The sequence below is a fragment of the Cryptomeria japonica genome, chromosome 3, assembly GCF_030272615.1.
Source record: "Cryptomeria japonica chromosome 3, Sugi_1.0, whole genome shotgun sequence".
NCBI lineage: Eukaryota > Viridiplantae > Streptophyta > Pinopsida > Cupressales > Cupressaceae > Cryptomeria > Cryptomeria japonica.
Genome location: NC_081407.1, coordinates 867,217,989 through 867,290,077, shown reverse-complemented (window position 1 = coordinate 867,290,077; position 72,089 = coordinate 867,217,989). Strand labels below are relative to the sequence as shown.

The window sequence follows — 72,089 nt, the reverse complement described above, 5'->3', positions numbered from 1 at the left end:
TCTTGGTAGCTGATTTTGTAGACTTCATTGTACTCTGATATATGAGATGATATATATGAGGAGATCCCATATTTTGATGATATGCAGTTGATATGTATGGATATTTATGCAGGATGATGAGTTATTGCTTAGATGGATATGTGTATATGTATGCATTTGATGAGATGTTTCTTATATGCATGTTGTTATGATGATTTATGATGTGGGATACTGACATATGAATGCAGGTATGGATATGTATGATTTGTTTAATTGTTGATGTAATGCTTGATGTATGTAAATGCCATGATGATGATGCATGCTTGTGATGATTTATGAACAGGATTTTGGTGTTTCCTATGCAATGATAATGATGAGATGATTTATGCGATTATGTTAATGCAATGGTTGAATGAATGATATTTATGTATGGATATGCAGCTAAATGTTTTTGTTAAATGAATGCAATATGGATAAACAAAATGTAAAGTACAAATGTTTATATGATAATGCCTAAATGAATGCATATGTAAAATGGATATATATAATGGTATGAACCAATGTGTTTTGGAAACAAATGGATTTATGATTTTAAATGCTTAAATATGATTTAAGTAAGAATGATAATGTGATGATACTATAACTTATAGGTTTAATAACGGCACCTTAATGCAATTAAAAAGAGGATAATGAATGTAATGTGAATGAATCCTAAAATGAGCATAATAAGGTACTTAATAATGAATGAATGCACCTTTTAACTATAAATGAATGTATGCAATAGTTAAATGATAAAGGATAATGAAATGATGATGGATAATTGACACTAAATGAATGTCTAGAAAAAGTTTTAAAACAATCCAAGATAATTCGATCCCACAAATGAATTTAATTATTTTATGATTGATGCAATGATGCAATGATTAATGAAAACTAATGTCCAAAATGAACTATATGCAATGTTAAGTTAAAAATGACATGAATGTTCTTAATGCAAGATGCAACTAAATGTGATGATGATATGACCATGAGGAATGCCAGGTTTTTGAGACTTTGCATGATGCATTGATGATGTATCAGAGTACTCGGTCATGATTGTATCCAAGACCAGCTTTAATGGTCACTGTTGCATATAAAGCCTACATATGAATGGATGAATGAATGGATGATATGCAACGAAATGCAATATATAAACAGATGAGATGAAATGATGATCCATAGTGCTCTATTTTCATCATTGAGCTTTTAAAATGTTTGAAGAGAATACAAGCATCTTGACATAATGATTCAAGATGACCTGAGTATTCCTTACATGGATTTTATATAGCAAGCTAATACAAACGACTTGATATAAGGGTCAAGTCGACCAGAGTATTGCTTGCGGAATAGACGAGGATTATCTCCGTTTATGCATGACTTGGATCGTCCTCCTTGATCTTAGGCTAATCATATCCTGAGACAAGTGCATACCATACTAAGAGATAAAAACCTTTATCCAGTTTGGACGAGGAGGAACTAAAGAAAAAGCATTGTACCTGCAAACAAACAGTATATACATAAAGAATAAAGAATAGGGATCCTTGGTAATGGTTCATGCCCATATGGTCGAGGTATACGCTGTAATCAGCAAGCCGTAGTGATCCATGACTGCATTTGGCATAAGATCACGTAGCTTGGTGAACTTCCCACGTAGACACCATTAGTACATGCCCCAAAACTTCATCGGAAATAATGTGCAAACGATACAAAACAATGCTGAAAGATCCCGATACAGATAAATGAATGATTGTACTCACAAATCAACCCAATATTTGATAGCTTAACATAATTTTCTTGTCAAAGAAAATGTCACTTTTGTCTTTGTTTTGGTAAGGAAGGATGCATCCTTGTTGAAGACAGTTTTGAGTGTTGATGCTGATTGTGTGGTCGATTGGTAAATGGTCATCGTGTGAGTAGTTTGTCAATGTTTGTTTTGTATCTGTGCGGATGAGTATGTACAAGGTGTTGCCATGTTTTTGTGTGATTTTTGATGTTTTCTGATGTTTTTGGATTTTGTGAGACATTTTGAATGTTTTTGGTATTTTGCGAGATATTTTTGAATGTTTTTGGTATTTTTGTGAGATATTTTGAATGTTTTTGGTATTTTGATGATTGTTTGGAATGAAGAACTTAACGAATCATAAGACAATGTAGAATCCACTTCCATCAATAGGTTAAGGGTATTGCCCCCAGTTTAGATATGACTATGAAAAAGCGGGATGCAAGACGCATGGAGTACTTTCTTAATTGCAGATGAATAACAAGCCATGGTCTTGGATGGAAGGATGTATGTATGAAGTAGATGTGATCGCAACAAGTCTGAAAGATAATGGAGTCATAGCCTTTACGAGTGGCACCCGTTTGCCAGGTTTTCACCATCGTACTTACCCAAGGTGCCACCAGAGTGGTTGTTCACCGTTTGGATGCATGGTTTTTCTCTTACTCTTTTTGGTGTTTTTGTATTTTCTTCAGGTCATTTATCTAGATGTTTTTGGTATTTTTGCCAGTATATATGGGAGCCTGATGCTCTGTACAGCTTAGGTATAAAACCGTTTGAGGTGCATGTTGTTGATTGGATCTACGAGCGGTTCTCCTTCTGATGTAGCCAACTGATATGCCCCGGACCCAAATACAGTAGTGATAACATATGGGCCTAGCCAGTTTGATTCAAACTTGCCCTGATGTTCTTTGTTTGGTTGATTACAAGGATTTTCTCGAAGAACAAGATCACCTACCTCAAATGTATGAGGTCTAACTTGGTGATTGTAGCTTCTGCTCATGCACTGCTGATAAGCTTTGAGATGGTTGTATGTAGCTTGTCGCTTCTCATCAAGTAACTCTAAGTCCTGAAGATGAGATACTATGTAGGCTTCTTCATCTATTAGATTATGCAAGGAAACCCGTAATGATGGTATCTCAACCTCAATAGGCAAGATAGCTTTTACACCATAGACCAATGAATAAGGAGTTGCACCTATAGGGGTTCGAATGCTAGTTCGATATGCCCATAGTGCTGGATTTAGTTGAACATGCCAATCACGACCGGCATCATTGACTGTCTTCTTTAGGATCCTCAATATGTTTTTATTGGATGCTTCGGCCTGACCATTGCCTTGTGGGTAATAGGGCGTGGAAAAGCGATGTTGGAAATTTCTCACAAAGTTCACGGACATCCTAATTTTTGAAAGGAAGACCATTATCTTACCGGTTTCATTTTCAACCATTGCTTTGAATAGTTTGAACTTCCCAAGTGCTTCTGATTTTTCCCTGAGAAAAGTAACCCAACACATTCTAGAATAATCATCAATAATTAGCATGAAATATCTATCACCTTGTAAGCTTTTAGTTCTAGCCGGACATCATAAATCAATGTGAATTAAATCAAGAGCATTATTGGATTTTTCTAGAATACTTTGAAACTAGTTCAAACTTGTTTTCCAAATTGACATTCCTTGCAAATTGTATTCTTAGGTTTCATAATTTTAGGTAGATCTCTAACTGCCTTAGAAGTACTGATTTTTACCATGCAATCAAAATTTACGTGACATAGTCTTTTATGCCATAGCCAACTTTCATCTATATGTGCAATTAAGCATGCCTTTTCACTGTTATTCAAATGAAAGATATTACCTCTAGTCTGATTACCGGTTGCAATTTCCAAACCAGTTCTATTCATGATTTTGCATTTTCCATTTTTAAATTGTAACTGAAAACCTTTCTCAACTAATTGACCAACACTTAAAAGGTTATATTTTAATCCTTCAACATAGTAAACATTGTCAGTGTTATGTTTACCATCAAGAGATATTGAACCCTTACCTTTGATTGAACAGGCTTTGTCATCTCTGAATCTTACTAAACCTCCATTGTATTCTTGAAAGTTCAAGAATTTGTCTTTGTCTCCAGTCATGTGATGTGAGCATCATGAGTCAATAATCCATTCATCCTTTGATTCAACTTTAGCTGTTAGGGCTTATTCTACCAGTTGAGCAATAGGTACTGGTTGATCTTCTGTTATAGAAACAAAGACCCATCTGTTGTCTACTGGATCCTCATCAAAATCATCAGTCACACCTTCATCAGCAATGTAACAAGATTTATCTTTGTTTTTCTTAAATCTGTATCTCTGATATTCAGGATTAGGTTTGTATGTCCTTCTAGCTTCTTCTCTTAGTCTAGCATGTCTATCAGGGCATCTTGAAGTCATATGACCAATCTTATTGTAGTTGAAACATTTAAAGGGTGCTTTACCTTCATACTTACTTCCAATTGGACCTTTTGGCATTTTTCTTGCAAATAGTGCTTCGAGTTCTTCAAGCTCTTCATTCTCCTTCCTGGTTTCTTCAAGTTCTCTTGCATAAAAGGCTCTCCAGTCTGATTTGTCAAAAGATGGAGCAGATGATGTTGATGCTTTGAAGGCCAAATCAATTTTTATAGTAGCAACAGGACCAAATTCCTCAATTTCAAAAGCTGAAAGTTTTCCAATCAATGTATCCCTAGTTACTGATGTATTAGGCATTGTTCTCAACTCATTAATAGCAGTAACCTTCATTTTATATGCCAGTGGCAAACCTCTTAAGATTTTTGAAACAATCTCATCTTCACTCAAGGTTCCTCCACAACATTTCATACCTAAAACAATTTCATTTACTCTTTCCATAAAAGCAGAAATTATTTCATCTTCTTCCATTTTCAGATATTCATACCTGACTCGGAAGCTTTCAAGTTTTGCAATTTTGACTGTGGAATCCCCTTCATTCAGTGTTTCCAAATGATCCCAAATAGCTTTTGCAGTAGATCTATCTGATAATCCCATTATTTGTTGATCTGATAATGCGCTCAAAAGTGCTTCTCTTGCTTTGCAATCATTTTCTTCATCTTTAGCTAAAGTAATAGGAGCAGGCTGACTAGCTACAGCAGCAGTATAACCATTCTTAGTAACTTCCCAGATGTCTTTACCAATGCAATTCAGATGTGTCTCCATTCTGATTTTCCATATTCCATAGTTGGTTCCATCAAGTTTAGGACTATCCTTTTTGAAATAATTAGTAGACATTGGATCTCCTCAAGTTGTTAAACTTCTGCAAAAAAAAGAGGACTAGGCTCTGATACCAATTGTAGGTCCCAGGGACAACTGAGAGGGGGGGGGTGAATCAGTTGTCTAATAAATTCAAACCAAAACCTTATTAACCAACTTAATGCTTAATACGGATAAGACAGTTAAATGTGTCGGTAAACATTGTTAACAGGAAATGTTGTACCGGTAAGAATTAATGCATGAAACATAAGCACAAAGTCAACCACAACACATGACACAAATATTTATACGTGGAAACCCTGTAAGGTGAAAAACCATGGTGGGAAACCTTACCCACAATCAGATGATACTACTACAGATAGTAAGTGTACAAAGAGGGGTCTGCACATGCAGAAAGGCCAACAGCCTAGAGCTCACTGCTCAAACACAAATGGGAGCCACACTGACTACAGTTGGATGGTTAAATCCAATGAGAATGTACTGCACAAAATAGCATCTTCATATGCTAGATTCAGTATCGGTGTAATGCTGATATGCTTCTACAAAAACCTAACTTCACCTTCAAATGATGTCTTCGTGTATATCTCTGCTTGATCTCACATATATCCTTCCTTAAATCTTTTTTGCATTCCACATTTGATCTTACAAATAAGATCTTACATGTATACCATACCCTAAGACCAATTTTAGTAGGTTGGCTCTACAAGATATTACAATAAAACATTTTACAAATAATACAATATCCGATGCAATAACTGATTGAACATGTCGGCTTAATGCTTTTATAACAATAATAAATCATCTCCATAGCGTGCCATGCTGATTTGGAAAAGATAAACCTGTCGGTGTAACCCTAGATAACCTGGACCTATTTGTCGGTAAAAGTAAATATGCAAATAAGAATATACCAATGATATTACTTCAAGGAAAAGTGTCCACATGATGTCTTCGACATTGCCAAGTGTCTTCCATGTCATTGCAGGTATCGGTGAACATTATATCCTGTCGGTTAACCATATACCGGTGATTGTTTGAACAGTTTACTGATTGCCGGTGAATGTTGTTGGTTCTTCAAAGTAGGTGTATTTAGCAGGTGTTGACATCAATGACAAAACCATACCAAAATACCAACAATGTTATGTGTTATATTGTTTTAAAAAATTAAAATAGTGTGTTTTTAACTATATTTCTCTAGGGTATTTTGGTGGGCATTACAATTTCAAAGATCAAAAGAAAATGTACAATCAATATCCCAAAAGTATCTTACCGAAAATAGATACAAGTCCACTTAATATATGTGCCAATGACTCTTTATCATTTACCTCTGTCGGTGTGGGCTTTCCCACCATATCCATACATTCTTTCTTATGTACACTAAGTGAATCCAGCCAAGGACTCCCCAAGCCTCTCAGACTTCTGGCCCTTCTTATAATTTTGTCTCTTTCCTTCTCAAGAACAGAAATTTTGTTTACCAAAATCAAAATTTGACCATCAATGGATGTAGTAAATGAAATCAATCCATCAAAAGAATTAGCTATATTTGCAAATTTTCTCTTGAAGTTCTTTAATCTTCTTATCCAAATTAGCTGTAAGTATATCGGTGTTACAACATACCCTATAAATATTTGTACATTGTTTCAAATAATTATCTATCAATTTCATCTTCTCATCAATTTTTTTCTTCTCAGATTCAATCACCTGATCAAATGTAGCTCACTTAGCTCGGGTGAACCTCTTTAGTGCTTGTCGATTTGAGATATGTTGTAAGGATTGCAAATAATTTGAAATATGCTTAGTAATTATTTTAAGCTTGTCAGATGGGCTTGCTTCATTTTCAATCTTGCACTCTAGGACTAGTCTATGTAAAACAGTGATTGATTGATCAATAATCCCTTTATCTATATATCCCTCCTTCATTACTTTTTGTGTTGCCATCATCATGAGTTCAGTAGGACTCATCTCTATTATGTTTTTCTTTTTGACCTATGAGGTGTCAATTGACAACAATAATGGGCCAAGTACCAGTTCCCTATCAGACTCCCTTTTCTTCTCCTCTAATGATTTGTCTTTTTTAGCTTCCTCACTTGCACTAGTGGCTTCGCCACTTGGTGCAGTCTATGTAACTGTTAGTTCCTCTATAGGAATTGTAACCTCAACCTATACATTTGTATCCAGGGGACTGTTATCCTCAATATTAGTATCTTGTATAACATTAACTTGTTCACTCTCTGTATTGACCAGTATCTCAATATTTTTTTGTACATCTGTATCAACCAAGGGCTTAATTTCCACTATCTTAATATTTTTCAAAACTAAGGATGAAGTACCCATAATCCCCTTTTCTTTTCCTTCAATCGGGGTGTCTACAGTGTTTGTCTTTGATTCCAGTGAAGTAAACAATCCTCTATTCTCTCCAAAGAACTTAACCCATGATTTTTGAGTTTCTTTTATTATCTCATTTACCCTTCCTAGAATCAGACTAGTTATTCTATGTTTGCTATTAAAGACTTTTCTATCTGCCACCTCAAGTGTCCTTTCCATTTCCTCTAGAGCAATAGTAACACAAATAGATAATAACTCTTGAATTTTAATATTCTTATCTTCTTTCATAGCTGACAATCTTCTAGCATCTAACATATTATATAATGCAGTCATTATTTGATTTTATATTTCTATTAAGGCTTTCTTATAAATATCCAAGTATAACAAGACTGCTTCCTCTACCTCTCTTTGTTCATCATCCTCTAAGTGTTCATAATAAAATTGTACATCCTTTAACATGCCATCCTTAGTTATTTCATCTACTAACTCTGTTCAAGTTTTAGGTGGAATGATAGTCACATTACGAGATTGAATTGCTAAATTGATGTCACTCTTCTTCTTCCTCTTTGCAATACTGGATGCAGTTGAAGGTGTTGTCTTTGGTGCTTTCTTTTGTGTTGGTATTTTGAATGTAACCTTCCTAACCAGTTTCTTTTTACCTTCAACCTTAGTTTCTTCTATGTGTACTTTTGGATTCTTCCTCTTTCTGCCTTTCTCTAGGACAACATCAATTAATTATTTAATGTCTTGTGATTCCTTCTCAATAAATTTTCTAGCCTTTCCTTCCTATTTCTCTCTCTTCTTCCAGTTGAACTTTGTTTCAACCTCATGTGTTTTTTATTGTGCAGTACCATAGGGCTTCTTTGCCTCATCAATAGCTACATCAATCAGCATTTTTGCATAAGCATCAAGAATCTATGCATCCACCTCATAGCCCATTTCCTCGATCCAAATATTTTGGGGCTTAACCACTTCCATAAGTGTTTCATCCTTCTTCACCATGAAGAATATGTCAGTTGAATATTTTTCTACAATATGCTTAGGAACCCTTACCCTAGACTTCATATATTTTCAGAATGCTTTGAAATATCCCCATACTTTATCATCTCTCTGACTGCCTAGTGCAACAATTGACTATTTTAATTGTCTTCCTACCGGGAGGTCAAATGCCCATTGCCTTTCACCAAAACCAGGTGTATCATTCATGAAAAATAACATTAAGTAGACTATTAAGTGTTGGTATTTTGGATATGGTTTTGTCATTGATGTCAACACCTATTAACACTTATCAACTCTGGCACTTGGAGAATTGGCAAAGTTCACCGGCAAGCTAGTGACTTATGCACAGTCACCAGTGTCTGGTACACCGGCAGGATATATTGTTCACCAGCACTAGGGATGACATGGAAAACACTTGGTTATGTCAAAGACATTGTTTGGATACTTTGTCTTGGAGATTTGTTCATTGGTATATTTGTGTTTGCATATTTGTTGTTACCAGCAAATAGGTCCAGGATAAGCACCGGCAGGCTTATCTATTCTAGATCAGCATGGCATGCTATGGAGATGATTTTGTTGTTATTGTAAATGCATTGAGCTGACATCATGCATCGGATATTGTTTTATTTGTAATTAATTTATTGTAAAATCTTTTAGAGCTGACCTACTAAAATTGGTCTTAGTTAAGTTATAAATGTAAGATCTTATTAGTAAGATCGATATGTGAATGTGAGAAGGATTGTAATTCAGTATATGTGAGAATAAGCAGAGCTATACACACAGACATCATTTGAAGGTTGAAGGAAGGTTTTTGTGAAGGCAATCAGAACTACACTGGTACTGAATCCGACATATGAAGATGTTATTTTGAGCAGTACATCATTATTGGATTTAACCATCCAATTGTAGTCAGTGTGACTCCTATTTGTGTTTGAGAAGTGATCTCTAGGCTCTTGGCCTTTCTGCATGTGTAGACCCCCTATTGTATACACATACTATCTATAGTAGTATCATCTGATTTTGGGTAAGGTTTCCCACCGTGGTTTTTCCCCTTATAGGGTTTCCACGTACAAATATTGGTGTTATGTATTGTGGATGTTATTGTCTTTTTGTTTCATACATTAATCTTTACCGGTACTGCAATTAACTGATAAACTGTCTACTGGCATTAAGTTTGGTTTACTGGTATTAAGCATTAAGTTTGGATAAGTTGTTTTTGGTTTAAATTTATTTGACAACTGATTCACCCCCCTCTCAGTTGTCTTTGGGACCTAACATTAAGTTTCCATACTGGAAGGTTCCCTTCTTTTCTCCCTTAATCTTTCCTAGGTTTATTAATAACTCATCTAACATCCAACTGCATAGATCCAATTTCTCTCTCATCATTTTGTATGCAACTAAAATGCAAGAACTAGAAACAGAATTCAATTGGTTTGACTGAGTTAGCTTATACCTGATGATCATGCTACTAAACGTGATGTTTGTGTTGGTAATAGTGCTCACTCTCATAGATCTCCTGTCAGATGTCGCGCCAGTGATTTTGTTCACGAAATCATTTGAAACCTTCTTGTCTGGATGTTGCCCAACCGATGGTAAACGAGCGATTTCCCTAATGACTTACTTGGTGATTTTGTAAGGTCTGTCTAACCATATAAACTCCCCATATACTATGCTCAATACATACCTAATTATCTCATCTTCAAATTTTGGAATGTCCAGAATGCCGATAAACCATGTCTTCAATGTGCTTTTATGTCGGTTTGATCTTTCCAGATTGTCCCATCAGCTCACTCATATACATGCCCTTAATTTCTGATGTTTCCAAGTCCTCAATGTGACAGTGTATATATATCCTAACATCTTCAACATAGACAACTCCCTCTAAAACACGAGAAAAAGCTCCAACCGAATCTTCCAGGGTAGCCACATGCGGATACCACTTGAAAATATTCCTAGAGTGGTCCTTGACCTCTACTACAGTCGAGTTTGCAACAAAAATAGGAATAGATGATGATCTCACTTCCATGTTTTAAAGATAAATACCTTTTGATTTCTTTTGGTAAAAACTCTTAACAAAATCCTTCAATTGTCAGTGAAGTTGCTTAAGAAGAAATCTAATTGCTCTAAAATTCCTTGATCTCTCTTAGTCGTTCTTAATCGCTTTGAATGCAAGGTGATCAATAATGAAGTCAATTCAACCTTTTAACCTCGGAGAAAAACCCTAATCTTTCATTGACATAAATGACTGCTGGTGAAATTTATCGGATCACGAACAGAACGTATCCATGTCGGATAATCATCTCCAATGTCTGAAACATCTTCCAGAACCTCTTCTCAGGGCATATGCGGCATCTTCATAAATTTTGCCTACCCCCAAGGCATCTACCTTAGTTACCAGATGAGCTACTTGTCGATGCAGGAACAACCTCTTCTGCCAGATAATTAACTGTGACATTTCCATTTGATGATTGTTCTTCAGTCTTCCTAACCCATCTCTGAGTATGATCTTGTCGGATTTCACTAACCTTCTCTTTCCCTTTCTGATTTGATCCTTCATTATCAACCAGTGGATTTTTGCTCCTACAGAATTTAGCAATATATCTAACCTCATTACATGCATAACATGTAACATTGTTCCTTTGAATTGCTTTACTAAAACTGGTGAAATTTCTTTACATGCATTGATTAGCCATGTGTCCAAACTTTCCACATGCATAGCATTTAACATTCATTCTGCAATCTTCTATTTTATTTCCATACTTATTTCTTTTAGAACATTTATTGAGAGCAGAATCAGGGTTTTAATTTGCTTTGTTTCTACATTGTCTTGCCATGTGACCAAATCTATTACAAACAAAACATCTACCATTAAATTTATAAGCATTAAATTTCCTTACCGGTGCCTTATGGTTTTGATCTTCATTAAGAGTACCGAAACTCTATCGTTGCTCAAATCCAAGTCCACTGGAATCTTCAATCTATCTTTGTCTCTTCAATAACTCATATAGTTGTGCTAAGCTAATCTTGAATTTTTCTTTATACTCACTTGCAGTAGTTAGATCTTCTCTCAGAATTATCATTTGACTCTCAATCTCTTGTTCATTACTCTAGGATTGTACTAAATCAGTTCTCAACATATAATTCTCATGAACCAACCTACCACATTCTTCAAATTTGTTCTTCAGGGATACAGCAATATTTTCTTCCATTTTCTTTCGGTCCTCAATCTCCTTAGACATTATCATAGTTATAACTTGCATTTCATTTTTCATAACCATGTTCTCTTGACTCAATTTCTGGCATTGTTCCTTAAGTGCATCTTTCTCTTCATCACCTTGAATTTGCAAAAGTTCCTTCCTCCTCGCCTGAACATATGATAACCTCTCTTGTACAACAAGAATGAATTCCTTTACAGAATTTAATTCATCTTGTAGATTTAAGTTCTTCAACCTTTCAGTATCATAATCTTTAAGTGCCATCTCAATTTGCTTCTCCAAGGCCATATCCATGGATTCCAGATTTAGGGTCTTCCTCAAGTTGTTAAACTTCCTTCGAGGCACAAAGCTTGGATACCAATTGTTTGAATCCAATAACACTGAGAGGGGGGGTGAATCAGTGTTATATTGGAATGATCAATTTTAGTCTTATTAAAATATGCATATACCAACCGGTATACCGGTACATACAGAATTGAAATAAGTAAAACAACCAATAAGCCAATCACATAAATGAGAATCATAACACACAAAATTATACATGGAAACCTCAAAGAGAAAAAACCACGGTGGGATTTATGACCCACAATATCATCCACTGACCATATGAAGAGATATTACAAAATATGAGGGGCCTGCACTTGCAGGAAGGCTTACAGCCTAGAGCACACTACTCAATCACAAAAGGAGCTTCACTAACTACATATAAATCCAAACTATAATCCGAAGAAGTGTTGAACTGCTAAGATAGCATCTTCTATGCTAGAATACAGTTTTGGTTTAAGCTCTGTCTGTTCCGGTCTATAACCCTAAAGCCTTTACCAAAATAACCCTTACATAAATATCCTCGCATACATAATCTCTCTGATATATTTTGCATCTCCTTCCAATTACATATTCGCATAATGATTATTGTTCTGTCAAAATGATCTATCAAACTGAAATATATACCTATACAATTTATCATGCCTTATGTCGGCTTACAAAGATATCAAATTACATGTTGGCCAGAAAACATAAATACATAAATATCAAAATCAATTACCGATGTCAGATCCAAGAGATGTCAGCCTCCAATGTCGATAACTATATTTTAAACCATGTCAGCCTCCATTGCTAATAACCAAAGAAATCCTTTTGTCTTGCCAGTGTCGATGTCGGTGTTGGTATAGTATCTGTGAAGTGCCTACCAGTACACAACTGAACCAAAACATGAAGTTAGAACACAATACCATGTTGCCATCAATGACAACATAGTGAAACCAACCAATTTAGTGTCAATTACCAACAATTTCATGATTCAAAGTAGGTACACATGGCATATTTTCAAGTAGTTTTGTTACTTCTTGTTTTATGATACCATAGTGGTATTCACTCCTACAAGTTTCTATAAATTGGGTCCTTGAGCTAGTGGTAAAATCAAGTTTTTTCAAGTGTTCAAGTGTTGTCAAATTATATAGAGTTCCTAAATTAATTGTATTGTTGAGTAATATTTCTTGATTGGTAATATACTTGTCTCTCTTTTTGTGTTGGATTTTTTTCCTATAGGGGTTTCTCCACGTAAATTTGGTGTTGAACCTGTTAGCATTATTTCTTTCTTGATTTGATTTTTCAAATACTCTTTTAAGGTTAACCTTTGAATTTTAGATTTGCAAACACAAAGTTTAAAGTAATCTTTTCTTTTTTTCACCTTGTTACTCAACATGGAAATGGTCTACATAACCCTATTAGGTTGAGAATTAACAATCTGTGTATTGTGGTATACACCAAATCCTCTTCCTAGTTTTTCATTGGTATAGAAGATTGGGAAAAAGAATGTGACCCATAGTGTAGTGTGCAATGCACCACCATTTCTTTTACATTTGAGATGAACTATGGGTAGGTGATAGCCATTGTGGATGTGTCATTATCTCACTATGTATATGTGACATATGTTGAATCTAGTCATTGGGTATATTTGATGTATGCTAGAGCTAGTCTTTGAGTATATGTGATGTATGTTGGAGCTAGTCACTATGTATAGGTGACATATGTTGGAGCAAGTCACTATGAATTTATGATGTATGTTGGAGCTAATCACTATGTATGTGATGTGTATGAGCTATCCATCGTGTGTATATGTGATGTATGCTTGAATAACTATATAGAATTGGGCGATTATGGAATGATATGATCCCTATGTAATTGTGCATGTACACTACCTGATGGAAAATAGTTAGCATTATATTGTAATTGGATTAAGTTACTAGATTATGATCAATTAAGAGTAAAGGTTTTAAGAGAGATCAAATATTGCATGCCAAAGGAGAAGATGAACTCCCTTTGACATTATAGTGTGAACTATGAAACCTCTAATTTCCTATGAGGGGATACATAGGAAAGAACATTAAGAATGAACCCTCAAGGCTTAGGTCTAGGTCTTGGAATGACCCTGACATCAAGAATGAACACTCAAGGCTTAGGTCTAGGTCTTGGAATGACCCTGGCATCAAGAGCTTACAACCATCAAGTGTAAACATAAGTGGTGGCTTAATTTTTTTATCACTACAATGATTGAAGAAATTAAGAAGTCAACACTTCTAAGTTCCAACAAAGATGCTTGGTTAATTAAGTTGATTCTTGTTGTGAGTCAAATAAAAAAAATATTGGTAGTTGTAGACACCTAAAATTATCCCAGCTTAATTAAATATATATTTTATTTAATTAATTAATTTTAGCCTAAGCCTTCTATTAATTAAATAGATTTTTCTTTGTTTAATTGATTCACTAAGCTTCTTCTAGTCTTTCCTAATTTAAATAAATATTTTTATATATTTAAAATCCTCATTTCCTAAATTAAATAGATATTTTATTTATTTAATTGGCCCCACCTCCTCTATTAATTAAATAAATCTTTATTTATTTAATCAATTCATTAGCTTTTTCCTCCATGAAACTTGTCATTCATCTCTTAATTTATATTTAACCACCTCTCTAATATTTTCCTATTTTCTATACCTACCATCTAATCTAAGCTGACCATTTATCCCTCCACCTCTTAATTCTAGACCTCCATTTCTAGGGTATTCTCTATAAAACGGGATCCTTTCCCTATCCTTTCATAGATATAATTCAAGTGCACGCGCCTAAAATCTACCAAATTGCATACACAACCACAATATGTTCTCTATTGAGCTCTTGTGCACAAAAAATATGAGAGCAACCATAATCAATCAAACAAGATCAATGGAGATCAAACCCTAAGAGCATGTGAAGGTATAATCTTTCTATTTTGTTGTTTGCATGATTTTAGGTTCTCTATTGGTTTTATGTTGGATGCATTGTAGAACTAGGATTAGTGGTTGAATCTAATAGGTTTTACAATATATTTTTGTTTCCAATTCCAGCATATTCAATAGCAAATGAGGTGTGGTTGTTACAAAACAACCTCAAATAAAGCATGCAAATGAAATTAAACAAATGATGAAAATATTTCTAGAAGACTATATTGCAATGTGTGACTTTCTCCAGTGATTTGGGATGTGGATTCTCTTTGGACAAACAAAATAGATAATTTAATATTTTTTGACAACATAAAGTTAGCATAAAATGGATGGATATATATATATATATATATAGAGAGAGAGAGAGAGAGAGAGAGAGAGAGATGGTTCCATGTTGTCTAAAATAACACAAAAAAATAGTCAAGAAAATAAACTGTAACATTGCATTCACTTTTCTTAACAAAACAAAAAATAAAACTCTACGAAGCTGACTACACAATAGTGTGTCCTACATTTTAGTCAAAATGGAACATTGAAATGAACATGTTTCACCAAATTTTCAATTTTTGACACTTATAACAACTAAATTGTTAAGAATTTAATGATATGAATTAGTGATTTTTTAGATTTTACTTGGAGACTATAAATACATATTTTTAAAAGCTTAAAAGAAAATTGAGTTTATTATGTAACTTTTAATAACTTATTTTTTATAGTTAAAATTATTTTTAAAAGTGATAGTACTTTGGTAAAGTACAACTTTATCTGTAGAAAGGATTAAATTATTAATTTTTAAGAATAGATTTGTAACCTCCAATATCAAATGCACGTATATATTTTCATAATTTTTTGTTGCATATTTTTTTCATAATGTTTTGAAGTGAGATTAACTATAATTCACACATAAGCTACTTCGATAATGCATCACTTTTTCATATGCATCCAAATTAACTGTAAATATTTTTGCAGTGGTCGGTCTTTTGACTTTACTTGTTTTTTCCATACGATTATTTCTCATCACATGGAAAGCCCCACAAGATGCATTTTGATGCATTTCTACCAATGAAAATCTTACTTCCTAGTTTTTCTTTGATGGTCTGCCACATGTCAACATGGCGGAGAAGGAAGATTGTATATACAAGGGACCTCTCGACTCTCTGGTGATGTACCATGTATTATGAGAGCCAAGTTCTGACTACGACAATTCCATGGGGTGTCTCCATGATGGGGAGGGGAGATTATGTATAATTCATAGCTATCATGAACTAATACAGAAAACATGACACAATCCACATGTCCAACATGCTAGCGATTTTGATAAGATCAGTAAATTCACAAGATTTCAAATGCATAATTGGACAAGCATTGTCATCCAAATAAAATCTTTATGAATGTGATGAAACAAGAATCCTATCCTCTTCACGGTAGTCCATAAAACCAGAGGTTGAGGATGGCTAAAAGGAGGAAATTCCTTTAAAAAGAAATATGATCCAATTGAATCTTATTTTTTTAGTTCTGAAAATGTCAATATATCAACTTTGGATCTTTGTATGAGTGATCGGAGTTCTCCAAAACATCTTGTGAAAGTAATAATTACATGAGATGATCTAATTTTGTTTTGTAAACCCCCTTGAATAGGTAATTTAGCCTTAATATTACTCTAAATAGCAAAATTGCAATGTTGTCTTTCTTGATGTTCTTGATAATATTATGTGCTAAGTTTGACTCATTGAATTGCAAGATAGGGATCTTATTATGAATTGCAAGATTTCCTATCAAAGTTTCGCCTCTACACATACTTTTCCTTGATTGGATTAGAACGGTGTGTCTTATGTCAAAGTCACTTTGAATGCCTCATTCTTCTCAAGATTAGGGGATTTAATGTATTGTGATTTTTGGCTTGATAGTAAGATGTGTTGGCATTTGGCATAACTGAGGCAAATGAGGTGATGCAGTTGAAGATGGATGACTGTACTAGTAAAGGATAGAAATATATTTGAAATGAAGAGATTGAGATTCAATGAATTGATGACATGATCAGTTATTTGTGTTGTCATTGATGTCAACTGATGTCAACTAATGTCAATTGATGTTCCTGATGTTTTGTTTTGTCATCTAAGTGATTTGGTTTACTGGAAGACAGGGTTTACCAACAGTGAACTAAAGTCTGTAAAATAGGACTTTAACCGGTAAAGCAAAGTTGTTTTGATTGGATTGGTTGATCAGCGATGATTGGTGATTTGTGATTTAGATGGTAAACTTGTATCATGAAAAGGAGTATCTGACTAGAACTGTAACTTGTGATGATTATCGAAAGGCGTGCTTCAAATTTATGATGAAGTTTTGCTAAGGTTTTAGTAGGGTTTAAAGACTAGTGAAGAAATCATCAAACCGGTAATGAATTTTGTTATGATGGTGATCAACGATGAGTCTACATGAAGTTGGTAACACGAAATAACTCACATGAAAGATTTAATTGTTGTTTTGGTGTGATTCAAGGAAGAATTTATTGGGAATCAACGAAATGCTTAGTTTTTTGTTTTGAGGGTTTGACTTTGGTACAGATCGGATTTTCGTGATGGGTTATGATCAACCAACGGTTGATATTGCATTGTAATTTGTTGTAATGATTTGTATAACGATTTGTGATGATCTCTTATGATTTGAATTATAAATTCATGATGTAATTAGGTTTTGTGGCCAACTAGTTGAGATGGCTATTTAGGTTGATATAGTTGATGTTTATGGTGTCGGCAGTCTTAGAGAATGTGTTAAGATGTCCAAGTGAAGTGTGAGATCTTCCTGAGAGTTGTAGAGTGTTGTGTATAACTAGATTCGATCAAGAAAGAAGAGAAGTGCAAGTAACAGATCATTTTCTTACTGTTGTTCCCTAATAGTTGTAGTAGGTTAAATCCCTTAACCAGTTAGGTCCTAATAGGCCTTAAACATTTAAGTCCCCTAACAAGGAATCTCTCAAAAGAGTGTTAAATCATCTCATGAGGTTGATCCTAACAGATCATCAAGCTCCTAACCGAGATGCAAGGCAAATCCCCTAATCCGGTGACTTCTAACTGAGCGTATTGTAAGCTCCTAACAGGGCGTACTTCGAAAGAGTATAAATATTTGTGGGTGCCAACTCCCATCGTGGTTTTTCCCTATTTGGGTTTCCATGTCAAAAACTTATGGTGTTCATGTGTGGAATGTTTTTCATGTGATTTTCTTGTTTATGTTTCATTTCATGCATTATTTCTGAGACACCAGTTTTTATGTTTTGTCAGAAGTTTGTCAGAGGTTACCAGTACTGATAAGGAGTTGTTTGAAAAAGTATTTGATCTAATTGATAAGGTTAATGAGTTGGTAAATGATCAATTTTATATGATTTCTTTGGTGGTGAAAGTATTGATTGATGTGGTAAATGATTTGATTAATGTGTTAAGCAAATCTGATAAAGAGGGTATCAGATCTGATTACATAAGTTGAGATATTTGTTAAATGGTTTCAGATCTGAGATAAGATTGTTTTTGAGTTAAAGTTTCATTTGGTCTTAGTACTAATTCACCCCCCCCCCTCAGTACTAACCGGATCCTCATAGGATTAACAAGATGTTTTCAAGAATTTCCTTGCTTTATGGATTTTAATTATGTTTTTCTATTGGGTTAGATTTAGAATATTTTCCTTCCCTTTCCAACTCCCTTTCTGAAACAACAAAGTGTTGGCTTCCAAAATCTTGGAGGTTGTTCCATAGGATGCAATCAGTCCCATCACTATGGAACTTATTGAATGCCCCGTGCTTTAGGTCTTCAAACCCAATTAAGGATCAATAGTATTTTCTAGCACATCTGGTGGGACCACTCCATTTGTCCCTACTATGCAAGATATCCTTTTTCAGAAAAACATGATGGGAAATTATTCCTATGGTTTTTTGTAAGAAGGTCCAACCATGGCCTCACCCTCCACTGAAGAGTTTCTCCCTACAACAAGAGAAATCTTGTACGGTCTACAAAAATATTTAAAGGATATTGATGAAAAGAGAATGTTATACCAATTATATCAAGCCAGGCCCCCCCAAATCTAGACAAGAGGGGGAGGAGAGAGAGAAATTGCCGACCTTATTTCCTAATAAATCAAACAGTAAGTTTTATTTTACATAATTTTTTGCCTCTTAAGAGGAGGATATTATCCAGAATGGATCATTTTCTCTCTTAGAGGATTGTCTCCTCTCCAAGCCCACTTGGCCCAAAATTATTTCACTCTACAGGGGTGGACCCATAGTATGGAGGTCAAACTAGTCATCAAAATCGTGAATGGAAAACCTCAAACAAGCCTTGAGTCTCAAAGACCAAGTAGGTATGATGACAATAACAAAAAGAGATCCCTATTTCTAAAAGAAATGAGGCTACCTATGAGGCCTACCAAGTCAAATATGACATGGATGATTCTTGATTTTGGGAGGAGCTAAAACTATTTTGCAATTCACTGGATGTAAGCTCTGAGCCTACAAAGTCTAAGGTGTCTTTTTCTTGAACAGCATCAATTGAGCTCGAAGGAGGTGGAAGTCAGTGGTGATTCAATAAATCAATTAAAATTGCTCATTGTGCCTTTACCCAAGTGTCCAATAAGGTTTTCAATGCAACACACAAGTAAAATTGTTTTGACTTTATCTTTTTCCAAACATGATGATAACTTTTCCGAGGTAGACTCTTTTACCTACTATTCATTATATAATAATACTATCTTAGTCATTCTTTTCCCATTTTGTACTAAAATAAAAAGGGCTTGATGTACTAAAAATTTGTGTCCTTTCTACTTTCTGGTTATTTCCCTTAAATAGGAATATTGCATAAGATTAGCAAGGAAGGGTGATTATATTTGGAATCTAATTAATGGGTTTATTTAGCTTAAACTTGAGAGATTGTAGAAGTAGATTAGTTTTCTTTTCCATGAAATGCTATGGCATAATTTCCCTTAAGGCTATGTATAGATTTAATAAACTATCTTTTCTTAAGGTTCACACAAATCTCTCCAATCTTTGAAACATTTTGTTTCATACGTGGTAAGTACGGTATCAGGTATTTTTCTACCCATTTACTAGTTACAGTGGAGAATGTATGAATATATATATATATGGTAAGTATGGAATCAAGTATTTTTTTACATATTTACTAGTTACATTTACCAAAACCTCCTCCTCCCTAAGGGTCCCATCCATATCCCACCCATCATCATCCACCATGGTCGGAAACTCTTCAATCATCATGTGTTGAAGGCAAGGTTTTTTCTGATAAGCTTGCAAAGAGTTTTTTTCTGATAAGCTTGCAAAGAAACTAACAGGCTAGACCAAAATGGTCCCAGTGCTCCATATGCTCATGGTGCATAAATTAGTGACAAATGGGTGCCAAGGAACCACCATGTCTCGCTCCAAGTGTGCTTTCAATTCAATAGCGATAGGTAGACCTATTTCATATTGTGCCACCCTCAAAGTTTGTTCTAAGATGCAAGTATAATCTCTCCCAAACAAACCTCGTGTTTGTTGGCAACAATGCAGCAAACTTAGAGGGGGGTGAATCAATTTGCTCACAAACTCTACACAAACCAAACTTAAATTCAAATTTGATAGTAAACAGTAAAAGCATAAATCAACACCACATCAATAACATACATAACACCAAGATTTTTGACATGGAAAACCCAGTTAAGGGAAAAACCACGGTGGGAACCTACCCACAATGAGATAATACCCTGTAAGGAGTAAATATAAATATTACAATGGGGAATTCACATGCATTCAAGCACATTGACTAGATCTCACTACTCAAATATAAGAAGGGCTACAACCCTGAGGAAGGCTCATTCTCTTACAAGATTCGGACAACAATCCAGATTACATGAACTGTGAAAATAGAATCTCCCAATGCCTGGTTACAGTTCTAGTTAAGCACAGTCTGATCTGATCTGCCACAAACTTCTCTTCACACTTTTGAAATATCATCACATTTTCACATAATTGATCACACACTCGCAAATACCAAGCAAATCCATCTCTCATATGAATATTACATACATTTATACAAATCATCAACCTATATTTCAAGGTTTGCTAAACCCTCAACACAAATTACAAAACAATAACCTCACACGCTACAACAATACATGCAGAATAAAACAATATCGATTAAGACATAGTCTACACCCAAATCAATACTGCAACCAAGAAACACCACCAATAATTATGCCTCGATCATCCACAACATGCTACAATAACCAAGAATGTCATATAACATGAAGAACACCACCGAATCAAGAGAATGATCAATAACGCACACAACAATCAATGTAGACCATCAACAAGGATAGAACATGATCTAGAAACATCCACAAGAAACATGAATCACTACATAAACAACCGCAACATCACCACTTACTATAATCTCCATCATCAATATACCAAACCTCAAGAAAACATGTTGAACTGAGTGTCAAACTAAAAGATCCACATGCGGACTTTAAAATTATGAACCATCTGAATTGAGGACACATATGAAAGTCCCAAATACTCTGCCAAATCTGCAAACCAAGATATAGCGGTTCTGGAGCAATGCAGAGCAAAAACCAGAATACCAAAGAACACGAACAATTGAATATCCAACCATAATACCAGACCACACAACACGATCAAATCATCATGCAAACATTTGAAACTTTTGTTGAATCAGATAGAGATAAGTATCTCTAAACACATTAAACTGCAACAACTCACTAGCCAAACCAACTCATCCAATTTGCCTGCAACACTGGAATACACAGAAGAATATGTTGACATCAATGACAACACATCATTCCAGCAAACTTCTCAGCAATATCCAATAGTGTCATCCTGATTATGTCGTCCTTTGGCTCTCCCAAGTCTAGCAGAGAACCCATAAAGTGAGATGACATATCTGAGTTCACTTGGTATTTGTCTTCACTAACCAAGAATTCATCTCCCAGTATCTATTTTACTACCACTATGATGAGGTCATTATCGATCCCAAGTAGATACTCAAGGCGAGCATAGCTTATTAGCCCCAGAAAGGGTCTCTACTTCTTAGGGATTTTCAACCTCACATGTGTATCCATTTCTAAGCAACTTCTATTACTCTCATTGCTCTGCTAATTTTTAACAACAAATGTAATTAACATGGGCCCCGTTTTATAGATGACTGCACCGCTTACACGAGTATGTTTTATTACGGCATTCTATTTTATTAGTTTTTACCAAAAATCAGATGATGTTTAGTGGATTTCCCAAGGATAGTGGACACTCAGAGTAAACATTCCTTTGTGTGGCAGAAGGGATAATGTGGATCATACGCCTCAGGCAAAGAAGGCATTAATGTTTTAATATTATCTTTTACGGTATGAAATTTGTGGTGATCTTATTGTTGTTCTTAACTCATGATTATATGATATGTAATCTTTCAGAGTGTCTCATCATGTACGGGTGGTGTTCTCATAAAAATCACAAGATAAACTTATATTTAATACCTCCATAGATGACAAGATGGTAATTTAATGTCTCTTGGGATAAGTGAAAAATCTAAAGGCCACTCCTGCTACTACTCTGACACCCAACCTCTTTTACGAAAAAAGGAGAAGGAAAAGGGAGAAAAACTTAAAAAACTATTGTTTAAAGGTAAAGAGGTGATGCGGAAAAATATATCGAGGCTATACATGTATGACTATTAGTAGAGAAATGTTCGAAGGGGGTTAGAGTGATATCCTTGTCAAGGCTATAGACGTTAGTCTAGTAACAAGGCTCTATCCAATTGGCTTTGGGAGATGCATCCAATTACCTAGCTTATACCTATATTTATTATCATGTCTATCTTTATCTTAGTGGAATTAATTAATCGCAAATGTACACACATGAGTAATGAGATAGCTCATCCCAACTTGTGACATTCTGAAATTTTGAGTATTTATTACCACGAGTTATGGACACCAACAGGGGCATCTCGATTTTATATCATAAAAGAAAAAACTATTACTATTAATATGTTTTTTCTATGATATATATATTTCTCTCCCTACCGCACCAAATTTTTGGCCTAAGTGTTCCTCCCCTCTCCTTCGAATAGTTTTTGATAGTTTTCCAACATACCCAACATTCATCTTTCGCAGAGTATGGTACGATAAGTTTTCCATTTCGTAAAGGCTTCAAAATTTTAATAAATGTTTTAACGACCATAATTGTGACAAGAATGTTGCATTGTGAAGGACCTTGGAGTTGCATATTATGGACCCCTAGTGATTAGGAGCATATATGTGTTGGTTCGTGAAACTAGAGATTCTAGGTTTGGTCCTATGTCAGTCGCTAGGACTGTAAATATTTTTACAGTAATGGATCTTCCGACTTTACTTGTTTATTCCAAATGATTGTTTCTCATCATACAGTGGGCCCCATCATACACATTTTGATGCATTTCTACCAATGGAAATCTTACTTCCCAGTTTTTCTTCGATGGTCAATCATGTGTCAACATGGTTTAGAAGGAATATCATATGATACAAGGGGGCCCCTGACTCTCTGACGATGTGCCATGTATGATGAGAGCCAAGTTTCAACTCACAGTTCCATGGGGTGTCTCCAAGTTGGGGAGGGGATATTATGAAAAATTCAAGGTTGCCACAACCTGATACAAAAAACATGACACAATCCATGTGTCCAACATACCAATGATTTTGATAAGATCAGTAAACTCGCAAGCTTTCAAACACACAGCTAGACAAGCATTGTCTTCCAAACCAGATCTTTCTGAATGGAAGTGGAACGAGAATCTTATGCTCTTCACAGAAGGCTATAAAATGAAAGGTTGAGGATGGGTAAAAGAAGGAGGAAATTCCCTTAAAAAGGAATATGATCCAATCGGACCTTCTTTTTTAATTTCTAAAAACTTCAATGTATCAACTTTGGATCTCTATATAAGTGATCAGAGTTCTTTGAAACATCTTGTGAAAGTAATAATTACATGAAATGATCTGATTTGGTTTTGTAAACCCCCTTGAATAGGCGGTTAAGCCTTAATATTATTCTGAATGGTAAAATTGTGCCATGTTGCCTTTCGTGATGTTATTGATAATGTTATGTGCTAAGTTTGACTTGTCAAATTCTACTTTGTGTTTTTTCGGGATTGTTCTTATGAAACTGTAAATCATGTGCATGCATCACTCCTTCATGTTAATAAGGCAATTTTTGGATTATACCATTCTTATAGAACTAGATAGGGATCTTATTATGAATTGCAAGATTGCCTATCAAATTTTTGCCTCTATAGGTACTTTTCCTTGATTACATTAGAATGTTGTGTCTTATGTTAGAGTCACTTCAAATGCCTCATTCTTATCAACATTAGCGGATTGTAATGTATTGTGCTTTTTGGCTTGATAGTTAGATGTTTCCAAGAATTTTTCAATCTGTTTTCCAATTGGGTTATGTTTAAAATATTTTCCTTCCCTTTCCAACCCCCTTTCCAAAACAATGAAAAGTTGACTTCTAAAATCTTGGAGGTCATTCCATAGGATACAATCGGTCTCACCCCTATGGAACTTCTTGACTACCCTACTTCAGGTCTTCAAATTGGATTGGGGATCAACATTAACTTATTTTTCTGCTGAATAAAGACATCAATACTTCATTTGATTCCTCAAAAGGTAAAACAAAAGTGATGTTTTGTCAATATTTTGAAAGGTGCAATGGAGACTCATTTGCGAGTATGATTTAAAACTAAAAGAGTTATATCCAAGGGTATTTGATTTAAAAGGATATGATTTAACCCTCTTCAATTAAAACTCTTTGAATTCAACCCCTCAAGTATCTGAACATTAATTTTTTTATAAAATATGTGATTTGCAACAAAAAATGAGAATTCTCAAAGTGGAACACGCTATTGTGGGAGACAAGTGTGTTTAAGAGCTCATTTATTCTTTTATTTTGATGGAAGAAATATTTAATTATTTTAACCGAGTGAAGTAAATAATAGTATAATTAAATAATAATAAAATAACTAATTAAATAATATGTAGAGTACATAAGGTCAATTGGGATTAATTGAATTTATTTAATCATTTAATTAGTTATAGATGAAGTTGTAATAAGATAATTTAGGTGTTTACATTGTTTTTCAAAAGACAAACAATTTTTTTTGAAACATTTGACAAAATGTATTATAGATCTCATGCTTTTCCCAAACCAAAACTAGACAATCAATACAAATTTACCAAAGAGAAAAACCTCAAGGAAGAGGCAAACATAAAGAAATAACTACAAATTTGAGCCTAGCTACTTGTCATTTGTTTACACTAATGCCTAAATAGAACCCCCATTATAGCTAGTCATGAACTTAGCTCATCTACTGAATTCAATTTTCACCCCAAAAACCATGGCCTCTTTAAATATAATCAAGTATAAATACCTTTCTCTCAATTACCCCCATTCGCTTCCCAACTCCATTGCTAACAACAAGGGGAGTTACAATTACATTTTTACTACCATTAAAAAGCTAAATGAAATATTTGTGAGGGTGTCTTGCACAAGAGACAAATGGGAAAGGAGGGCAAAAGGAATGCTAAACCTCCAAGAAACAAACCAAGTGGAGAGTTCAAAATTCAAAAATTTGTAACAAAGTAACCTTTTAATGAAAGAGCACCATACCTAAACACACATCTACAAAAATCAAATACCACAGAACACACCTAAAACAACAAATAACACAAAGGAAAGTAAGATCCAAGAGCATAAAGGACAACAACGAAGGATAACATTTTGTCTCTCACGAAAGCTCACCCTTTTTCTCCTCTATAATCGCTCGCTATAATCCACTAGCATCTTGACCAACAAGTGCCAATGGTTTAAGCACTACTCTCCATAATAATGTTATTTTGCGCATTTTATAGAAAAAGTAACACTTACATAAATTTGAGCATTTACTAAAAAACATCCAATGCAGATATACATTAGTCTACTCCTAACTTTCTAAACATAATTTACTCAGTGTAATTTAGAATTGGGGTCAATTAAGAAAACAGAACCACTAGGTATCCCAAATTAACCGAAACAAGGATGGAAAGAGGATTGAACCCAATAGATGTAATAACCCACCATAACTGAATCAACAAAATTGAGTATTCTTTTTTTTTTTTTTTTTAATGAAATCGTTATGTTTTATTCAATTGCATACTCTGGGCATCCATCCATTTAGGATTAGGCATTCATCCATCTGGGATGAGCATCTAACCATACGGGTTAGGCAATTGTCCATACGGGACATAAGATTCCATCTATCCAATACGGGATAGGCATCTACCCATACGGGGTAGGCATCTATCCAAACGAGATAGGCATCTACCCATACGGGGTAGGCATCCATCTAAATGGGATAGGAGATGCTCTGGCCAGAGACTTAGACTCATCGGGACCATTCGGGTCCTGAGCCACTCACTAAGTACTACACTCTTCTAACAAGAGTGCACCGAGGTCGCCGTCCTTAGGAGTAATTAAAAATAATACAAGCTTGAATTCTGCCTCGGAATTTGGCTTAAAGCCTCGGGAAGTCAAGTGAATCCATACGGGATTCCTTCCGAGTATGCATTGAATTTCTTTTTCAATTTAATTATCTTATCTTTCAATTAGGATTCTTACTCAACCAAGCCTAGACTCCACCCACGAACGCCTGAGTACGAGGGACAACTCCGTCCCAAGACTGCCTACATACCCGCTTCAGCACGGGATCAAGGCGTAAAGTATGTAGTTCTATTTTCTATTCTATGGTTTGATGTAAACTGATTTGTGGGTACGCAACCCTTTCTAGGGTCAGTGTCCCAGACAGTTTCTTTGTGGTTGCTACCCACGATGGTAGCGCTTAAGCGAAGGCTCAAGATGGCCTATTGCTTGTGGCCTAAAAATAACTAGATCCTAATTCTTATCATGAGCGTCACCCAATTGCAAATCACCAATATCCCTTCAAGATAAAAAAGAAATCAATTTCGTGAGAGCATGTAACTTGACCATCCCTAAAAGGGGTTTACTATGGTTTATCTCAACGGATGTGAAAATCATTTAAAAGTTATCTTATTAAATTATCGATCCAAGGGGGATTACCTGCCCCTTGGATTTTAACTTCCAAGTGTCCCTTATTACTCCTCGATGATTTATAGGGACGATGCCATAGACGTCGTTGATGCAGCTTTATTAGGCGTTAAGTGCAGTAGTTCAACACGACGGCATTACCCATAAGCGTGACCCAGAGGCACCGTATATACCGAATGCTGCTAGTTTTGGTTTCCCAACTTCCTTTGATTAGTTTCAATCTTATAATAACATCATGTTGATAATAATTATGAACTTAGATATTGCAAAGCAAGGTTAACTGAAATAACTATGAAATAAAAGAATCGTAACTAGAATTATTTAATCAAAAACTTGAATATAATTGCATAATAATGAAGGTTAGGTAACTTGAATACCAACAATTAAATGTATAATTCACATGAAGATGGAAACATCAAATAATTAAATCAATGATATATATGTATATGCATGACGTGAAGCAAGGTGAGTTGTACACGAAAATGCCACTTATAAAGTCACTAGTCCCAACATAAAATTTAGCTTATGTCATTTATTGCTAGATGGGTCTTAAGATGACTTAATATAATTTTATTAAAACTAGTTTATAAAATAAATTTCTTAAGTTTAAAAATTTCTATTTACTAAAATTTATTTATATAAAAAAAAGAATTTTATTTAACTAAAATTTTAAATATACATAAAAAAAAAGGAATTTAAAAAAAATTGCATTTAATGCCATCGAACTAAGTTCGAATGGCTTGCATGGGTTTTAGTGGGAGTGGGACCCCACGGTACCCCCACTAACTTGCGGCCACTATCGCAACAATGCCCGCAGACTAGTGGGGGGTACCGTGACGGTACCACTCCGCCTGCGGAGTACTGTCTCCGTTCCACTAGCCTGTGGACCGGTACGCACAGGCCCGTACAGAATGCATTAAGTTGTTTTCTTCTTCTTCTTCTTTTTTTTTTTTTTTTTTTTTTTAAATAAAGACTCTCACTATATATATATATATATATATATATATATATATATATATATATATATATATATATATATATATATATATATATATATATATATATATATATATATATATATATATATATTTGTGTCTAAAGTTCCCAGTCTAATTTTGTTAAAAAAAAAACCAGAGCAGTTTTAATTTTATTCAAACTCAGAATTAGTATGAACAATAAGAGTTTATTTGTAGCAGCAAAAACACAGAGAGTAATAGTAACCCAGAATACGAACATGAGACAATAAGGATTTACTTATTGGAGTGAGTAACAGAGACTAACCAGAATACAAAAAGAATGAAGTAATATGCATATTGGAATACAGAGAGTCTTTCACAGAGGGACTCATTCCTTTGTTTTCAACTGTTGTTTTTTTTTTGTTTTTGTTTTTTTTCAGAGAGGAGTAAATAACCAAGCTAAAACAATAAGAATATTGTAGGAAAGTTATTCACAGCGAATCCTATCCTTTCTTTCAACAATCTTTTTGCAGAAAATGTATAACCAGAAAATGGGAAATATGTATAGAATCAAATTAGAAATATAGAGAAATATCTACAGCGAGATCTATGAGATTCAGATTTTTTTTAATTTATTTGAAAACCAGAAAGATGAATCTAGAGAAAGGAAATAAGGATGGTTCTAATCTGGTTCTTCAGCAAGAATCGATCTGAAACTTAATAAGAAATTTTAACAATTTTGATCTAATTCCTATCAGAATTTGAAATATATGGATCTAACTTCTTAAACAAATGAATCTAATTCTTATATATTGAAAACTAATGGATCTAATTCTTATCAAAAATTTGAAACAAATGAATCTAATTCTTAAACAAATTAATCTACTTATTATCAAAAATTTGAAACTAATGGATCTACTTTCTTAAACAAATTAATCTAATCTAAATTGCAGCAAGAATAAGATGCATGAAAAACTAAATTTGAAAGAACCTGGGTGCTTGAAAATTGTGTGGAATCCTCTATGAATCTCCCTTGATCCTCCAAACTTGAAAAGAAGTCCTCCCAAGCAAAAATCTTAGCTGAAAAATGAAAATTGACTACAAAAGAAAAATTTACTTGAAGAATTTCTTATGGAATAACCAACTCCTCTTTTTGAAAACTTGTACATCTTTTATAAGAAAAAACTCCAAATTCCACTACCTAATTTTTAATTAAAAAATAGAGATTCTCTCCTAATTTGGCCTTCATGCAAATTGATTAGACTTAGTGGGAGGAGTTACATGCAAGGTGGTGGAGAAGCCTCTAGAAGCTTCTTATTCCTCCTACAACATGTGCCATAATTTGGGTGAGGAAATTTAAATAAACAATAAATAAAAAAGTATATTTTCCATGTGTGTGTGTGATTTATTATTTTTATTCCTTTATAACATTCATTCAATAGTTTATCCAAAAGAAATATAGTAGAGTTTGTATTTAAATCAAAAGGTGATAAAGGAGGGTTGTGACAATAGATATAGCCTTAATCCAAATAAGGAAAGGGTTGAGATTCTGATTAGATTTGTCTCGATTGGGAATGATTATCTTTTTTCTTAGTTGAATTTGGAATGTAGTTGTGAAATTAGGGTCAAACAATTAATAATTGAAGTAAATTGTTGCACACAGACTACTACGAATATCCCACTGAGCCACAAACTGAGATTTGGACAAAAGGAGATGTTTAGAATTTGTTTCTAGAAGTTCGACTTGATTTTTCAAGATGAGGTAGCACAGATCCGCCCTGGTCCTCTAAAACTTTCATCATTGAAAGTTGAACCTATTTTTCACTGTCGATGCTGCTAAAATTCTCGAGTACAACTCTTGCACCTATTCCCTACACACATAAAGATAGGAAACATGTTGGGAATAGGGGTTTTCCTTAGGTCAAACCCTGATGTTGGAACTAACCATGAAATTGAATTGATAAATGTAATAAAAGACTTTAATAAAATACTTTCCTTTTGAGTAAAAATTTGGAGTGCTTGAAACAACAATGTATACCTTGATGAAGTTTTGTTGCACCTTCACACAAACGTTTTAGGGTTTCATGTAGAATGTCTTCATAAAACATTGATCATGGATGCCATCTTCAATACTGGAACTTGACTTTAATTCTGCTCCAATGTGTGGTGAATGACTAATCGCTTTCTCACTTGAATTGAATTTTGCTAAATCGAATTGAGATCATAGAAGATTGATTATGTTTCAAATGAGAGGGGTAGACCTTTTATACTTGACTACCTAAGAACAAATTAAATTTTCAAAGTAGGTCGACATGGGATCCAGTTTCCCACTCATTTGAGATAATTGTTGTAAGGCCCAAAAATGAGTCCTGATTAGGAGGACTAGGGTGCCCAACACTCTGGTCTTGAAAAATCAAGACTCGGCATGAGGGGGAAGAAAAGGAAATGATGACATTTTATGTATGTATGTATGTATATGTATATGTATATGTATATGTATATGTATATGTATATGTATATGTATATATGTTCATGGGTATTCGTGTATCTCTTCATGGGTATCTGTGTATCTCTTCCCTTCTTGAAGTCATGGGCTCGTCGAAATTGGAATCTTGAGAGTAAAATGGAGGTTATGTTGACAGCAAATGGTTATTTTTTTGTGGCTTTCTCAAATATGTTTGATCGAAACAAGGTGTTTGAAGGGGGGACCTACTTCCATGATTAGGTTGGGCTCTTCATGAACCCATGGCATGTTGGTGTTGGCATTATTGTCAATGATGTCAATAAGTGTTGCAGAGTGGATGCTAGAGGTTGCAGAGTGGAGAGTGCATAGAAACAAGTGTTGCAGGTTGCAGATGGTTTCAATTCCTTGCAATCAGCATAACACGCAAGTTATACTGCAACATTGTCAGATTGGGATAACTATACCAACGTTGGAGTTTCCTTTGTGTTTTGTCATATTAGGATAGCAAAGCAAGAGTCACTTATTGGGTTAGCTGATAAAGGCGGCATAACGAGTTTGTGTTATGCCAATAGTGTAAACTACTCCGACATCATTGTGTCAGAATAGCTATGCCAACAAGGAGACCAAGGAGGTGTATCGAAATAGCTACCAATGGTGGAATGGCAAATTTCCTCTATGCGAATAGAGGAAAATGAAGAGTTGATTTTTTGGTTGTGATTTCGGAATAACCTATTCCAATGGCGTTCATCACCGCAGAGTTTGAATTTAGGGATAACTATGCCGATGAAGGTTGTCACCATGGAGTTTGATCATCTGAAATAACATATGTCGAAAATGAGAGATCGACAGTATGACATCAATATAACTTGTTTTGTCATTTTGGCATGTTTTCTCTATGCTGATAGTTATGACTATTCTAATGAATGGTCGTTTGGCTTGAAGCCTTCAGTTCGAGATAGCTTATGCTGATAAGGTGTGTCAGCATGGAGAATATGGTTTGGTATAGCTTATAGTAATAAAGGAAATCAAAGGGGAAGTTCTCATCAGAGTAACATATTCCTACAAAGAGAAGTTGATAGTATGATTCGAAATAACTTACATTGTCAATTCAGTATGATTTTCCTGTGCCGATAGTTAAGGGTTATTCTGATATGAGGTCATCTGATCTGGAGGTTCTTGTTCAGGATAGCTATGGAGATGATCATGAGGAATGAGAAATCTAAATGACAGAGTTGATCGACATAAGTGTTTAGCTGTAAACCCGATATGTCTACATAACACAAAGGTTAGTCACAGCATGGAAATCGATCTATCTGTGCAGCCCGATTGTCTACATAGTTTCTAACCGACCTTGACCATCTGATCTAGATGAAGAGTGTGAAGACATGTGGCTCCTTGGTGGACAAAACAAATCATATATGTTGTATTCGATGACGGTGGATCTCATATAGTCGTCAAACCTGTCTGGGTAGATCGATAAGATGACAGTAATCTCATTAATGGCGACTTAGTTGCAGATGCTTAATGGGCTCGAGATGATTGATAGAGGTAGGATCAAATTTGGAGTACAAATCAAGCTTGCTAAAATTAGAAACCCTATGACAGAAAGTGAATCGAATATAACCCCAAAGGGCAGAAAATGGGGTAGGGTTATTCAATGCAGATGGATGATCAAAAGAGGGAAATCCAATCTACTGTAGACCGTATTCAAGAAGGGTGGATTCAAATTACTAAGTTTAGTAATCTATCTACTGATCAACCTGAAGATAGATGAAACACATTTAATGCAGCCAAACTGAAATCATTTTGTAGATAGAGAATAAGATCTTGTTGAAAAAGAGAGTTGACAGTAGGCAGAGCAATCTAATATAATTTGATGGGAGTGGATGAGAAAGAGATTTTTGTGAAACTAAAGACATCTCTTAAAGTTAATGGTGTGAGAGATGTTTTGTGCAAAAGTGAAGTGCACTGTTGAATAGGATAGACAGAGAGAATTAGAGAGTGAGCAGTTGCAGAAACAGAGTAGTGAGGGTTGTTGTAGAAGCAGAAGATTGAGGATAGAGAGTAGTCTGAGATAGGTGAAGCTGAGATAGAGTAAAAAAGACAAAAGAGTATAGAACAAATAAGTAGAATAGAGAACTGTTTGTAGAGAACTGATAGAATGTAATCCTCGGATACAGAGAAATTCGTTCTCAAGATATGAGAATTTTGTAGTTTTACAAAATTCATTTGTAACCTATCTTTATCATTGTAAACCTGAATCTTATTGTATTTTCTCTTAGTGGGTGCTCAAATTAGGGATAGGTGCTCCTTTGAGTAGGTGCTCATAAAACTAGGGGTTGGTGCTCCTTGAGTTGGTGCCCAGAATATCAAGGGTTGATTCTCCTTGGGTTGGTGCCCTAAACATATTGTAAATTGTTATTTACCTGTGAGGTTGGATTGGAGTAGTAGAATCCAGCAGTTATTCTCACTGAGGTTTTTCCCACATCGGGTTTTCCTCGTACATCTGGTGTTATGTGATGTGCTCTTGTGTATGTGTTTATGTTTGCATTACATTCTTAGAATCTGCACACTGAACTTAAAGTTTTAAAATACACTGACTCACCCCCCCTCTCAGTGTCCATTTGTGTTCTTCAGTTGGGTTCAACCCTACAAAGGATATTTCATCTCATGTTCCAATTTGGGTTAGTCTCCCTCAGCTTCCATTGGAATTTTGGAAACCAAAAATTTTCCACTCAATCACATTGTTGTTTGGGAAGCCCATGGGGCTTTCAACACAAACTATGGAAAGAAAGGTAATCACTTTTTCTTGCATCTGTATTTAAATTAATCTAAGCAAACACCTTTCAAACCCTGTGGAAATACGAGTGGGTTCTTCCTCTTGGATCTAGCAAGTAAATTATGAAACTCTACCTTTTAGATGTTGGGTCTCTCATGAGTATGGGAATTTGCAAAGAATGTGCCCCAAATCTAAACCGATAGAGCCTTCAAGAAAGGGGCCAACTACTCAACCTCCCAATAAAGATAAAGGAAAAACTCCTTTGACAGATGACAAAGCAGGTTTTACCCAGGTCAAGGCCAAGAATAAAGGAAGAGGGTAGAATTGAACCTAGAAGGATAGGCAGAATGATGAAATGTTAAATAGGTTTGATGTTCTAGAGTATTTGGACCAGTTTGATGAGGCACTTGTTAGGATGTCTGTAGGAAAAGAACCTCAAAATTTGGAGCTTCTAATTGATAAGAAGACTAGTAATTCCCTTATTAGTGTCCTGCAGGAGGGTTGTATGGACACTAGGGTGGATTTGAATATTCCTCCTTTAACTTTGGGAGAAGAGGAGGAAAGTGGTGACATGGAAATAATTTTGAATCCAAAAGATTCCAGTGTAGAGGGTAAGCCTCTATAGGAACGGCATGATGAAGGAAATGGAAAGGCTAGCATTCCTAGATTAGGGATTCAACAGAAATATCTCAAGAAGAGTATTCCAGAGAAAATTTCCAAACTTGGTAGGAAGAAAGACCAAGAAAAAGTTAAGTTAGTTGAAGAGAATTTGGTTGAATTTGGTTTTGTGAAGACCATTGATTCCCATTTCAACACTTCTCAAATATGATCATTCTCTCATGGAATGTAAGGGGTATGAGTAGAATCCCTAGACAAAAGGCTATTCATGAGTTGATTCGGATTCATTCTCCTGATATAGTTTTCATTTAGGAGACTAAAACGTCTATGGAAGGTATGCAAAGTTTGGCTTCTAAAATTTGGGCTAGAGAACAATGCCAGTGTATTGGGCAACTAGTAACTCAGGTGGTGTGGTTTGTTTTTGGGACCCATAGAATATTGTGTCAGTATGGTGGACCTCAAGTAGATCATCTTTGATCCTGACTGCTTCTAGTTTGGATATAGGTGAGGTTATTCTTCTCAGTATGCTACATTTGACATAATGGGTAAATTATTGCTCTGGTTTCATATTAGATTGGTTAGATCCCTTTCTTCTTATCTCCCTTGGATTTTGGCTAGGGATTTTGATGTCGTCATAAGTTTGGTGGAAAAGAGAGGTGGAATTGGTAGGTTGGAGCAATCCTCAAAGATCTTGAGAGAGAATATTGATTCCTTGATCTTGATTGATATACAACCCTGTAATGGATTTTATACTTGGAACCATAGAAGAATAGGCATTGAAGCTATTTCTGAGAGGCTTGATAGGTTTCTTGTGTCCAGTTATTGGGTTAGTGATAATTGGACTACTAGCTTGGAGACTCTAGACTAGAGAGGCTCATACCACTAGCCAATCAAATTCTCAGCTATGTTCTTTCGTGCCTCCAAAAACACTTTGTTTAAGTTTCAATTATTATGGCTCTAGGACTCTTCTTTACATGATTTGATTGTTAAGTGGTGGACTAAAGGGAAACCGGCTTTTTGGACAGCAATGTTATCTTTCTCAAAGCGCCTTCAATTTGTGAAGTATATATTAAAATGTCGGAATAGGCAATGTTTTCTTGGCTAAGGCTATTGCCCAATCTTACTTGGATGAGCTTACTCACCAGATTCGAGATCAGGGTCTTATTTCATCTTGAAACTAAAGTTGTAAAGGATCTTGAGGAATGGGAATTAAGAGATGAAATTTTCTAGAAACAGAAGTCTCAAGTGGAGTGGCTTTAGGAGGGGGATAGAAACACTACTTTTTTTAAAAATTCAATTAAGGATAGGAGGCAAGGAAATCATATTAAATCTCTAAAATATTTGAATGGGAGCCAATTATCTTATACTAGATTGATTGCAAATGAAGCTACTTGCCACTATTCCTCCCTTTTTTTTTAAGACTCCCTTGTGGCCGAGGAGGAGGAGCATCTCATTTTAGATTGCATCCCTTCTTTGGTTTCGAATGAGATGAATGAACTATTAATCAAGCCAATCATCATTGATGAAATGGAGAGGATTGTGTTCCAGATGAAGAAGGGAAAAGCCCCTAGCCCAGATGGCTTTCTTGTGGAGTTTTTTCAAGAACAATGGGATATTGTTAAGACGGATCTCTTGGAGGTGGTTTTGGAATCCCAAGGAAATAAACAAATGCTAAAGGCCATGAATGCTACTTTTCTCTCCCTCAACCCAAAACAAGGTGGAGTTGATTCTCTTGGAGGTGGTTTTGGAATCCCAAGGAAATAAACAGATGCTAAAGGCCATGAATGCTACTTTGCTCGCCCTCAACCCAAAACGAGGTGGAGTTGATTATTTGGATCTTTTTAGGCCTATTACTCTATGCAATGTGGTTTATAAAATCATTACTAAGTTGATTGTTGAGAGACTCAAGTCATGGATTAGTCTCCCAAATTCAGAGGAACAAGAGGGTTTTATGATGAGTAGTTAGATTTTGGATGGGGTGGTAGTGGCAACTAAGGCTATTCATTCCATGGGAACTTAAAAAGAGAAAGCTATGTTTATTAAGCTTGATATGGTCAAAGCTTATGACCGGGTTAAGTGTTCTTTTCTATCAAAAATTTTATAAGCTTTTGGTTTTGGTCGAGAGTGGATTAAGTGGGTAATGAGTTGTGTCACTTCTACTTCTTTCTCAATGCTCATTAATGGTGAACCGTCTAAGCTATTTGGAGCTTCTTGGGGCCTTCAACAAGGCAATCCTTTGTCCCCTTACCTATTTATTTTGATGGTTGAAGGATTGGGGAGATTGTTAAAAGCTCATGTGAGGGCTAGTCTATTAAGGGATGGAATTGGGCTAATAGAGTTCCTCATAATTCTCATTTGCAATTTGTGGATAATACTACTTTAATGGGCCTTGCTAGAGTTGAGGAGGTTGTTAATTTTAGAAAAGCCTAGGTTTCGTATGTGGATGCTTTGAGGCAAAGGATCAATGAGGACAAGTCTTCAATTTTTTTATTTAACACTCCTAAGCCCATCTAAGCTAGGATTGCAAGAATTTTTAGATTCCACATTGGTTCTCTTCCTGTCATATATCTCTGTATCCCTATTGTTGTTGGGTCACTATCAAAAAGTTTTTGGTAGGATATCTTGGATAGTTTTCGCAAGAGAGTGTCTCATTGGACTAATAGATGGCTCTATGTTGCTAGGTATGTTACTCTTCTCAAGTCTGTGATACAAACTCTTCCTTTGTACAGATGCTTTGTGCAAGTTTCCCCTTCTATCTTTATCCATGAATTTGATGCTCTCTCTCGTCAATTCTTATGGGCTGGCAATTTGATGTCAAGGAAATGGAGTTTGATCAAGTGGACCTCACTATGTAGACCAAAGAAAGAAGGGGCTTTAGGCCTTCGTCTAACTATCCTCAATGGCCAAGCTTTGGTGGCTAAGCTCTATTGGAGATGGTGTTTTTGTTAGGATCAAGACTAGGCTAGGATACATAATTTGAAATATCTGAATGGAGTTGAAAGTCATGATGTTTTGTGGTACAACATTGAGGGTAAGGGATCTATGATCTGGAACACTCTCAAATGTGGATCTAAGCTTATTAAACACGGATTATTTTCGATATGCAATAAAGGCTTCAAATATCTCTTCTAGTTTGATTCTTGGGATGGGTTTCCACCCATTGTGTTGGCTTATCCTAATCTGAGATCTCTAAGTGATATTCTTATGGAGGCGAGATGGAGTAAATTTCAGGATTTTTTTTTTTTGAAACGAATGATCAAGTTGTCACGTATAGGTGGAAAGCACCTCATGAGTGGCCTCTAGGAGGTTCTGATGAGGACCGTCAAGAGCTTAAAAATATTTTGTTTGGTAGAACTTGTAGTTATCTAGAGGAGAGGGACTCCCTTTCTTAGGGTCCAGAATCAAAAGGTAAGTTCATTGTTTCTTTAGGCTATCAGGAGTTGGACAAACTAGCTAATGGAAGAGAGGGGATTTCTTGGTGGAAGCAGGTTTGGAGTAGATTCTCTTGATCCATTGCAATTTCTTTTTGTGGCTGGTTGCTTGGAACTGATGCCTCACTCGAGATAATTTGTAAAGAAGAGAATTTCATGCTCCTTCTATGTGTTTTCTTTGTAAGCAAAGTGAAGAAAGCTCTTCTCACCTCTTCTTCTCTTACCTTTTTTTCTAGATAACTTTGGCATTGTTGGTGGGGGGTTTGGAATAAGGCTTGTCTCCATGTTTCCTCCTTGGTTGATTTTTGGGATCATGGGGATGTTAGGATAACAGTGGACAAATAAGAGGGGGGGTGAATCAATTGTCAACAGATTATAAAACTTTAAGCACACAAAACCTTTTACCATAATGCATAAACCAAATACCGGAATAACAGATATAACAATTAATCATAAGCATAAATCACAGAAAAATTACCAACCATCCATAACATAGAACACCATGATTTGTACATGGAAAATGCAATAAAGGGAAAAACCACGGTGGGAAGCCTACCCACAGTCAGATAATACTTTTGCAGCAAGTATATGATTACAATAGGAGGGGAATGCACATGCAGGAAGGCCAATATCCTAGAGCGCACTGCTCATCACAAAAGGAGCCTCACTAACTACAATCCGGAAATATGAATGAACTCCAAGAATAGCATCTCATATGCCTGAGTACAGTTCTGGTTAAGCTCAATACTAGAGGTCTTAAACCTCTTACACAAACCCAATTCGATCACCTATGATCGACCAAAACCTCTACATATGATTACAACTTTATTCGCACACAAATAATCACATAACCATGACCTACGATCTAAAGAGATCTTACATCATATTTGTACCAACCTGGGACCTAAACAATTAGGTCGGCCACCTAAAAGATAATACAATAGATCTGTTACATAATTCCACAAACCAATGATAAACCAATTCGGCCTAAGACCAAAACAACATAAACCAAACAATAAATTTAACCGATGACGCATCGGGAGCATCAACCAACACATTACATAAACCGGTCCATAACCTAGCAGAATAACACCGGACCCAAAATAGGTCACCATAAGCCAAATGAAACATCACGATCAACTAGAACACGAACATGATAACCATTAGCATCCTGATAATCTTCTAGAAGCCACACCAACACCACTTATCGGATTCATCAAAAGATCTTCATCAAAGCGTTATCGGTAAAACCCTTACCGGTAACCAAAAGGCTTACTACAACAAATGATAGCATCTGGATCATCAAATCTTGAACCAACTGAATGTGACATGCATCAGGAACACGTGAATAACCAATCCAAACCAATTCCAATAGCCGGACCAAACTAGAGACAAATCTCTAGATCAACAACTCTACCGGAAGCTGGTAGACAGCAAAATAGCTAGTGTTGACATCAATGACAAACATCAATGCAACACATAATCAATTTCTCCAAATTTCCAACAGGGGAATCCTCCTACCTCTTTCCTTCATATTGCTTGGTTAATAGGTCCTTCCTTTATTTTATGGCACATTTGGTTGGAGAGGAATAGAAGGATCTTTCAGAGGAAAGGAATGTTTAGCCACCAACTTTGGATATGCATTATGAGTAACTTGCAAGTAACTATTCTAGCTAAATGTAATTTGTCTAGTCAAGTCGATGTCGGTGATCGGGTGGTTATTCAAAGGATGGGATTGGATGGATGCCAAGGTTAGCCACTCTCATATTGGGATGGTTCTCAGATCATGTTCTTGGTTTGACGTGATGGTTGTTGGGCTCCTCCTTCCCCAAGAGTTTTGAAGATTAATACGGACAGTTCTTCTCCTGGCAATCCTAGGCATGCTGAAATTGGGGAAGTTAGCAGAGATATATATGGGGCGGTTTAGTCCTTCTTCTCTTCATATAGAGGACGCTAGAAAAATAACTTGATGGAGGCCCTAGCAGTTCTTCATGCTTTGGAGAAAGGTTGCTCTTTGGGTTGGAGGAAAATTGTCATTGAATTGGATTCATAAATCATTGTGGAAATGCTAATTAGACATCAATTGGAAGGTGTGAGTTGGCAATTGGCTAGAGTGTCAAGACACATATTTAGGATATGTGACTCTCTGGACTTTGTAACCTTTTCCCATATCCCTTGGGAATGGAATAAGGTGGCAAAATGCTTGGAAAAATGAGCTTCTGAGGAGGCCAATCTCTGGCAAGTGGAGGATTAGAATCAATTGTTCCAAGATTATTCTAGGGTTCTAGAGGACTTAGTTATGGAGGACATGTGTAGGTATATGGGTATGGCGAGAGTGACTTGATTTTCTATTTTTTCGGTCCTCTGGTTTTGTTGAACCTTCGAGTCTTGCTTTCTTTGTAACTTTTGGTATTGATTAATAAATTTTCACCCCTTTGTCTTTTAAAAAAAATAGGAATAACAAAACTCGACGCCTTTTCACTTACAACAACCAAAAAGTGGTGTAAAAGAAAAGCTAAAAAATAGAAGACAAGGATAAATTGAAGAATAAGTGGTCTACAAGAAGCTGCCAACAATTCAACAATAGTTATGAGAAGATTTTGTCATGTTAGATCCAAACATTACATTATTATCCCCATCTTTTGAAAAAATCTAAACCTTTTAGCTCAAATAAAATAAATGTTGTTTCCATCCATATGAGAGTGCAAACCTTTCAATAGACATGTCATCAAGGTTTTCTCCTAGGATTCTTTGAAGCAAATTTGGATCACTGGCAAAATTTCCAACTCCAATCTTCTTGTGGAGAGGAGTCCAATGTTGATTCCACTATCTAGTTGAACCAATAGAACTATGCAAAGTCCCTATACTAAAATGCATAGAAGAATAACAATTAGATCTAAAATCTTTTCCTTCATTCCAATACACATAACATCATTGTTGTCATACTAAGTTAAATATCCACTTTTTACCGACGTTTTATCACATCCAAAGAATATTTTTATGATCATCCTCATATTCCCAAAACTCACTTTTACTTTAATCATATCACAATCAATTGAAATTTCAAAATCTATCTTATGAGGTTCACCAATCATTGTATTGGTTCAATTTCGTTAACTCTACCTCAAATTATGGTTGAACTTCACTCTTCAAATAATTTGTCTCTTTTGCTCCAACTTTTTCCTTCAATTCCCTTCTATGTTGATTTTCACCTTTCTATTCAAGCTCAAATCTAGCTTTTGTTAGCAAAGACAAATCCACCACTTCAAATGCTCCTTCCTCTTTCCATAGTTTTAAGATATTTTTCCTTCCTTCATATTGAACCTCATAAGTATTTTTCTTCCTTCCTTCATATTGAACCTCATAAGTATTTTCTCTACCTTGATCAGCACCACATCACAAAGTACTTCATCTTCATATGGACCAATTTTTGGAAGCAACAAGGCAAGACTTATCCACAAGTACACTATGACTCTTCTTAAACCAAGAAATTTTATAGCGATTAGCTTTTGGAACACAAGCAACTTGTAATTTGTGAACCATTTCTACACTCACCAAATTATCAGTAGATTTTGTTGAACCCAAGGCAGGACTAAGGGGGGGGGGGGGGGGGGGCGGTGAATTAGACTAAACAAATAATTACTGTAGCATATAAACAATTAACCAACAACACATAAACACCAATATTTATACATGGAAAATCCAAACAGGGAAAAACCACAGTGAGCACCTGCCCACAAGAATATATCCACTATGAATAGAAATGCTTACAAAAAGGAGCTCACTACTCCAGACTTACACACCAAGGCTAACTGCTCATGGAGTAATGTGCAAAATAACTTGCAAAACCTAAAGCTAATTGCACTCAGAGCAAGATATAGAAAAATGATCTGAAAAGAAGGATCTCATGATCATGAAGTTCTTATTGAACTCTACATCGAGCGACCAACATCAACACACAACAAATCTAATCTCAACTGCCAACACTATGTCTCAACGCTTTGCAGCAGTCTTCAACACTGCTTGCATATCATTCAAACTCAACTCTTCTGCTATGCTCAAATTCCTTTGATCTTCACTCTTTCACCACACCATCTACACTCTCTCCACATTTGGCACACTATCTAACTCAAACACACTCATCTTTATATATAAGTAGATCATCAAAGCTTGAACCAAGTCGTCTTGAATCAAAAAATCCTTTTCAAACCAAAAACACACATGTTGATCCACTCCAGGAGAAAGAGAGAACCAAAACATATCTTCCAAAGATCAATCCACCAATCCGCAATCACCAGAACCTAACCAACAGCACATCCACGCACTACGCATCCATATAAGCAATCACCGATCAAAACATACTCTAATGCAAATAACTCAAATTCGGATCTCCACACGCTACGATGAGACCCATAACATATCAAACATGCTTCCACAACTCATATCCAGACCTAAGGATAGGTCTAACATAGAATCTCACAACCAACAACAATCAATGCCACAACACCCAGAGAACAGAAAAATGTTTCCGAACCAGATAACCATCATGTCCATGATACTGAAACTATAACTGATAAAGATAAAAATAATTCTCATCACCAACAACAGATTTTGGAACAACCAATAGAACAACTACACCAGCAATACAGCAAGATAACTCTCCACGGACATTCTAGACCAAACTGGAACAGATTTGACATCAATGACAACCACTGCAACATATCAATGCGTACTTCCAACAATCTCCCCCGTGGTGATTGATGGCAGCACTTGATAATACCTGCACCTAACAAAAACTCAACCTGCAACCAAAACTCAAAGAAAGAATAATATTGCTCAATATCTATCCAAAACTCAATCGTAAAACCTCTACCAAAACTAACAACTCAATCTCTCTCTCCCAATCTCAATTTCTCCCCCTTTCCATCAAGGATGAAGGTCACAACAACATTACACACACCAATGCACACCACCTCTCACCACTGCTCCCCCTGAGAGTATCCAAAACATCAATCCAAGAAAAAAGAAATAGATATGAAAACTCCCCCTAGAAAGTTGCATCTCCATAATGCACCTAGCTAGAAGGAGGGGCAATGACCCAAAGTTTCTCCCAAAGAAACTCAAATGTATCATTCGCTAATGCCTTAAAAAAAGTGTCTGCAACCTACTCTTTTATAGAAATGTATTCCAATCAAATTGCCTTCTCAACAACTTTCTCCCTTAAGTAATGATATTTGATTGAAATGTGTTTTGTCCTTGAATGCATAACAGGATTCTTCGAAATGTTTATTGCACTTGTATTGTCACACAAAATAGATATTGTTTCATCATATGTTACTTTGATATACTTAAGAGTCTATCTCATCCACATCACCTAAGTACAACAAGATGTCGTTGCAATATACTTTACTTCAACAATAGATAGGAAAACGGAATCTTGTTTCTTACTGAACCAGGAAACCATTTTGTCTCCTAAAAAGAATGCACCACCACTAATACTCTTTCGGTCATCAACACTTCCGACCCAATTTGCATCAATATAAGCTTTTATATGAAATCTCCACCTTTCTTATTCCAAATTCCAAAGTCCATAGTACCCTTCAAATATCTAAAGGATTTTTTCACAGCTTGCTCATGTGTCACTTTTGGATTCGCCTGAAATCTAGCTATCAAACAAACAGCCTACGTGATATTTGGTTTTGATGTAGTCAAATACAACAATACACCAATCATCAATTTGTATTTCTTCTGTTCAACTTCCAGAGACTCGTCATCTTTGCTTAACTTGCACCCAATGGTTAAAGGAGTTGTGACCGGTTTGCAATCATCAAAACCAAACTTCAACATTTCTTTCACATACTTACATTGAGAAATAAAAATTCCATCTTCTGATTGATTAACTTGCAACCCAAGAAAGAAAGACAACTCACCAATCATTGACATCTCAAATTCATTCTGCATCTCTTTAGCAAATTCTTTACATAGATCATCATTTCCTCCAAATATATTATCATCAACATAAACTATAATAATCAACAACTTATCTCCATCAATCTTGAAATAAAGATTACAGGTTGGTGTACCTTTCTTGAAATTTTGTTGAAGTAAATACATGTCCAACCTTGCATACTGGGCTCTAGGCGTTTGTTTAAGTCCATACAAAGCTTTCTTCAGTTTGCACACCATATCCAGATCTTTTGTCAATATAAATCCATTTTGTTGCTCAATGTATTTGAGTCTAGATGAAGGACGTTTTTCCACTGGGAGGTGCCTTTGCATGAAATGATGAAATTAAGTTGTCCAGATAGGCATCAATTTTCCCCTGGAATGCAATTTGTGGACAAATGGATGAAATGATGATAAATTTGTTGTCCAAATGAGGGTCAATTTTCCCCTCAAGGTTGCAAGTGATGAATTAAGGTGAATTTTAATGCAAATGTGTGTCCAGATGGGGATCAATTTTTCCCTAAGTGGCTGGAATTAAATGCAATGAAGGTTTTAAATGAGAAGACCTCTTCTTCTAGATCTCCATTCAAAAATGTTGATTTGAGATCTATCTGATAAATTTTAAAGTTCTTGTAAGTGAAAAATGCAAGAAACATACAAATTGCTTATACTATGTAGTAAACAAAGTGAAAATGTGTTGAAGATTGAGATTGCTCCTACACTAGAAGGTATTTATTTTCTTCTCTATTCTTAATGTAGTAAACATTTACACCTGTTCTAACTCCTTCTGCAATGCTTTTACTAGTCTTCTCCTTTCTAATCACACATCCAATACTACTAAACAAAACTTCATATCCTTTTCTACACATCTGACTAATGCTTAACAAACTATGTCTTAATCCTTCAACATAATAAACATCATCATTTTTATGCTTGTCATCAATAAAACACTTCCAATACCTTAAATAGTTGCACCATCTTCTCTAGCAAACTTCACAGATCCTTCATCATATTTCTTTAGATTAATGAACCTGTATTTATCATCGGCCATATAATTTGAACATCTGGAGTCTATAACCCATGTATTTGGTTCTATCTTAGCATGCAATGCAATCTTAACTGATTTCCCTTCTTCTGGCTTCTCCAAAGCATTCTCCTTGTCGTCAATTGCTAGAAACAAAGATTCTTCATTTGAGTCATCATCAACTTCATCTTCAAATGTATGTTCTTCAATAGAACATAAGCCTTTCTTCTCCTTTTTGTTGAAATTGCATCTTTTAAACTTGTTCTTCTTCTCATCATCACCCGATCTCTTATAATCTTCTCTATAAGTGCAATTAGAAGCATAATATCCAATTCTACCACAAGATAAACATTTCAAATGTAACTTACCTTTATATGTTCCAATGTCTCGCTGCAATCTTCTCACAAAATTTGCTTTGGCTTCATCTACATCTCCACTGCATTGTGGATCATCAAGTCTTGAAACATTAAATATTGCTTCTTTCTTTTCTTTTTTCTCTTGCTCCATTTATGAAATCTCATAGTATATTTACTCAAATCATTGCTCTCTTGAATAACACATCTTTGTGGCTTGTAGGATTTATGCAAAGTCAACAAAATCTTATGCACAACATCACATTCTTCTATATTTCTACCAATAGCTCTAATGCCATTAGCAATATCAAACACTCTATGAATATAGTTTTCAATGCTCTCTTCTTCCATCATTCTAAAGTACTCATGCTTCAGATTCATCAACCTATCATAATTTGTCTTTGGATCACCTTCATATGCCAAACATAGCTTTTGCTTCCTTCAATCATTTTACCCTTCCAAACACTGAATCACTTATATAGTTGAGAATTATAGCTCTAACCTTTGCATTAGCTTCCTTCAACTTTATCCTATCCGAAGTCTTAGCACCACCCTGCAGCTCTTTATATCCAATCTGAATGATCTCCTAAATTTCATTATGCAATGTCTCCACATGTGACTTTGTTCTCTCATTCCAATACAAAAAATTTGTACCATCCAAAATAGGAACCTTGTAATGCACGTCCTATGCCATATCAGATCTACCTCAAACGATTAAGCTTACTCAAAAGGAACCACGCTCTGATACAAATTGTTGAACCCAAGGCAGAATTGGGGGGGTGAATCAATCTAAACAAATAATTATTGCAGCGTATAAACAATTAACCAACACATAAACACCAAGATTTAAACGTGGAAAACCCAAACAGGGAAAAACCAAAGTGAGCACCTGCCCACAATAATATATCCACTATGAATAGAAATGATTACAAAAGGGAGCTTACTGTTCCGGACTTGCAAACCAAAGCTAATTGTTCATGGGGCAAGATACAAGAGGACTTGCAAAACCTAAAGCTAACTGCACTCAGGGCAAGATACAGAAAAATGATCTAAAAAGAAGGATCTCCTAATCATGAAGTTGTCCTTGAACTCCGTATAAAGTGACCAACATCAACACACAACAACTCTAATCTCAACTGACAACACTCAGTCTCAACTCTTTGCAACAGGCTTCAACACAACCTGCATATCATTCGAACTCAATTCTTTTGCTCTGCTCAACTTCCTCTGATCTTCGCTCTTTCACCACATCATCTACATTCTCTCCACATTCTGCACATTATCTAACTCAAACACACTCATCCTTCTATATAAGACAAATCATCAAAGCTTGAACCAAGTCGGCCTAAATCAAAAAATACTTTCAGAACTAAAAACACACATTGATCCACTCCAGGAAAAAGAGAGGACCAAAAAACATCTTCCAAAGATCAATCCACTGATCTGCAATCACCGAAACCTAACCAACAGCACATCCACATGCTACACATTCATTTAAGCAATCATTGATCAAAACATACTCTCTAATGCAAATAACTCAAATCTGGATCTCCACACACTACGGTGAGACCCATAACATATCAAACACGCTTCCACAAATCATATCCAAACCTAAGGATAGGTCTAACACAGAATCTCACAACCAGCAACGATCAATGCCACAACACCCAGAGAACACAAAGATGTTTTCGAACCACATAGCCATCATGTCCATGATACCAAAACTATAACTCATAGAGATAACAATAATACTCATCACCAACAACAAATTCCGAACCCAAGCACTTCTGAAACAACCAACAGAACAACTACACCAACAATACAGCAAGATAATTATGTACCACATACATTCCAAACCAAACCGAAACAACGAGTTCGACATCAGTGACAACCACAGCAACATATCAACGCCTCCTTCCAACAGATTCCCCATCTATAATCACCTTACATACCTTGTCCTTACATTTGCATATCGTTTGGAAGGCACTTTTCATTTTCCAATCACAAAGTACTTCTCCAATTCTTTGACCCAATCTAGAAATGCATTTGGTTGAGCTCGCCATTAAAATTAAAAATGTCAACCTTTATCGTAGAACTTTGTTCTATCAATGCCTCAATAAGCCTCTCCATAGGATCTAATAACGTAGTAGCATTCACCAAGTTCTTTGGTTCCTCTTTAGACTCATTCAATTTTAATTGTGCCTCAAGGGTCTCTACTCTTTGAAGCAATTCACCAATGTTCCTTTGAGAGCCTTCATTCCTCCTACCCCTTCGCCCTCAATCGACATGGACTCCCCTTTGGGCCATTACAGATTGCTTTGATACCAAAATTGATGCAAACAAACATCGATGTGCCTACAAGCTCTTATAACAAAATAATAAAAAGAGGAATGCAAATGCATTCAATTTGATTCAAACAACCAAACATGGAAAAATAGTTTAAAACAACATTAACCTACAACATGTACTTCCATTAATCTCAAAAAAAGATACATACAAAACACCCAGAAAGGTTTCCTATATGCTGAAAACAAAAAACCTATTTCTACTGCTCCATACCAACCATTACATTTGAAAAAAGGAGCATTATTTAGTCCTTAAATAAGAATAAAAAAACCCACCGCCTTTTCTCCACTTACAGCAACCAAAAAGTGGTGCAAAAGAAAAGGCAAGGAAACCGAATAAGAAGTAATCTGCAAGAAGCCACCAACAATTCAACAATAGTTATGAGAATATTTTGTTGTTATATGGAACCTAATCAAACTCAAAGTTTAAATTTTATCCACTTTTATCGACACAGTTTCCCCCCAATTTGTTCAATGGAGGTTTGGGGGCAACGCCCCTTGCGCACTCCCTAGGACTTTTATTATTTTATAAAAACGTCGGGTGTTATTTTTCTATTGGCTGAAATATTGTAACCGACATAAATCTTGATAAAATGGCTAAGGGTTAGGGTTTTTCTGTAGAGAATTTTGTAGCATTTTGCAACGATATTAAGTTGCAAGGGATCGCTAGTTGTACTCGGTTCGATTTATTGGATAATAATATTGGACTCTCTGTTTGGAGGACGTAACCCGAGTTTGGGTGAACCGCGTTAAAATTGTCTCGGTTATTATTTTTGTGTTTTTTTCATTCCTCTGTTTAATCATTATTTGCATATAATTGATATTTTCTGCATGCAATTCCTAACATATTCTGCCATGTCAGATCCATCAATTACATTAGTATTGCTTGTTTCATATAATTAAATTACACTCTTTTGCTCTTATCCATCTTAAAGATCTATATTCATGAATATGTTTACAAGCCTCTCCTCCAAACCTGTCATGCATATCTGCCCAGTTACTTAGAGGAGAAATTCCCACAAAATGCAAAAATGGCAAACAAAGCCACAGTTGTTCCCAAATTTGAAGCTGTACTACCGATTGTAGATTTGCAGGTCATGACATGCATCTCATTGTCAAGCTTGCTCACCATACGTTACCCTTTCAAAATGTTTGTTTTTCTCTTATCTCTCTATAGCTCCTGTTAACATGAGGATGGACGCAGCTATCATAAAATATCCAGTTAAGTTGTATGCTTATATGCCAAATAGAGTTGTAATTCATTAACCCACACTCAAGGAACTTTGTGAGTGATCAAAGCTGATGTGAACTTTGTGAGTGATCAAAGCTGATGTAAGTCACTACATTGAGGTAAGTATAATTTCTAAAATAAATTGTTTGATCTCAACGAGTACTCTGAAACAAGTTTCAGAAATGATGAAGAGTTATCTTCTAGGAGCTTCTTGGGAGAGTCATATTCGGAGATTTGACCTGATTCAAGAGAAAATATCAGTATGTTGTTAGCATTCACAAAAGAACCTTGTAAAAAAGATGCAGATTCAGAGTTAAAAAGCCTACAAAATTGCTTTACCATTATCCAACACTAGAACCAGGTCACTGTCAATTACAGTTGGAATTCGGTGAGCTATAGTAATTACTGTGCAGTCAGAAAACTGATTGCGTAACGTGTACTGAATAAGTCCATCAGTTGCAGTGTCCACTGATGCAGTAGCTTCATCAAGCATCAGTATACGACTGTGTTTTAGTAATGCCCGCCCCAAACACACAAGTTGGCGCTGACCTACACTCCAATTTTCTCCATTTTCAGTAACTGCAAAAAGAATTATCATGTTAGCCTGAATCCAAGTAGCAAGGGAGCAACAGAGAAAAACAGTATGGTAAAAAAGCTGCTTTATTTCTGGAGGTTTCAGGGGAACAAACCCAAAGAATCAAGTTTGTTTTCTTTTGCACGCACAAGTTCTTCAAGCTGACATTTCTTTAAGGCCTACATGATTGAATATTTTTGTTAGTAGCTCATAAGGCTTGCTAAAAGCAACGATACTTCACAATTGTGTTGACTAATGGATGAAAGAATCCCACCTCCCATATCTCTGCATCTGAGCGGTCTTCAAGTGGATCTAGATTAGTGCGTATACTGCCCTCAAACATTGTTGGATCTTGTGGAATAATACTTAGTTTGGATCTTAGATCATGGAGACCTATTTCTGAGACATCAACATTGTCGATGAGAATCTTGCCCCTTGCTGGCTCTACAATGCGAAAGAGTGCTTGAATAAGAGTAGATTTGCCACTTCCTGTTCGCCCCACCACTCCCACCTTCATTCCTCCGGGAAAAGTACATGTAAGGCCTTTCAAAACAAGTGGAAGATGTGGACCATATCGTACCTAACAAGTTGCATACTTATCAGTTGAGCACACTTTAAATTTGTAAGGGGATAAGCTTAAATACTTGTATGAATAATTTCCAACTGCCAAACACTGACCTGGAGATCATAAAGCTCGATTGTCCCTTTAACTGGCCAGTCAAAATTTGGCCTTGACTTTTCTATGACCAGAGGTGCCTCACTGGGAAGACATGAATACTGTAGTATTCTCTCAACTGAAATAATCTTGTTCTCCACATTACAGAAGTTCCAAATCATCCAGGCTTGCAAAGAGTTCAGATTCAGCCCATAGGTTATTCCCAAGCCTGCAATGCCTGAAAAAATATATTATTTTATGAGTTTGCTTTGATCCTCAACACAAGTTCTGCATACATCTCCACATAGTTCTCGTGTACTTACTTGCATTGATTACACCTTGTGGTAGACTAACCAAGAATACCATGGAAAATCCAAATACGAAAGTTGACAGAAGATCCAACCTAAAGCACAGCCACTCCATGGCTGCAGCACCATGAAAACTAGGTTGGGAAAATACATCTAACAAACAGAAAAGATTTTTCACAAATCGGTCTTCCTGATCAAAACTTCTAATTGTCATTGCTCCAGAAATGGACTCAGAAAAATGTTGTAGAATTGGAGCTTTAAATACTCCAACTAACCGTGCCAATTCCCTGGCTGTGATTATATAATATTGCTGCAGGCAGGAAAAAGTAGGATTACAAGAGTATCTTGGTTCATTAAAATAATTTAAACATTATTATCCAAAGAAAAAATGTTCAGTCCAGCTAAAAAGGTGGTTGCCAGAATAAAGTCTTCATTGCCATTAAACAGTCCAGTTGATCGTTAACACCATTTCTCCACATTAACAGCTTGTTTCTATTCCTTCAGTAAGTCATGCAGAAACTTTGAGCAAAAACACAATTTTCGATAGCATGCTATATAATGTTAGTTTAGCAACAATACCTGGTACCATATGGAAATTGCAGCCACTGGTATAAACATTAGAAAGATCTGCCAAGCAACCTGAGACATAACTCCAATAATTCCAATGAGCCGTATAACAGCAAAAGCAAACGCTCCAAGTTGAAAAGGGATTGTTAAGTCTACAGCACTCTGATCTGTTGATACCTATAGACGAATAGCACAATTTTTATTCCCTTTCACAATCATAATCAAATCGCAAAACTAAATGAAGTAAACACGAGCTTGAACTGACCCGATTCAAAATACGCCCACTTGGAGTTGAATCAAAGAATGACATTGGTGCACGGAAGATGCACCTGTGCATTTTGCTGAAAAGTTGATTAGCTGCCTTAAATGCAATAACTGAAAGAAGCATTGCCCTTATAAGCACAAACAAGGAACTGCCTAATGATAGAGCAATATAGACCCGAATCAGAAGGGAGTTACTAATTGGTGATCTGTCACCAAGGGTTGTTGGGTTCGCCCATGCCATCCAATAATCACTACCAATTTGCAATAGTTGAAACATCATTTGAGACAATATAATGAAAGGTGTCAACCATCCTTTATATGCAGCTGTGATGTAAGACCAGTATACATGAATGCTAACCCTGCCAGTCTCTCTTTCTTCTTCTTGCACCAACTGTGCCTTCTTATTCTCGGGATCAGCATCACTTGCACTCTTATTTCTTTCTTCCCAGTCATTGTCTCCCCTAGAAATCTCAACATTGCCCTCTATCCATAGCACCTTTGGGTTAGCTTCATTTAGTAGACTATTATTTAAATTATCTGATTCCACTGTATCAATTTCTGATGATACACCTATATGATGGGAATTTTCATTAGCATCCATGGTATCCAAAGCCTTTTGGTGGGCACCAACCAATTCTAAAAAATCTGTGCCTGACTGCAGAATATCGCTATACCTCCCAGCTTGAGTAATTTTGCCATCGCGCATTACCTATCAAAAAAAACAATGAGTTGGTGAATTTTTTATCTTTTAATTTCTCTTGCATTTAATGTTTGGCATTTAGAGGTTGGCAATAGTAGGATAAATTATTTCTATATTAGAGTGAAATTTTTCATCATACCAGAATGAGATCTGCAGTTGGCAGGAATTCCACTTGATGGGTTACATAAAATACAGTCTTTTTACTCAAAATGCCAAGGATGCATTCCTGCAACAAAAAGCTGGTTATCTCAAGGATCTAAAAAGATTGCCCAGACCAAGTTCATTACAATTTTACAGTCAGATGCCTTAATATAAAAAATTTCCATTACATTACAATACACCTACCTTGAAAATATGAGTGCCTGTATGTACATCAACAGCACTAAAAGGGTCATCAAGGAGATAGATATCTGCATCTTGGTATAATGCCCGTGCAAGCTGTACTCTTTGTTTTTGGCCACCACTCAAATTAATGCCTCTTTCTCCAATTTCTGTTTGGTCACCATAGGCAAACGATTCAATATCTTTCTTCAAAGCACAGGCCTCAAGTATGCACTCATACCTAACCCTCTCCATTTGCTTCCCAAAGAGAATATTCTCCTCAATTTTACAGCTTTGTATCCACGGGGACTGAGCTACATACGCTTTTGTGCCACTCAACCTTACTGTGCCCGAAACTCTCGGTATTTCTCCTAGTATTGTAGCTAAAAGGCTCGACTTGCCTGACCCCACTGTTCCACATATTGCAACTGTCATACCTCTCTCTACACACAGTTGTATACCTCTTAATGTTGAACTAGATGGTGCAGGGTCCCAAGAGAATTCTCCACCTTGGATATGAACTGCAATATCAGTTGTGCCCTTGGATATTTGTTCTACAGCATCATATTGCAATTCTTCCTCTTTCAAAAATATAGCTACACGATCTAGGGACACTTTAGTTTGGGCAACCATGGATATGAATTCCGGGAGGTTATATATAGGATCCTGAAGTAATCTGAATGTTGCCAAAGCAGAGAGAATCTTGCCAGCAGTTAGGGGCACTCCCATTAGCATGCATGCACCAAATGTAACAATTGATACTACCGTAGGGGCTCCCCAAAACGCAAATGATAACATAGATTCTGTGAAAAGATACTTCTTCAAACACCCACATTCCACTTTCCTCAAATTTTCAAGTTTCAATAGAAATCTGGTCTCCCAGGCCTGTAATTTTAGTATCCTCATGTTTCTCAATGTTTCTGCTGTCGCTCTCATCCTCTCATCTTTTGCTTCCATGATTTCATCTTGAAACTTTTCTTGCAGATTTCCAATAGGTAAATTTCCAATCATAACTATCACCGTGGCTGCCAGTCCTGCAAGTGAGGCCAAGCCCAAGCTCTTATATAGGATAAAAAGGCCTAGAAAAACTTGTAAAGGGACATTCCAGAATTCATGCAAATACCAACTGAAATCCCCAATACGTTCTGCATCTACACTCATATAATTGATGATTTCACCACTTGTATGCTTTTGCTTTGATTGACTAGAAAGACGCAAACCTTTCCTGTATATAGCAGCCATGAAAGACACTTTGGAATGTAGGCCTATCTGCTGCAACTTAAAAAACAAATGGCGCTGTGCCAAGGACTCTACCAACATTGCTACTATAAATGTACAAGCTAGAGCATAGCCTTGATACTGAAACTGCTGGTTTCCATTTAAATATTGTACAAATGCATCAATCAAAGATGGACCTACATATGCTGCAAAAGAATATGCTGCTGCAAAAAAAGCACTCAAGATGACTTCTTTCCAAACAGACATTAGCGTGGCTTTTGCCATTGACTGGGTGTCAAGAATCCCTTCTGCCTCTAGCCGATCTCTAAATACATTGTACACTTCTTCGGCACTGTCCATACCTGCAACTTGAGGTACATCATCAATTTGTAAAGGTTTCTTGAAGCCAACAGAAAATAAAGTACTCATCCAAGAAAACGACATCCGGCTGAGAATGCCTGCAGTTGCATATGGTGTGACTGGCTTGGGGTTTCCACTTTTCTCAGAAAAGCCATCCAAAAGAGGCTCATGCATCCCCTCTCCAAATGAGTCTCCACCAATTCTACCATGGCATCCAACATAACACAAGAAGCTACTGATGGCCAAACCCAATAGATCAACCCATATAGAAGTGGGGAAAACTTCTTTTTCCCTCAAGAGTAAAATGTCAAACAAGAAGAAAACGGCATAGACAATAAATAATATGATCCACCAAACTCTCAATAAAATTGGGAGCTTATCTTTCCTCGTTTCTGTGGGAGACTGATAGGCAGAAAATGCCATTGTAGACCAAGCTATTGCTTGAACAATATACTCTCCCTCTGCCTCGTAATCTTTAGGTCTTTCATTCAACCACCAATACAGAGGCCTCCATATAGCAAATAGGGTGTAGAAAACAGCTAGAGAAATGCAACAAGTCAGAATGCCCTTGTACCTGAAGCCCAACTGAATTTTTCCCCGGGTCTTCTTCTCAAGGGGTACATGGCATTCCCTGTTATTAAGCCTAACTGCCCATTTCCTTACCAAAAGGGCAATAACGAAAATCAACTGACATGAAATGACAACTCCATGACGGAAGGACACTCTAACAATCAAATCTTGAACCCCTCCCACCTGTACACTTCCTCCCATTCTAATACTTCTTCAGTTGGCCTTCTGCCAAAAAAATTGCCTAAATAACTGTGCCAACAAAAATCCCAAAGAATATCTGAGCTTTACACAAGCGTAATTCCAACTCAAGAAACTCGAAAGAGTCTACTACTTATCAAGTTGGTTCTCTGCAAAATGTTCCCAAAATAACCTCTGCAAGCAGAAACCCTAAAAACTCCACGTTCTACAACGAAGTGAGATCAAGTCAACCTGATTTTATATTAAGAGTCCTACAAGAAAACGCAACCAGAAAAGTTCTAAATATTGCAAATGAATTTCCATGTCCCTATGCAAATTCTGGAGTACCTAAAAATATAAAATCCTTTTTTGATAGAACTGAAAGCATAATTATTAGATGCATGTGAAAAATCTGCTAATCACAAACTATATAATATTTGTTTCATCTGTGGTACTGCAGTCAATGAAACATGAAATTGCATATTTTAATCAATGAAAGGCTTAAATTTTCCAGAAAAATCAAAGCAGAGCAAATAAAGTAGTAACAGGAGTGGTGCACATACAATATCAACGAGTGTTGATAGAAAAAAGTGGCCATGAAAAAAGCTGGCCTGGACTTCGAAAGGTATACTTAGCGAATAGGCAAAAGGAACAAAGCCAACTTTTCAATAAATTAGATACACAGCAAAGTTGGAAAATCGCATCATTTTATGCCCTCTTTTTTAAGTCGCTGCCTAAAGCAGGGATACTTTGACTTCGTAAAATTAAACTATTATTTTAAGTTTTGTTTTTCAGTTGATTTTAAATTAATTATGCCAAGATGCATCTACAATGACATCAAAATGCTCTTAAACAAAAATTCAATTGTAAAGGTGTTATTTTATTATTTCAAATAAAATAGAACCCTCGCCACTTGTTTTCAACTATATGAAACCGTTAAATTCAAATGATAGTGGAAGAGTGTCATAATATTTAAAAGGGAACAATCAATAAAATCAAGTAGCGTTGAGAGGTTAGTGGAGGAGTGGGCTTGACATTGTGAGTATCTCACGATTCTAAATTCCCATTTCATGTTGTTGTCTTAGATAATGCTAGTACATACTTAAACAATTCTATTATTATCCATATTTTTGAAACTCTTGTATACTAATAATATTGCTGCAATCTTAGATTCCCTTCTATTATAAGATATCTCTCGGCATAATTTACCTATATTTTTTAAATATAGATATACTAGTAAATATACATTTAAAAACAATATTGGTAGGTGGATGAGTTCTTAAAAACATTTTCAAATTTTAAAAAAAAGAATATTTAAGTTTTTGAACTTATTTACTTCTTCGGAACAAAAGCTTTTTGCGATTTGATTTTGTTTTTTAAGTCATTTAAAATTACATGTAAAATGTTAACATTTAATTAGTGAAAATAATTTGAAATGATTAAATGAAAAGTGAAAAAAAAAATGATCACAAAAATTTTTGTATAATATTCAACTTTATAAGATATAATTTATTAAAAACTAATTTTAGTGAGCATAGTGTGATGGTTTTTTGGTTCTACTAGGGTTTCTTGTTTTTTTTTTGCATACTATTGTTTGTTTATATTGGTCTTGTGTCATACCACATTAACTTTGGGATTTTTAGATTTTTAAATGGTGACGGTTAGCTTCATACTAGCAGTTGATGATGGTGTTGATTTTTTGGCATCTAGTGTGAATGGCTTCACCAAACAAGCATCCCCAAAAAATTGTTCCATTTTTTTTTCATGAAGTATGCCCTCTAATAACCCCACAGATGTGGATTTACCCATTTCAAAATTTGATTTTCATGTAAATGGTTGGAGCAACATGCTCTTATAGGTTATTTTATTGGGAGGGTCCACCTTGAAAGCATGCTCTAGGATTAGGTCACCAAGGCATGGACCCCTCATGGGATTCGTCTTCACGGTGTCCAAAACCTTACCAAAAGCTTTTTTCTTTTTCATTTCGCTAAGGTCAACAATGTTCAGGTCATATTTCATAATGGCCCATGATATGTTAGGTCATCTGTGCTTGTGTTTCAACCATGGTCATAAGACTTCTCTATCATTAATGACAAGAACCTTCACATTCCTATTTGGATAGAATTTTTGGTGACACATAAAGGAAAAGCCACCTCGTTTAGTAATGTGCCTAACAAGCCCCAAGAATTGTCATTTCATAGCCGCCACCTCTATTCTCAAACCTTTCGAAGAAGGGAAAAGAAAGTATTGCCATCATTGTCATTGAGGCTTTTGTTCATCAACCCATTATGCAAACTCATCAGTCAGCCTTGGTGTTTTTCACTCAACCTCATCGTTTGGGCCATTCTTGCAGCCCTTTTAGGTGTGCAAAGGAAGGTGAGATTGCTCCTGAAAAAAAGAAGGAATGGATTGCCTGGTTTTTAGATGGCTTCAAACTTCTTGCGGAATTAGTTCTCCTCTCTTAAGGATGGTGATGGTTTGCAAAAGTTGCATACATGAATTTTCTTTAATGGAATGTCTGAGGTCTCACTAACCTCTCCAAGAAGTATTATGTGTGGATTTTTAAGAAATTAAGAGTTCTTCTTCCATTCTCTCTATAGCATGTTAGGTTATTTGGCCAAATAGCCTGATTTTTGCTTCCAAACATGAGGTTGGTTGTGAAGAGGTTCTTACCCTTCTTGTACCATAGTGGCATTCATGTGGTTAATCATGGGTCTGATCCTACTCAACGACTCATGTGGATCCTCATGTCAATCAAAAATCATTCTTTTGGGATCATTAATGTTTATGCTCCTAATGATGTTCTGGAAATATCTTCTCTCTGGTGATGGATTGTAGATTAAGTGCCTCCACCACTTGGATTTTGTGCAAGGATTTCAATATGATTGAGGTGGCATCTAACAAATAGTATATCTATATTTAAAAAATATAGGTAAATTATGTCGAGAGATATCTTATAATAGAAGGGAATTTGACAATTGCAACAATATTAGTAATATACAAGATTTTCAAAAATATGGATAATAATAGAGTTGCTTAAGTATGTAACAGCATTATCTAAGACGACAACATGAACCTGGAATTTAGAATCGTCGGATACTCACAATGCCAAGCCCACTCCTCCACTAACCTTTCAACGCTACTTGATTTTATTGATTGTTCCCTTTTAAATATTATGGCACTCTTCCACTATCATTTGAATGTAACGGTTTCATATAGTTGGAGACAAGTGCCGAGGGTTCTATTTTATTTGGATTAATAAAGTAACACCTCCACAAAAACCAAAACATCGCATATTGCATGCATTTACCTGTCATTTGCATGTCAAATTGTTTCAAAAATGAATTTTTGTTTACGGACATTTTGATGTCATTGTAGATGCCTCTCGACATAAAGAAGGTATTTTGCCTTTTTGTTGGACCACTAGTGAATGGGAGGTGTGGTTCTACATTTGCAATAAATTGGGTCTTTATGATCCCAATTCATATCACTGTCATCCTCAATTTGATTGGCATACATGGAGAAATTTCCAAGCATGAAATGATAGAGTTCTTAAACAACTTGAGCATACCATGATTATGGCATGATATTTTTTTTCATTTGCCTCTCAAGTCAAGATCTTCCAATTGTACCTTTCTCTAAAGTCACTTTGTCAGACCTCTATCCCATTAAGTTTGGCATTGAACGACATGTGGGTCTAGCATGGCCTTCCAAAATGCAATTTTGTTGAGTCACAAGTTGATGTTGCCCACATACAATGGGTTTAGAAACTTGAATGGCATTCCACTCAGCATTCTAGGTAAATTATCTTGTGGAAGCATGCTATTTAGTGTACGTCACACTTCCTTCGCATTTGTGGGTGCCAACTTGTTATTATCTGACAATGATCCTATGAGGCTACCACCATGGATCTCTGTCATGCCACAAAAGTGCTTGTTGTCGACCCTTTCTCTCCTAGCTTACAAGTACATGTGGCTCAACCATGTCAACAAAATTAAATTGTTGGTGCTCATTTTGCTAGAGGGGCTCAAATCAAGGCAAGATTGCATTGGTTAAAAGTTGGTGATCAAGCTTCTAAAGAGTTTTTTTGGCTCTTTGTGCTCAACAATCTTTAGTAGGCATCAAAATAATAAAGGAAGACCAAACGGTGTTCTCTAAGCTACCAAATATTCTCTAGGCATTTTTACCCATTATTAGAAAGTGTTCACTGCTCGGGATGCGTCCTTTGAGCGAGAGAGAGCACTCCAAGATTGCCTTGGAGTTGTGCCATATCGACTCTTTGAGGCGCAACATAATTTTTATGAGCAGTTTCTCACCTTGGAGGACTTGAAAGAGACTATTAGGTCCATGGAAAATGAAAAAGATCTCTGGTTGCAATGGTTTCGCATGCAAATTCTACAAAGCCCATTGACCTTGTGTGGGTTCTGACCTTCGTAAGGTTTATTTGGAGTGTCACAAATCTATTTTTAATACTTATTAAATATTTTCATAGTTGAAAATACAATAAAAATAAATGATTTAATACTAATATAATATATTATTATTAAAAAGATTTTATTCTATATTGAAAATCATATTTTTTTAAAAATAAAAAGACTTTAATTCTATATATATTTCATTTTGTATGAAATTTTTTAAATTTCTAAAAACATCAATTTATTTTCTTAAAGAAAAGTAAATTTATTTATTTTATTTTATTTAAAGAAAAAAAAAAGAAAGCTTAAGCTATTATAGCGTTGTAAATTGTACACCCTTAGTTGGGTCGTACAATTCCACGCTTAGGTTAGCACCCGCCTTAGTGTGTTTGCATCTTGCATTTAAAATTCCCTTTAAGTATTTAATTAATTAATTTAATTAAATCTAAAGTCTTCTTTTATCCCTCTACACATCATAAAATTGGGCCCTTAAACCTAAGTGTGCCCCTTTTTTATTTTACTCTCCCAATTAATCATTTCATCAAATACCCTAAGTATGTCTTATTTCAACCTTCAAGGCCCGATTTCGCATATCTAGACATCTCAATTTTCCACAAACTCCTGGAGTTTTCTTTAAAATTACAATATCTTGCTTCCTCGAAAATTTGGCAAAAAGTTGGTCGGACCGTGCGTTCAGACCATGTTGGTACCAACATGGTCCCGACTTTTTCTCCCTGAATTTCGGGAGCATGTTTTGGCGGTATTTTAATATTCAAATCCAAAAGATTGGCAAAAAATATCATTTCTAAGTCGGCCTATGACTCAAAACAAAGTTAGGGTCTCCTACATAAAGCCTTCATTTCCTCATTTGACGGATCTAAGATCTACAGATTGAAGGAGCCTCTTGTGAAGTGAAAGTACAGGTTATGTGAAGTCTACAATAGCAAATCAAGCATTTATCAAGCCTTCATCAATCATCTTCAACAACAATTGGGAGCTTTGAAGACATTGAAGAATAATAAGAGATCATTGACTGTTGATTGGCTTGTACCTCTCCCCTAGGGTTTGGTATGGTTTCATGTTATTTTCATGTCTTTGTATGAGCTTCATAACATTCATTTGCAGATTTACAATCATGCTTTAGCTCCATTATTATATTTGTGATTTGAAGCATTTACATTTACATTTACAATCATTTAGGGTTTGCTCTCCAAAGCATAGGGTAGAACTCTAGATTTACTTTCTTGTTCATTTAGGATCTTGCACACACATTTTCAATACATTATCGACTGTTTGTGGAGGTGGAAATCACCAAAACAAGGGGTTTGACTAAGGCAAAACCCTATATAGCCACCTAGACACCATTTTTCAAGTTGCGGGTGCAGGTACAGGAATCTGGCAGATGCGTGAATTTCAGGACCGACGGAAGACACAGAGACAATCTCAAGGCCAAAATCTGATCTTAGATCTCAAAGAGAGGGGCGTGGTGCCCTGTGATAGGACCAAGGCGTGGTGCCCTGGTCCCCAAGGTTTTGCAATTTCAAGTGCTAGATCTGCATATCACACCCTCATGACCTCAGATTCAGAAGATCAACTTCTTGTCGGCAAAGGGACAAGGGAATCCAGTGCCCTAGGATCTGCCAGTTTTGCATCAGTTTCAGTAGCAAGTGCACCTCTAAATCCCTTTTCCAGTCCTTCTTTCAGTATTTCAGTTTCAGTTTAGGCAAAATCTTATTTTTTGGTTTATGTGCACTTCATCTCTCATCTCCTACCATAGTTGATCATTGCTTGCATTTTGCACATCTCCTCTTCATTACAACAAAGGAATAGAAACCCTAAGAGATATTCCTTGACCCTCTCTCTCTTACAAGAAGTGATCAAAGTGAAATATCTCCCTAGGCTCTTTCATATTCCAATGTGTACATGAAAGTGGAATAGGTCTTAGCTACTTGGTTCCATTTTTATGCTCCACATATATTAAAATATTACATAAAACCAATATTATATATTTTTAATGTGAAAAGTTCAAAAATTTACAAATTTAGTAGTTTTATTAAAAAAAACTTTTAATAAAAAGGAGAGATTTTTAGCTTCCTATGTAGGAAGACAAGTAGATGAAGTAAGTTTTAAAAAAGGTAAAATGATTTAATTAAAAGAAACTAGCTTTTTAAAAGGAAATAAAATGTTTAGAAAACAAAGTCAATTTTAAGTTTGACTAATTAAAGCTAAAGCTACATGGTTTTCTTAAAAAGACAAAGGCATAAATAAAAGGAGAGAATCAATGAATGAATAGTATCAAAGATAAATTCATTTCTAAGTGCATAAGAAGGGACGCTAAATAAAGAAGTGGGAGTCAATTTTAAATTTATTTATTTTTTGTGCAGTAACTATCATGAATCACTCTTAAGCGACTAAAAATAGTGTAAATATATCTCTTACTCGATTTCATTTGTGTAATCATGAACTTATAATTTAAACTTATAAACTACTGTAGACACTTAAAAATAATTATTTTAATTATTTTTAATTCCTCGCATAATTAATTAATTAATTATGTTAATTCAAATTCCTCTCAATATTAATTAAATATAATTAATATTGTCACTATAGCATATGATTGATTTATTTAATAAATCAATCCCTTTCTTTATTCTTCTAAAAAAATCAAATCCTCACAAATCTTCCTCTTAGCTAATTAATTTCAATTAATTAGTTAACCTACATGATTCCTACAAATCATCTTCTTAATTCATTCTTCTAGAAACTCCCTAAACTCACTTAACATTATTCTTCTATTTTTTTATTCCCTCCACTCATTCTCTCTCCTAGTCACATTCTCCTACAAATATTAATCCCACCTAACATTTCCTCTAATCCCCCTCCTAATGAGTCGTTAATGGTTAATCATCATGATTAGTCACAAAGTCAACTCTTTGTCCTTTTCATCCAACCACTAGCTTTAAATGCTATTTTCCTAGGTGAATGTAAGATTTTCGAAATCACACATTCCTCTAGGCATCCCCTCTCCCAAGGAATTTTTAATTATTTTTTATTCCTCCAATCCCCATGATATCCTTTTTTGGAGAATTTTTAATTCCTCCAATGCATCTTGTGGAGTGTGGAGATATGAAATGCCTTTAAGGCATATTTCTTGGTCTCCACACCCTCTCTTGGACCTTGTGTGAGCTCACAAGTAAATCCTAGCCCTTCATCTCGAATTCATCCTAGCCATCCATTTTCCTCTCCTCTTCCTATAAAATAGGGTTCCATTCCTTCATTCAAAACATCTTGAAATCCAGTAAGTTTATGCTGCCCTTTTGAGCCCAGGAAATCATCTTGGCAACTTGATCATCTCATCCTTATCATTTTTCAAATCCATTCCATTTGTGCACAACATTGGAGAGCCACCCACATCCAACAATCAAAGGAGCACATCAAGTGGAGCATTATCAAGGGGCGCCTTCACTTCATCAAGCTCAATCCGAAGGAGAAGGTAAAATAGCAAGGTGAAATGGTCTTTTAATGATATTTTAGCATTCTGCATGTTTATTTCGTTATGTTTTGATCATTTGACCTTCAAATCTGTTTTCCCCTCTTCTTAAAGAAGTAATGAATGAATAGTATCAAAGATAAATTCATTTCTAAGTGCATAAGAAGGGATGCTAAATAAAGAAGTGGGAGTCAATTTTAAATTTATTTATTTTTTGTGCAGTAAGTAACTAGCATGAATCACTCTTAAGCGACTAAAAATAGTGTATATATATCTCTTACTCGATTTCAATTGTGTAATCATGAACTTATAATTTAAACTTATAAACTACACTGTCCAATTTGGGTAGGAGGACTAATTCGACTTAGCACAGTTTAAATCACACACACTAAATAGTTTTATTAAAAAAAACTTTTAATAAAAAGGAGAGATTTATTAAAAATGAGAGACTTAGCTACTTGGTTCCATTTTTATGCTCCACATATATTAAAATATTACATAAAACCCATATTATATATTGTTAATGTGAAAAGTTTAAAATTTTACAAATTTAACAGTTTTATTAAAAAAAACTTTTAATAAAAAGGAGAGATTTTTAGCTTCCTATGTAGGAAGACAAGTAGATGAAGTAAGTTTTAAAAAAGGTAAAAGGATTTAATTAAAAGAAACTAGCTTTTTAAAAGGAAAGAAAATGTTTAGAAAACAAAGTCAATTTTAAGTTTGACTAAATAAAGCTAAAGCTACATGGTTTTCTTAAAAAGACAAAGGCATAAATAAAATGAGAGAATCAATGAATGAATAGTATCAAAGATAAATTCATTTCTAAGTGCATAAGAAGGGACTCTAAATAAAGAAGTGGGAGTCAATTTTAAATTTATTTATTTTTTGTGCAGTAAGTAACTATCATGAATCACTCTTAGGCGACTAAAAATAGTGTATATATATCTCTTACTCGATTTCATTTGTGTAATCATGAACTTATAATTTAAACTTATAAACTACACTTTGTCCAATTTGGGTAGGAGGACTAGTTCGACTTAGCATGGTTTAAATCACACACACTAAGCTTTGACTTTTAGGCTTAAAAGTGTTAAACACTTAGAATTGACTGGCATTCTTTGGACTTAATATGTTGCTTAGTGTGTGTGGTTTAAGGCTGGCCAACTTAGCAAAGCTCATGAATGCATGAAATAATTTCTTGAAGAAGGTCGACCCACTTTTTGTAATCATGGAAGAGGGGAAGACGAGCCAAGGCTATGAATAGAGATGTTGACATTGCAATATTTAGGTAAGTTTCATATCTCAATGTAAAGGCATATAGAGTAGTCAAAACAAAAACCTCCTTGCTTTAGAAAAGATATATGTTGTTGCTATTCCAAAACACTTATAAAGATTGCAACTTTCTTAAAATTTGCTTCTATTAGACCTTAGCATCACCTTTTGGTTTATTTGGAAGCGTTTCCATTATTTGAAGCATTTCATATTGTTATGTTTTCACAGTTTACATTAGAAAGTCAAATCACTTATGAATTGATCGATTGGTCTAAATCTGTAATTCTTTAATGTTTTGTAAATCGCTTAATAGATATCATACTTCACCTGTGCTTTGAGTTCCATTTGCCTCTTTTATCAGGGCAACATTATTGCCATGGATTGTTCACGTGTCTTGCCTATGCTTCAACCTTTCTTCATACATGCCTACCATCAAATTTCCAACTATAATATTTGATTATGAAAGGGATCATGAAAACTTATGTCTTCCCATCTTAAAGATACAAGTAAGTGCATGTGTGCATGTAGATGAAATAAATGTGTTAGTAATGATTACATATTTGCACATATTCATCATAAAGTTATAAAATGAAATATTACTCGTGAATGCCTTATTAATGCATATATATCTTTTGGTTAAATATGTGTATGTTTTAACTAATTAAATTTGTTAGTTTGGACATTCAGTCCTTGTAAAATACGAAGTATTGCATAGAATGATCCATTTATAAGTTCCTATTTGCTATTCTACGTTCTTATGTGCTCTTATATGCAGTAGTGTGCTCATATGGGTTCTTACATACCCTCAATACTCATGTAGATTTTTCATGCTATGTATGTATGTATAAATGCATTCTTGTGTTTTCACTGTGATTGAGATAAATTCATGTTGTATTTACCTTTTGGAATAAATATGATTGAGATGGAATTGAGATCTCAAAATGCTTTGAGGTAGTTAAGCAAAGGTTGTTGCTTATATCTTCATACTTATGATACATGCAACTTATGTGCCCATTATATTGTTACTTTAGTGTTTTTGCACAAATTACATTACTCTTACCAGTATCACATTTCTAGTCTTCCTCATGTTGGGTTGGGTATTTTTCGTGTCATGAAAGATTCCAGAGAAGTGTAATTGTTGGCAATTGACACTCATCCGGTGACTTTTGGTAGTCGCTTATTGGTCTAGGTTTGTCATCGATGGCAACTATTCTTGGTGATGTAGCGTCATAAAATTGCTACCCTTGTAATTTTTTTACCACATTTGGGTCTTTGCATTAGCAGATAAATCCCTAAGCCTGATCGAAGACCCAAAAAATGATCATGCCATGAATAACTTGCATTTTTCATCATATCGCACTACCTTTTGATGTTGCTTGTCCTAAATCAAGGCAAGACAGGGGCATGGCGCCCTTGTCCTAGCCCTATTTTGGGGCCCCTTTGGTCCCCCCTTGCATTGAGCTTGTCAATTGTTGAGTGGGAAAAGTTTTCCTATGTCGGCCTAAGACGGGAAATTATCTAAACGCCCCTAATTAGCAAATATATAAGGAGCACTTCCCCTCCTATTTGCATAAGTGAAGCAACAGTAGGGTGAACAAGCGAGAGGTCTCCATTATCGTTATTAAGAATTCAAGCATTCATTAAAGAATTGAGCATTTCAAGTCTCCTTTCAAGGCTAGGTGTTGCATTCAAGACAAGGATTCAACCATTGAAGAGGAGATTTCTACCAACATTCAAGACATCCTATTTCACATATCCATTCAAGCAAATTCATCTATAAAGGTATCACCCTTTCAATTACATCCCCTCCTTGAGGTGGATTTACTTCAGACATTTCCTTTCATTTACTGGCAGCATTTTTCAACCACTTGGCTAATTCCAAAATGGGGTTTGACCTAAAGGCAAACCCCCAATCCCAACAACATTTCCCTCTCTTTTCTGTGTGTAGGTTGTAGGTGTGCGGCTGTAATTTAGGTTTAGGCTTCATTTTCAAAGATGAAAAAACCCTTTTTGACGCGCGGATTTTTTGGAGGACCATGTGCAACTTACACACGGTCCCTGCAACTTTTGCTTAGATTTGAAAGGAAGCTTCATCTCAACATTTACTGCTAATTCCAGGTGCATAGCTTCATCCCTCCTCTCTATCTCAAGATATAATCATTCCTTTGTCATTTTTGCACTTAGTCTCAATTTTCTTATTTCAGCTAATCTATTACAATAGAGGGTTAATTTACTTTCCTAATACCTTCCAAATTTACTGCAATTCGCTTAGTATTCAATCGCTTACCATTGGGGATTGGATCTAGCGAATTCAACCCCTCTTTTGAATGTAATGTGTGAAAAATTGAAGGGAATCCTTTGTGAAACTTTCATCTCTCTTTTGAGGGGAGTAAATCTTTCCACTTGATCTCTCATCATCATTTTTTCACATTACAAGTGATTCGATCCGGTGATCGTGATTCATCATATCCAGAAGTAAGAATTAACCAGTAGACAGGCTAACCGATTAAATAGGGCTATCTCAGTAATGTTTTGGTCCAGAAAGATTTCCGATGATTGCGGTGTTTTTGGTGATTGATTTTGTGATCTTGGTGAATGGAAAGATCCATAGGAAGCGTGTGATCATACTCTTTTGGTCCAGTGCTATGTTTTGTTCGAGACTGAAGCCGGCATGTGACTACATGTTACACTTCTTGAAGTCGACATGAAGGAGATTTTTTTTATGTTAAGACTAGATATATAAGATTGATTTCGTGATTGGTTTTCGGTGTAATACTAGAGTGGTGACTCATTTTGGTGTGATTGAGCACAATTTCACATGCGCATTTGGTTTACAGATAATCCGGTAGTTGACTGAGATAGAAACAGAGTATTTGCAGAGCAAAAACAATCAAAGATCTATGCTTAAAACCAAAACTCATTCTTGCATTGTCAAATGCTATCTCGGAGTTCATTTTACTGTATTTTCTCATTGTAATCAAATTTTAAGTTAGTGAGACTTCCCTGAAGGTTGTAGCCTTTTGAGTCATTGTAATTGAGCAGTGAGCTCTAGGTAATGAGCCTGAATGCAAGTGCATTCTCCATCTATGTAATATTTATGTACTCCTAGCCATAGTATATGAATATTGTGGGTTACAGCCCCATCGTGGTTTTTCCCTTTCCGGGTTTCCACATCAAATTTTTGGTGTTGTGGATATGTAGCTTACTTATTGCATGTTTATGTTATTTTCTGTTATGCATTGCAAACCGGTGGATAAAGATAAGTTTGTGAATTTGATTTCCAGCAAATTACTGATTCAACCACCCCCCCCCTCTCAGTGATCTCTGATTATAATAGTAGCTACTTTGTGGTAGGGAAGAAACACACTCTAGCAATGTTCTCACCCGTGGTGTGCTCAAGGGAGGCATATGCCAAAATTTCTTGTTAGGGTGGTCTTCATGATTGTTTTTTTATGAATTCATTGTACTCAACCTTCATGTCTATTGTAAAGCTATATGTTTTCCTTATGTTAGCCTTTTTATTGGCTTGTGCACTGTAACCTTATGTCAAAATGTAATTTCATGACCCTAATCTTGTACAATTGAACATGTGGCATTAATGTATGTTTGATAATATGTATTTCATGAGGTCCTTAAATGGAGGCTTTTCATAACCAATTGTTAAGAAAATTTATCAATAAAAGAAATATCAAGTTCATACCTAAACCTGATGACCCATAGGATGTTTGCAACTATCGGTTGATCACGCCACTTAATGTCTCCTACAAAATTATTGCCAAGACCTTGGCTCTAAAAATTTGTCATTTGCTCCCATAGTTTGTTCATCTTGATAAAACAAGTTTAATTGAATCTAAATTTATTTTGGATAACATCATTCATGTTTGGGAAGGTATGGAATGGGATCAACATTCTAAACAGAAAGCCTTTCATTTTGGTCATGTTGGAAGCTCTTATTTTTGACCCACACTTTATTCAATCTGTGTAAATACTTTTAAGTGATGTCTATGCATACATCACCATCAATAACCACCAATCTTTTTCTTTTGGACTTCATCTTTCCATATGTCAAGAATGTCCTTTAGCTCCACCTTTGTATGTTCTTGCTACTAAAGGATTTGGGTATTTGTTGGCAAACTCTATCTCCTCTGGGAGAGTTCAAGAAATTTCCCTACTTGAGTCACCTAAATAACTAGTTAATGGGAACTTTGTGGATGACTCTTTCTCATGCTCATTGAAGAGGAGAAAAATATCAAAGAAACTCTTCAATGCATTGACACTTTATGTTTAACCTTCGGTACTACCGTCTAGTGGCATAAAACTCAATGTTATCATCAATCCTTCCTTCTTGTGCCTTCTTCGATTCTTGGGTATGGGTGGAAGTGGATTGGTGATTCAAAATCTTTCACTTTCTAGGAATTCCCTTTGCCTTTTAGACATCTCCCATGAACCTTTGGAATGTAGTTCTTGTCAAAATTGAGAAAAAACTTTCCTACTAGATTACTAAGCCTCTCTCCTTGGCTGGTAAATTCTAGTTTGTTCTAAAATTCTTGCAGTCGCCCATGTGTATTTAAATTAGTCTTGTTGGGCCCCTTCCAATGCCTCTTATTTGAGGTTGGAGAAACTCCTTCATGATTTTTTACGGGATTCTTCTAAAGATCACAAAGATTTTCACTATGTTGCTTGGGAGTTTTGTTGCTTCTTGTGAGATTCTAGTGGGCTTGGTCTCCTCTCCACTTGGAGATAAGGGTTAGCCATTATGTCAAATAGATTTTTCACACTATCGTTAGTAATGAGGCTTGGAAGATTCTTCCCAAACAATCCATTTCCTTTAGTTATTTGACTCGTAGGCCATCTTGGAAGGGGATTGACTTTCAAAACTTTCTTATTATGCAAAGGTTAATATCGAGGGCACTTTTGTGGCCAAGAGTATCCAGCATGCTTGGGAAGACATTAAACCTTGTCTTTGGTGGGTTTGATTTGGGTTTCAAGATGGGTTATCTCTTAATTACCATAACCTCTTTTGATCTCCTCTCATTTGAATTCAAGGTCTTCCCTTGGCTCGTCTGCCTTGGGTTCATGTCTTGCAGTTTCATAAGAAGGGCATCCGCACACCCTAGGATTTGTTCTCTAGAGATACTATGAACTTTGCACTTAAGAAGATTTGAGAGTCTAGTATCATCTTGAATACAACTTGATCAATATATATTCGATATGATTGTGTTGACTCTGCCTCTAAATATGCTACACAAACTAGGCATTCACTCTCTTAAGCTTTAGTGAAAGGATTGATGTTGACACCCCAACACTAACTTTTGTAACTATAAGTTGTGCTTCAATTATCATCGGCTTTCTTCACACCTTCCTATGGTCCTTTCTCTCAATTTATGATGGCATTTGCAGTCACCTCTTTCTGTGTGGGATTGGTGTTTTAATAATGTATGGTCAGCTATTACTGAGCCTAAACTTATCTAGTTTTCTTGATATAAATATTTTTTTTCGAGGCTTTCCTGTGGGCTCTCTCATCTTAGACATATAGAAGTCTTGGACGTCCTCATTGTCTACTTTGTGGCCAATTATAGACCTTCAGACATGTCTTCTAACTATGTTGATGTGCTCAATACTTGTGGATTTGGATTTGTAGTGTTGTAAATTGTCACCAAGCCAATTTACACCTCATGTTTGTGACCCTACTTTAACATGTCCCCTCCTCATCTCCTATCTAGGTCTGTTATGTGCCTTATCTCTAGTTTTGATGCCATGTACACCCACTAATTGATTTCTTGGAGGGGTGTCCTTCTCCATGGAGCTAAATTGAGGTCCCTAACTAAGAAGGACCAGAGAACTAGCACCATCACTCTGGTCCCTCTTAGTTGGGCCCTATTTTAACATGGGAGATGGGTCCTATCTCTCGAATGAGAATTCTATTTTGTGGCTTCGCATGACCGTTGGACATCAGCCTAATCGGTAAATGACCTAGATACCCTTGTATAAAGACATTAATCAATTCATTTCAATCCTAAGTCTCCATCTCCAAGCAATAAAGCACTCTTGCATCCATGAAGCATTCATCATCAAACATTTTTAGAGATCTTCAAGGCTGCATATTCTTCATTCAACCATTATGGAGTAAAATCAAATGAATCATATGCAAGCATGTGTGTGTGATTAGGGTTTTGTCATGTTCATGTCATTTCGTATAACATATGTGATTACATTCAAGAAGCAAAGCATCATCATCAACAATTGCATATCTGAGGTATAACTCTCCATCATTTATTTTAGTATTTGCATTTATTTCATTCAAGGTTAATTCATAAAATGGTGTTTTAATTAGGAAAACTCTTATTCCCAACCATTTTACCTTCTCTACTGTGCGCAGGAACAGGTGCAAAGTTGTAACTTTCAGGATCAACATGTGCAAAGTTGTAACAATTCAGGTCGACCTTTTAGGAACAAATCCAAACACTCATATATTTCTCAGATTCAAGTTCATGGGTCTATTTGACAACTGTAGATCACTGTTTATGCATAATTGCTTCAATTTACACACATTTACCCTAATTTCAACATTTTCACAATTCAACTTAGAAAGAGGTTATTCAAATGCAACTAGTGAATCTAATTAGAATTCTTAGCCCTATCTTTATTGGATTGAGGCTAGATCTATTGGATTCACACCTCTTCATGTAATTGCTCCCTAAGAAAAAAATAGCAGATTTTTCACCAACACATTTTGGTGAACCTGACTCCTTACAACCTTAGTTTTTATTCATGTTTTCAAATATGATTGTTTATACATTTTTAAATTCAAATTTACAACTACAAGTTCAATTTTCAATTGAGTTACATAAATTTAGATGTTAAATTCACACAAACCCTAATTTTTAATTCTAAAATTGAGCTTGTGGGTTGCCTAATTTGGATTAATTATTTCAAATCTAATTTGTTAGCATTTTAATTTTCAATTTTGCACTCATAGATCTCTTTTTTAAATAAAATTACATAAATTTAGAGGTTAAATTCATCAAAGCCCTAATTTATTTTGGTTATTTTTTGTGGGTTGCATAAATTTTCAATTACATTTACAGATTTGATTGTTATGACATGTAATGTTCAAATTTAGATGCATTCAATTATTATTCATGTACTTGCATTAGTGAAAACATCATAAAAATTGCACATTGTTGTCTATTTTTATCATGTATTTTTCATAGTTACCATTTGAAAAAAGCAAATTGTTGTCATAATGTATTTATTTCATAGATGTGATAATAGGTTAGCATGAACCCTTGTTTCACTTTGACCTCCTAAAGCTCTATTTCCATGGCTTTGGCCTTGCATAAGTTGTCAACAAATACCTCCCAATGGCAAGATGATTTTGCGTATATATTAAATAAAACATGCTTTATGAGTAGTTGATTGTTTTGTGTGAACAACCATTATTTGTCTCCCTAGATCCATTAGGATAATCTTGTTTGTTGGGTACCTTAGGAGCATAGAAGGATGATCATAAAAGTAACCTACTCTCATGTATGTAAATGTAGGAAACTATAAGAAGAGGCACCCATACTCATTAACCTTCTTCCAAGTTGCTTCTGATACTCTTCTTTTCTTAAGTGTCTTATCAAAGTATCACATATACAAACCATAAAAGGAATCTTGAACCCTTCTATAATAATGTCTACTACTCTTCATGGTTAGCTAATCACAATATGCCCACACTGGCACTTTTGTTTTGTCTCCCTCTGTGATGAGACCAGGAAACTACTTAAATGAAGCTGCAATGTAGACCAAATATGAATTCATGTAAAAGATAAGAGTAGTGGGCACTTGCGAAAGCTATTCACATAAGGTGTCACTGATTTGTTCACCCCAAAAAAATTGTTGTACACCTTTCTTCATTATAGATATATATTTGTACATCCATGTCTCAAATATATTGGATTTCTCCAATCCTTTGATCCTGCTAAGGAGAGTAATCATGTCATTAATTTCCTCTTTTAAATCACTTCGGTAAATATTAGGCCATCTGGTGGTCATGGCTCTTGGATTCAAAAGCCAATTAGTATTAATTTTCTTCTTACAAGATTCTTCATTTTGTTTGTAATGAGCTTGAACTTTTTCTAAAGTGATGTTAGCATGTGTAGGAGGAGCAAGGAATTTGAAAATTTTATCAATGATTTCAGGATCCAATTTGATAATCACTTTACCATCATCATCCTTTATAGTCATCATGTCCTTATCAAAATGAGATGCACAGGCAAGAACAAACTTTGGTTTTAAAGTAGCCACTAGGAAAGATGAAACCAGGCAAATGTGACTATTGGGAAGTTGTTGCATGCCTAGTGATGACGACTAATCCTCGGTTCTCTTGAGAAACTCAAACATATCAACATGTCCTATCTCTGTATCCTTGATCTATTCAACATTAGAAGACATTGAAGAAGGTGGGATAGTGTTTTGTTACTTCTGGTACTTGTATTTCATCTTTTTGTTTGGCATGGTGGTTGGTTCTTAATACATAAATGATATTTATCTGCAAGATGAGGTGGAAAGCTCATAACATGAGAACATATTCATATGAAACAAAAACCTCCATGGCATTTTTTTGGAATGACAATGCTGCAAAATCAAGGCCAACGTCTTGACCTATTGGTTTTGGTAGATGATGTGCAAATATGGATAGTCAATACAAAAAAGTGAGTATTATGGGTGGATTCAACGGCGACATCATGAGGGTGAAGAGAAATGCAAAGTCAATAAGTTATTTTAGAAGAAATGTTGATAAAATCTTGCAATCAGGTCCTAGAGATCCAATTGTAAACCAAATGGTACAAATAATAAGTGTGATTGGGTCTCTAAGGACCAATTGCAAGCAATTAGTTTCATATGCATTGGAGATTAAGATGTAATCGGGTCTTATAAACCTAATCGCAGGGGAATATTTCATATTGATATCACATTATCATGAACTACAATGATTCCTTGTAATTGGGTCTTCAAGACCAGATTACAAACTATAAAAATGTAACTTGAATTGTAATCAAATTTTGAAGATTTGATTACAATTTT

General features: G+C 35.5%; 1 protein-coding gene across 2 annotated transcripts; it reads right to left on the bottom strand.

Moving 5' to 3' along the window:
• Window positions 1-47,734: 47,734 nt before the first annotated feature.
• Window positions 47,735-54,511, bottom strand: LOC131061558 (putative ABC transporter C family member 15). Of its 2 annotated transcripts, XM_057995288.2 has the most exons (11): window positions 54,404-54,511; window positions 51,540-54,112; window positions 51,334-51,420; window positions 50,496-51,203; window positions 50,243-50,407; window positions 49,679-49,973; window positions 49,379-49,593; window positions 48,975-49,280; window positions 48,816-48,879; window positions 48,466-48,705; window positions 47,735-48,365 (listed from the first exon to the last, which is right to left on the bottom strand). In XM_057995288.2, exons 2-11 carry the CDS (start codon window positions 53,862-53,864, stop codon window positions 48,259-48,261), a joined length of 4,512 nt encoding a protein of 1,503 aa, XP_057851271.2. In that variant the 5' UTR covers window positions 53,865-54,112; window positions 54,404-54,511; the 3' UTR covers window positions 47,735-48,258. The 2 variants fall into 2 exon arrangements, with proteins under 2 accessions (XP_057851271.2, XP_057851272.2); XM_057995289.2 differs by lacking the exon at window positions 54,404-54,511 and having other exon boundaries at window positions 51,540-54,373.
• Between the last annotated feature and the right edge of the window lie 17,578 nt (window positions 54,512-72,089).

Coding starts and splice junctions, on each gene's coding strand:
- LOC131061558 (XM_057995288.2), bottom strand. CDS start 53,864: ATGGGAGGAAGTGTACAGGTGGGAGGGGTTCAAGATTTGATTGTTAGA. Junction 49,281..49,378: donor TCGAGCTTTATGATCTCCAG/GTCAGTGTTTGG, acceptor GCAACTTGTTAG/GTACGATATGGTCCACATCT. Junction 48,366..48,465: donor GGTTCTAGTGTTGGATAATG/GTAAAGCAATTT, acceptor CTCTTGAATCAG/GTCAAATCTCCGAATATGAC.